At 37.1% G+C, this 72089-nt stretch overlaps 4 protein-coding genes and 2 long non-coding RNA genes across 7 annotated transcripts; 4 read left to right on the plus strand and 2 right to left on the minus strand.

The window, feature by feature from the left end:
- Positions 1–2260: 2260 nt before the first annotated feature.
- LOC135933923 (uncharacterized) lies at positions 2261–4103 on the plus strand. Its single transcript, XR_010574037.1, has 3 exons — positions 2261–2362; positions 3238–3396; positions 3448–4103. It is a non-coding gene; the product is annotated as an uncharacterized LOC135933923 (long non-coding RNA).
- A 7317-nt stretch (positions 4104–11420) lies between these two features.
- Positions 11421–16486, plus strand: LOC135936440 (uncharacterized). The gene is made up of 4 exons (XM_065479252.1): positions 11421–11542; positions 15182–15331; positions 15402–15524; positions 15814–16486. The coding sequence occupies exons 1-4, from the start codon at positions 11476–11478 to the stop codon at positions 16050–16052; spliced, it is 579 nt and encodes a 192-aa protein (XP_065335324.1). The 5' UTR covers positions 11421–11475; the 3' UTR covers positions 16053–16486.
- Positions 16487–17644: 1158 nt separating this feature from the next.
- LOC135947910 (uncharacterized) lies at positions 17645–18573 on the plus strand. The gene is made up of 2 exons (XR_010575738.1): positions 17645–17959; positions 18404–18573. It is a non-coding gene; the product is annotated as an uncharacterized LOC135947910 (long non-coding RNA).
- Positions 18574–19493: 920 nt separating this feature from the next.
- LOC135934800 (lactosylceramide 4-alpha-galactosyltransferase-like) lies at positions 19494–21502 on the plus strand. The gene is made up of 4 exons (XM_065476787.1): positions 19494–19526; positions 19581–19598; positions 19825–20306; positions 20983–21502. The coding sequence occupies exons 1-4, from the start codon at positions 19494–19496 to the stop codon at positions 21500–21502; spliced, it is 1053 nt and encodes a 350-aa protein (XP_065332859.1).
- Positions 21503–24806: 3304 nt separating this feature from the next.
- On the minus strand, positions 24807–27301 carry LOC135934014 (lactosylceramide 4-alpha-galactosyltransferase-like). The gene is made up of 3 exons (XM_065475503.1): positions 27172–27301; positions 26477–26963; positions 24807–25768 (listed from the first exon to the last, which is right to left on the minus strand). Exons 1-3 carry the CDS (start codon positions 27299–27301, stop codon positions 25249–25251), a joined length of 1137 nt encoding a protein of 378 aa, XP_065331575.1. The 3' UTR covers positions 24807–25248.
- A 2142-nt stretch (positions 27302–29443) lies between these two features.
- Positions 29444–31299, minus strand: LOC135934015 (lactosylceramide 4-alpha-galactosyltransferase-like). 2 transcript variants are annotated; one of them, XM_065475504.1, is made up of 3 exons: positions 31173–31299; positions 30592–31076; positions 29444–29954 (listed from the first exon to the last, which is right to left on the minus strand). In XM_065475504.1, the coding sequence occupies exons 1-3, from the start codon at positions 31275–31277 to the stop codon at positions 29444–29446; spliced, it is 1101 nt and encodes a 366-aa protein (XP_065331576.1). In that variant the 5' UTR covers positions 31278–31299. The 2 variants fall into 2 exon arrangements, with proteins under 2 accessions (XP_065331576.1, XP_065331577.1); XM_065475505.1 differs by having other exon boundaries at positions 30592–31047; positions 31173–31295.
- Between the last annotated feature and the right edge of the window lie 40790 nt (positions 31300–72089).

A 72089-nucleotide genomic window follows, 5' to 3' on the forward strand; every position in this document is an offset into this window, starting at 1 on the left:
TGTGCGATAATGGTCCCGCTTTCAGGGCCCAAGAGTTTCAGCATTTTTGTGAGAAGCAATCTATTGAACTGATATTCGCGCCCCCTTACAGTCCACAGACCAACGGCCTTGCCGAAAGAGCGGTGCAGACTGTGAAAACGTTCCTTAAAAAGGTCCCGGAGAGAGAATGGCCTGAGAGACTGGATAGTTATCTACTAGGACACAATTCAACACCGCTGGCAGCAACTGGGGTTGCCCCGGCTGAATTCAACTTGGGCCGAAGGCCACAGACTGTGCTCGATAGACTGCGCCCGGAGATGGCTTTAGTACAACGCCAGAGCATCAGAGATAAGAAAGCAATGTTGGCAGTGGAACAGTTGCCAAAAATACCCCTGCCCGAGCAAGCAGCAGTTTGTCGTAGCTACAGGGACCCAAAAGTTAGATGGGAGCCAGCTCAGGTCGTACGTGCCTTGGGTCCTCGGCGAGTGCTGTTGCAGACGAGCCATGGTACGGTCGAGAGGCATGCGGACCAAGTAAAACTACAGCCAACAGGACAGGTGCCAGGTACCGGGACCGTGCGTATGGACGAGGAACTGCCTCAGGGTTATCCTGAGCCCCCTCAGGTACCGCTGAAACTGCCTGAACCAAGGCTGGAGGAGGAACACGCACTTTCGGAGCCTGGTCCGGTCTCTCCGGTAAAGCCGACAACGCCGGTACGAGAGCTTCGAGTTCGTCCAAATAGAGACGTGAGGTTGCCCGCAAGGTTCAAAGACTATGTGATGAAATAACGGCATGGATATGAGGCTGCGATAAAAGAAGAGGCTGATAATTCAAGTTGTCACGCAAAATGAGTGAGGTACAATCAAGTGCAAGTCAATGTCGGCGTGAAATTTTGGTGGGGCAAAAGTTGGGTTATTTGTTTTTCCATTTGTTTGATTTTGCCAAATTATGTTCTGTTCAAACTAAGGCAGGAGGAATTGATATGTCTCTAATTGATGAACACTTTGTTGTTCGCGCGCTGGCGCCACTTTCGTTTGTTGGGACACACCCCTGAATAAAGTTAGTTATGGCTGACTAGGAATGGAGCGTGTTTGTGTTCTACGAGGCTCCCTAGTTAAGAGGAATTGGGCGAAAATAGAGACCTTTTATTCACTGGCAATTGGCCTAGGAAGAGCCGAAGGCATAGCAAAGCAAGAAGTTAACAATCTTCCTGACCATCATCCTGCTTGACGTGTTCCCCGCGTGGCTTTACTCGGCCACAACCCCGCTGCCGATTCCGGTCTGGCTGCCGACCCGTCCCGAAGAGTTTCCCTTCGTCTTTCTCTGCCTCAAATGCGTCAGCTCCTTTTTTCTCTTCACGTCGCTGATGCTCGTGCTCGGATTCTTCTCCCTGTATATGTCATTGGCGACTGCCTGCAGGCTGATGACCAAGCACTTGAATGACGTCTTGGCCGCCCTGAGCCACCCTGAAAGATTCGAGACCGGGAAAAATAGGGGCGCTGAAGCCCTGGCGAGCAATGCAGAGTACAACAAGAGCGTCCACGATGTGCTCCTTTACGCTCACAAGCTGCACTTGAACATAATTATGTAATTTACTTTTTATATGTTACACTTACATTTAAAAAAAAAACTCGAAAAATAGTTTTAAAATGGAATTTAAAAAACACAAAATATTATAATAATTATTATGGACTGCGAGAATTCGGTTTTAAGCTTTTAAATTTTAGGCTTTCTTTTCAATGTTTCGGATTTTTTGAATGATTAAATTTTTACATATTGATGGACAGTTAGTCGATTTTAGAAAGGTATAAAGATACTTCTAAACTTACGTTATAATCCTTAAAATTATGTTTTTTTGTTCATTCAACGGTCTTTTTGTCGAATGAATGCTCAGCATTAATTATAAATTAGTCAGCCATCTGAGTTTATAAAAAAACTAAACACACAGAATGTGTAAAAATCTAACATCAAATTAAATCATTAGCAGAGCGATCTTTTAGATCAATTTTAAAATAGTAAAACAAATATCGTTTTTCTCACAAATATTTTTGTCTTTTGAACCAACGTCAACTTTGCAATAATAAAACCATCCCATTTTTAAAAATTTTTATTTATAAATCAAGGTTTATGGACTTCGTAAATACCAACTTTTCGCACGTTTTGCTTCTGGAAATGTGGGTCATTCTGCTTGGACAGTGCATTATGGCTTTTAATATAGCCAAGGTATAATATTCAATCACAATTTAAAGTCTTTTTATCGTTATTTTCCATATAGCTGGCAGATCTGGATACCTTTAGAGTGGTTTCCTTGGTGCAAATCATTACAGCTAGCACTCTCCTCTTCTCCTTTATTTGCTACGAAGGCAGCCAAGTAATTAAAGAGGTAAACACTATTTTAAATTTAAATATTTGATTTCCAATGGTTTTGATCGAATCTGATTAAATTTTTTAAAGATATATGTTTACATTAATTTGAATTAGAGTGGATGGTAGCGAATCTTTAAAACGCAAAAATAAATAATTAATTTCACATATTAAGCGCCAACGAGTGGCTCATTGGTTTATTTAAGTGACAGTCTATTCCATTTGGTCCGATTAAAAGTTAAACTTCAGAGTTTGACTTGTTGTTGTCACTAATTTTGTCACTTGATTTCAACACCTTCTATGTATCACGAGCTATCCAATAGTGCGCGCATTATGAAGACATTTTCCTTGCTTATATCCAGCGTGCGTGATTTGGCTTCACGGGACGAATGTCTAGCGTTTCAATGCAGTCCTCGGTGTGGAGGCAAGTTGCCCTTGAGTGGGCTGGGTCCCTGTGCGGCCTGGTGCGCCCATGTTATCCGTTCGCGGTGTTATTGGGACCCGGGTTTCATCATTCGTGCTAGTGCAGTGCGCGCCCTTCCCGGTCCGAGAGGACGTATAAACAGCTGCTGCACAGTGAGAGAATGCGGTTTTTAATTTTTTTCCTCTTTCCTCTCATTTAATCATCCTCCACGTTAAGAAGAGCCTTCAATAAGCTCATATATTTCAGTTAATTCCAATGTCTGCTAAAAATTTAATTTCTAGATTTTTTGTTTTATTGTATTATTTGAGAATGCTTTCTCTAGTAAACGTACGAGTAAATTTAAATATCATTTTTGAGATTTTTGATAGGTCAGGGAAGTGATCATTTTCATTATTATCACAGAAGAACCATGACATTAAGTTTGTAATTGACAATGAGTTTGTAATTAATTCTTCTTAAACATTTTCAAGTCTCAGAAGATAAAGTCGTCCTCCTTTGGGACTGCCTGGTGGAACTTTGACCAGGACAACTATTTATTCGTCAAAATGATCGGTCTGCGAGCCGATGAGCCGCTCGCTTTCAAAATCGGCTCCTTCAACTTTCCGCTCTCCTTGGAAACCATCAAAGTGGTAAAGTAATATACGCCAGCAGAAAATCTCATTTGCATCTTTGTCTCTCAGATTTTAGAAATCTCGTTCACCTACTTCATGTTCCTGTGCCAGTACAAGCAGCGGAATTAAACGCAATTTAAAATGCAAATCGGTGCGCAGAAATCAATTTGGCCTCGTGCATACAATTTGGCCCGATTATGCACACGAGCCGGCGTGGATGTGTCCGCCGCGCGCGCGTGTGTGCACCCGATTTGCATTCTCTGCAGCGGCCGGCGAGGAAGGAAGGAAGGGACTCGACTGCCTCTGCATAATCTATAATGCAGTGTGTTGTGCTGACAAGTGTGTTATTAGCAATCAAGCCGCCATTATATTGGCGAGGGTTCCCCGTGCGCGAGTGTGTGTGTGTGTGTGTGTGTGTGTGTATGTGTACGTCGAGTAATACCCATATTATATCTGCATGCAGCCAGCCGACCGACAAGCAGCCGAGGCGCACCCGCATTGTCTGCCAATGAAATGCACTCTGTGAATAAAAGCTCGTTACACACGAAAATTAATGCCTCCCGCTGGCTAATTTTCTCTTTCCGTGTTTTGTGTCCGACTTTTAAAAGAATTGTTACTCATTTACATATGCAGCTTACCTCATGTTTAGTTTGAAACGCAAACTGTGTTGAAATAAAGAGAAAATTATAAATGAACGTTTTATGCTTAATGGCTGCAATGTAGCTTTTGCGGTACAATTGTTAATTATTTTTTTCACCTTCATGCTATTCATCAACGTTTCTGGTGCATATCCATCTGCTTACAGAATAAATTAATTAAAAAATTGCATGACTGTGTCATGTTCTTTTTAGACAGGACTGTTAAATTCGTAGCATGGAATTTTTATTTTTTACGATAAAATTATACGAGCTTAGATGGTTTCCAAACCAATTTTTATAGTTTAAAGATCAAAATTAGAGATTTGCAAAAATAACTAACGCGTTTATTAGTTTCTAAGGTTTCAACGTTTTATTTATTTTGCTATAACCAGCTCATGTTTTATAACGAAGAATATGCGCTCGCGAATTTTCAAACACAAGATTAAAGAACTCAATATGTATTTAAGACGTTTTAACTAACTATTTAGGACCTCTTCCGTTTTAGACAACATTAATTTTGGAAATTACGAGCTCTTCAATTAATTTTTTGTACAGATTTGAACAGTAAATTAAATCAATAATTATTTTTTTCTTGAATTTTAATGTACTAATTTCATTATTGCACTCTCGATTATATAGCTGAGTAAGAAGTGGTAGTGCACTAAATAAATTGATGCATTTTCCTATCATTTTATGATAAAAATTTAGCAATTAATATGTTGTATTTTAATATTTGATTGGTAAATTAAAAGTATTAAAAGATGCTAGGTTGATTTTACTGCTTTTAAAGATATATAGGCAGAAAATCATTAAATTTAAAACTGACAATTATTGCTAATGTTGAATAAATCAATTTAAAAATATATGCGCAATATTTGTGTGGTCTGCAATGGTGCTTTTTGATTGTTTTCCCTCTAAAATTACTCCTCCGAGTTTTAATTAAGTCAATTAATATGTAATAAAATTAATCACATAGTATACCATCTCGAGCGTGATAAAGAAGCTGTCACCGCAGAACTAAACTCTCCGATGATGCAGCAGCAGCGGAAAGAGTTGAGCTGCAGCCCCGAATTTCCATTCCAATTAGAAGTTGAAAAGCCGTTTAAAGCGAGGAAATTAATCAAGTTTGCCGCTGCAGGAGATGGAAAGCAAACTGCTCGAAGCGATTTCGACTCGTCGCTGAGACAAAGCAGCAGCAACATTCGGCTAATTCCACGTACGCTGTACGCTGAAGCCGCAGAGAGATCGAGCGAGCGAGCGAGCAGCGCATTATTGTCGAAAATCGTCGTCGTCAAAGGAGATAATAACCGGCAGCTGCAGCCAGCACGCAAAATCGCAGGCACGCAATTCTCGGAGGCCGCGTGGCAGGCGACACCTCCAGCGAGCGAGCGCATTTATCTGTGCGTCGACCGTCGAGGTGCTCGCTGCCTTAATTGGCTTTGCTTCCTGCCTTGCCTGCCGCTTTGTCGATGCGATAAAGCAGCCGACGTGCCCCACTTTCCCTTAATTTGCACCTCCCTGATAGGATGCACTTGGTAGGAAGTTTATGCAACCTGCTCGACACCGGTGCAGCTGTTCTCGTAGCCGTCAAAAGCTCATCACTCTACGCGAATGAAAGAAGCTGTTGCTGCCAGCCAACTTCTCATGCGCCAGATTGATGGTAAATAATATCGTTTTTTGTTGCTACAAGTTGAATACAAGTTGATTGGAGCTTAGCTGACTTTAAGACTTCTCCTTAAGCCCTTCATTCTTGAATTTGGATAGAGAGGTTTTAAAAGTTTAACAATTGAAATATTTATACTTTAAAATTTTCGATCAATTACGACCCAATGCCAATTCCGCAACATTCTTTAATATTCATAGCACAATTACAAATGATAGACAACCTTGAAAATTAATTAAAATTCAAAGGTTCCCCATTGCGCTAAATGTGTGTGTATATATACATATGTATATATAAGATGTTGAAAGACGTGATGTCGATTTGGTTTAGCAGTAATGTGTTGATGAATTTAATAATAATTAATAAAATAACTAACCAAAAATTCATAAAGTTAAAAGAACATATATGTGGCCTATATGAAGATGGCTTTTCAGTGGTCCTTCAACTGTTTGTCTACTTAAAATCACTTTTTGTTTCTCATAAAAAAAATTAATAATACGTCCTCAAATTTCAGAAAAATAAATTCTTTGCCCACTGGAAATCATTATTTATGTTATTGCTATAAAAATTATTCACTATTTGTAATCTACAAACCATAACCAAGACGAGATCAAATAAAATTCATACAATTAGGGGCGAAATAAAATTAGTTTCGTGAAATCAGCATTATTCAAGTATTTAGGAAACCTGTTGGTTCATCCTGTTTTTAATAACGAAATTAGAAAAGGACAGGAATGTAAAAATTACAAATTGGTTATTAATCAGTTTAAAAGTTACACCTTCTTTTTTGTAGTCCAACAGGACAATGAAGTGTATTATTTAATGAAACATTAAATACAAATATTTTAACATTTAACCAAAACATTTTTTCAAAAAAATGGAAAGAAATTACATTTTTCTAGGTTGCAGTTTAAAATTTTGAGAAAATCATCTTTGAAGTTTGCATGCGACAGTTCAGCATCTCCTAATCGAAAATCATGATTTATTTCGTCAGAAAGAAATCACAATGAGTGGAACAAAAATTGAGCGAAAGAAATATAAATTTTTATTTGAGAAATTTGGAAAAATCTCAAATTCACCAGTTGCATAAACCCTAAGTGTTCGAAGCCGCCAACAGATGGCGCCACCGTAGACTTTCAATTTTAAGGCACTTCCGCTGCGATTTCAGACTCAATCTAGCTACTGTGAATTCTTCAATTAATATGCTTTTTTGACATGCTGAAAACCATTTGTTCAGCCAATCGCCGTAGAATCGTGAAAAACTATTTTTTGAAATAAAAAATATTTTCCTACGTTTATACGGCGAATGGCTGAACCGATTTTGGTTATCAGCAAGTCAAAAATAGCAAATTAATTGTAAAATGCAAAAATAGTTACATTGAGTCTGAAATCGCAGCGGAAATGCCTTAAAACCGCTTAAAACAATTTTTTTAAGAAAGTCTGTGGTTGCGCCATCTGTTGGCGGCTACGAACACTAAGGGTTTATGCAACTGGTCAATTGAACTGTTACTCGGTTTTGATTTTATTTTATAATAGTCAAATCGTCAATTTTTTCTTTTAACTTTATGGTTGTTTCCAAGGATGCAATTAATTTAAAATTGTAGAGCGTGTTACTTGCGTTTATAAATAGGACCATTTAATTTTCTCAATCATAGGTGGATTGCTAGAATATTACTTATTTTGCAAAAATACAATTTCCGACTAATTTCTCTGTCATCCGCCTTTTTAATACTTTTTCTAGCATGTCGCAAAGGCGATAGAAAGAAATTTTAAAATTCCAGGCACATTTTTATGCATTGTCCCAATTGGACCGGCCTCTTCAGTTTGCGCCTAAATATCCCTGTGCCAACTTTGAGAAACAGAGGGTAAAAAATGCGAATCGAGGGCGTGCGACGTGGCTCATTTTGCGGCCTTTTTTGACATCCGGAATTAGCTCCCGGGGGTAAAAAATAGCGTTCGTCGTTTTACAAGAGGAGAAGAGCAGCTTTTTTAGTGAGTCAGTACGCGAGCCACGACTGATTAATTGATGTGCGAGTTCCGTTCGTTCGTTCGTTCTGCTGCCGGCTGACACACGCTCGCTCGCACATTGAGAGAGAGCGAAAGCGCGGCAAGTTAGCCCCTCGTGGTCGGTGGACGCGGTGCCTTTTGCTGCAGGCGGCTCCTCCGCACGCGAGACGCTGACTGGAATAGCAAATTTCCACGCCTGCCCTCGCTCTAAACGGCCCTTACAAGTAGAACAAAAGAGGGCAAGTGTTGTTATGAGAGCAGTGCGAATCTCGGCAAGAGGGCTTTAAACTTTACAATTATATAAACTTCTTCGATAATGGGGAACAGTTCAAGCCTAATAATTGTTCGAGAGGTAATACCCTAATTAGTTCAAGAGCTGACATGCCTGACTGTGCTTTTTTATCATGTATATTTTTTAAGGAAATGATTGAAAACTTCGCAACGAGTTTTAAGCCACAACCATTAGATTATTTTTATAAATTTTGAAGTTTTTGATTAATTAGCAAAGTTAAATTCAAGAGAATAGCAACTCTGACACGATACACCAGTTAGTTGTATAAGCCCTTAGTGTCCAAAGCCGCCAACAGATGGCGCCACCGTATACTTTCGTATAAAAAGGATAGGCACTTAAATTCCGCTGCGATTTTAGACGTAATCTCCGCACTAGATATGGTTTTCTTTTGACGTGCTGAAAACAAAAATCAGTCCAGCCATTCGCCGTAGAATCGTTGGAAAAGATTTTGTAATCAAAAAAATAGTTTTTCACGAAATTACGGTGATTGGCTTAACCGAATTTGGTTTAGCACGTCAAAAGAAAGTATATCTGAAATGAAGAATGCACAGGGCAGGATTAAGTCTGAAATTGCAGCGGGAGTGCCTTAAAATTAAATTTATTACGAAAGTATACTGTGGCGCAATCTGTTGGTGGCTTTGAACACTAAAGGCTTATAAAACTCGTGTATATGTTTGAAAATGGCAGTTAGGATTTATAACATTTTGTATTATTCAATGAAACAGGATAAATAATCGTAAAAAATGCTTGATTCGTGCTCATTTTGTGTATAAATGAGACATGGGTATCAGACGCACAAAAGATAGTTTTAGTTTTCAGATATCCTACAAATGTTTAATGCAATAATTATCTATTTTTTGAGGACAAACAAGATCTGATTTGCATTTAAGAATAATTAGTACAATAAGAGGTCAAAGGGCTCCATTTAAACTTAAATTAAAGCCCTTTTAACATAAATCAGCGATAGTAAATACATTTACTTTTTTCTTATCTTGGATTCTACTTGACAGCATTTTTATTAATTCATTACTTTGCAAATGCCATCTCCAGGTCTATAAAATTTATTTCGCAATACTTCTATCTACGTAATAAAACCGATCCAATCAATTCCCAATTACCATCTAACAAGAGAATTTAATTTCTGCGCCGGGAAAGCATTCTCAGAGAGGGTGTCATCCCCGCAAAAGCCCACTTCCAAGACTTGTTTAATTTTTGTGCTTCTCTCGTCGTCTCCCGATTGGAATTTCGGCTCTCGTGTTCCTTGCACAGTGCCTCGATCCAATCAGGCCCATCGACGGCCGCAGCAGCCCGCTCGTTTATTATCAATAAAGGACAAGCAGCCCCGCAGCAGAGACAAGCAAGCAGGAGAGCGAGCGATGCCTGATTAATCACCGTCGCACGCACCGCACTCCTGAATATTTCATTGACGCTCCTATGTTAGTTATTTATATGGGAGATGCGTCTTTGCGGCGGGCGAAACTTCATAATAGTATACAGCACGGAGTAATAAGGCAGAAAGCTGATACTAAAAGGAGAACATTTTCATGAGAGTACACTATCTTTTGAAAAGTATGTACTAGTTATTAATTTGAACATTCACCACATTTTATTTAAAATTTATTATTTTAATTTTTGAAAGATATATGGTCAAGTTTAAAAATTTACAAAAAATGGTAATAAAAAGTCAACTAAATAATCAAGGATATTGGCGTACTTTTTAAATAAAATTTAATAACGATTGCTTCTAGGTAGATATTAGGGTTGGGTACAAGCTCAAAAATCGATATCAAATATCTGATATTGATATGATATTTAAAATATCAAAAAATTGATATATCAACCGAAAAATATCAGAATTTGATATATCAACGTTGATATACCCAACCCTACTAGATATAGTATTTTTTTCTATGAAAAATGTGTAAAAAATTTCTTATTGAACTTTTCCAATTTTACAAGCAACCATAATTACAAATTGAATTCTTAAAATTCTTTAATACTTTTTTTATTTAATTCATCCTTATATAGTTGCAATTGTAACACATATGCGTTCATTTGTAATTTTTAATGATATATAGTGTGATTATATTAAATAATGCAATCAAGTTTTTGGACCAAACGTTAACATCTCGAGTTTCTGCATCGTCCGTCAGTTCGCGCAAGCAAGCAGTGCAGCGTTGGCTGGCAAAGTCTCTTTAAGTTCCGTTACTTTCATGTAGATGGTGCAGGTAATAACCCGTCTCCCATATATACGGAATTCTCACTTCTCATCACAAGCCCGTGTGTTCTCGGTCTCCAACACGCCTAATTGTTATATATGAGTGCGACTGTAAAATAACAAATTAAATATTTTATTGCATATTGCACTTGTTAATATTGCCCTCAGTTTTCAAGATTAAAGAAAACAGACAAATATCAATTTGTGTCTTCGGAATTTTCCCGTTAGCGTACTTTATTTAGGCAGATTTTGTATCGCGTTTATCAGTTAAATTTTAAATACATTTTCATTTTTCCTAGAGTCTTACCAAACCCTTTTTGAAAAGAAAATACTTGTTTTTTGTCCAGCAATTCCGTTTTCTTTGATTTTATCAACGAATCGAAATAAATTTGAGATCAAGTACTCCACCTTCATTGCTAATTGCTACAGATATTCTCATGCAACTCGAAACATCCAATATCACAATATTTTTTGCCTTCCCGTTAAATATCAAATAAACTATATATACATTACAAAATTATATATCACAGACCAAAATTAAAATAAAATTTTCCATTGCTTGCTCTAGCAAAATGAGTCTGCAGTTGTTTGTGGATTTTGCACCAGAGTTCATTTTTACAATGAACAGAAATCAAATCAGGACAAAAAATAATTAAATTTTAGAATTTAGGTGATTTTAGCACAATTTCTTGAAAAATTGAAAGGTGTTTTTCAAAGATTTTTTCCTCGTTTCGATTTCTCTTGTTGCGATCTATCAAATGGTTTGAAAATTAAGAGGGAAAGTCCCTGCTTGTGAAATAAATAATAATTTTTAAGATAGAGCTCTTCATCTGATTAGCATGCAAAGCTTTTTGAAGCCAGTTTTTTTCAGAAATTTAAGCAACTCTTGGCAAATTTTAGCTCCTGTCTCCTGTCACATTTTTAAATTATTTAAACAATAAAAACTATTTTTTAGAATTTTTCTGTACATATAATCCACCACAAAGAACGTTATTTTATCAGAGTAACAAAATTTTCCTCATACAAAATTTTCGTTTGGAATTTGTTGCAAAATTGTGCGTCATTATCTGTACACTCACATCGCTAAATGTCTTTAGTTTATTGTCTGCACCGACCTTTCGGCTATCTCTCAATTCACGCAAACAGCCGTGATACGTAAGCATTTATTATCTTTTAACCAGAAAGCATTCGTATTATCTTATCAATATTTCAATGCAACGAAGACCGATCAGAGCGAGTTCAGTGTCGATCTGTGCGAAATTCAATAAGGATTCCGAAAATGAACTGCGTTACCTGGGTGAAATCCGCGGTTGCGTGGGTGTTTTGCATCGCGTGCATTTGTTACGGTAGGTGCAAAAACATTTATTTAAGGTGCAAAAGTAAGCCAAGGCTGCTGATTTGTACTAATTACAATTGGCGTGGTTGATTCGTGCGAGAATTTTTACTGCCGTCGTAAAAAGACGAGAGAGCTGCTTTGCAAACAGTGTTTATGTGTTTATTCTAAATATATAGAGGATGTTTTTTTAGTTGCGTTCAGCAGCAGCAGTAGCAGCCGCAAGCCCACGCAACGTCAATTATGTGAAAATGCTGTTACTCATCGCTCTTTCTGCAGTCGTAAAAATGTCTTTTGTATACGCGGTGACGTAGGCGCTCACTCAGACAGCACGCCATGTATAGCAAATCGTTTCCTACAATGAGGCACAAACAAATTATTTTATTAACAGTACTAACCGCTACTAACCATAAAATAGCAATTATTATATATTAATATTTTTAGTTCTTTGCATTACATTTTCTTAGAATTTCATTCTATTTACTCAAAATGGTTAAAAATACGACCAAAATGTAATCCTAAATAATTTTAATCTTGATACTGACTGGATCTCCAGGAAAATAATTTCTTTTATTTTCCGGATAATGATAATTTTTATTTATAATGTAGTCTCTATTATATTAACAATTCCTTTTTCTCAAAAAACTATATTTTAAACTGAGAATAAAACAATATCACGGATAATAAAATTTATTCATTCTAAAGTTCTTCCGCAAATTTGCACTGGATTTTACCCTGCGGAGCAATATTACTTTTACACAGTGTTTTGAAAACAAAATTGATTCAAAGCCAAAACTATGCTAGTAAAACGGTTAAAATATGTATTATCTTCATTCATTTGATAAAAAACCCTTTAAAATGTAGATAATTTTAAAATCACAAAAACTGGATTTTTTTAATTTTATCTGAGTATTTAAATATGTTTTAAACAATCATTTGAAAGAATAAGCAATTGAATTTATTTCCTCTTTCTTACAAATTTACCACTTTGGCTAAAATTCTTCATAATCCTCACGAATTTCCAACAATAAACCAAATTATAAAATCAAAGTGGCCAAATTTGACCACCATTTGAAATAAATAAAATAACCATATTTAATTTTACAGACTTATTTGATTTCTTATTGTTAGGGATGTGAGCTCCCTTTCTTGTTCAAATGTCAAGTTCTAGTACTGTGTCATAAAAGCACGAACTTTTTTTTTTAAAAAAAAAACTTTATTTCAAACACAAATTTGCATTTGTTTGAATCTTTCTGTGTCTCAACTTGAAAAATGTCTCACGGAAATGAATTGCAATATTTCCTTTCACTTATGGTAAAACATTGAACATTCTTTGAGCTTTTTCAACGCTTCTCTTTCTTTACCTTCAAAACGAACGAAAATGATAAAATACTATAAAAATGAAAAAATCTAATCTCGTGAATTGAGAGTCCAAACAATATTTTTGAACCCTAAAGAATATACGGAGTTAAGCCTGTTTTTCAAGTGTAAATTCTGTTTAAAAGTTGCAACAAAACCTATAACTGTGTTTAAAATAAAAAGCTGTACAAATTAAACTGGACTGAAAAGCTCATTTAAAAATAAAAAGTGAATTAAATTTCCTGTCATGTGTAGCAAATAATTGTTAGAGTTTCAGCCAATTTAGAGGGATTTAGATTGTTTTTAGACGACTTTAAGAATTGTTCAAATAGATCAATATTGCATGATTCTTGAAACATAATGAAAGCTCAAATAAATTAGCGGAATTGTCTAAATTTTACACTCCTATTCATTGATTACTACGTTATTTGATAACAAGAGATCGATCATTACATAAGCACACACTGCATCGAGTTTTTTTTTCTAGAAATCCTATCAGAGAAATTCAATCTTATCCGGACATTCGGAAATGTTTGCGCTTGTGGGTGGCGTCAAATATGGTATATGGGAGGGCAGCACTGATTGATCTACGCTGCTTGTGTGTTGTTTGTTCTCAGGACAAGAATAGATCCGCGTGGCACAACAATGAAGGAAAAAAGAGCCGGCGCGTTGCCTCATCGCACGCTCGATTTGATCTGCATTATATAATAATTCTTTTGTCGAGTCACCGAGGCAGCGCGCGGCGCCTCATTATCACATAATGGGGCCACAAGGAGCTGCCGTGACCCTTGACCCTGGTCTGGCACCTCCACACACACGAGGCCTCGCGTAACACCGATTTTCAAAGCAAACGTCCACGCCCTTTGTCGCAATTCGGGAATAGGATCGCCGCCTTAATCGCTCGTTAATGAACCAATTTATGGAAGAACGTGACGCCGCACTCCAGCGCTGGCCTAAAAAAGCTGGAAATTATTAAGCCTGCGTGCTGAGCTTATAATCGCTTTTGGCTGGAGTGATAGATATAAAATTGAGAGCGGAATTAAAGTAATTAAAAAGGGTATTGATTAAAAAATAATTGCTTTTTCGCTTTCAAAAGTCGCTCATCCCAGCCTGGAATATTCAATATTCGGTATAATAGGACATAAATATTAATTTTTTATTTTTCTTTTCAGCTATTTTGTTTAATCATATGAAATTGAATCAGTTTTAACGATTATAATGAAAAGTTCAAGAGTACAATTTTTATTTGCTAACCGCATCTGGTCTAGAAAATTTTATAATTATTCAAAAACCACCGTGATAATGACTGTTTTTTCATACTATTCTTCTTTTTTTATATAAATTAAAACTAAAATGATATAGAAATCAAAATGAATTAAATCTACCGTCTTTATATTCTCTTTGACTTTGCTAATATATAGTTTAAAAAATGAAAACAATAATATATTATCTTTAAATAAAATACAATCAAAATCCTAAATTTTTTTCTTGTAAAGAGAGGAAAAAATAAAGAGTTTCTACCATATTATGTTGATAGTTTAAATAATTATCTTAAAAGTTTTCAAAAACCAATTTAGGACCCATTAAATGTTGAATTTTTAGATTTCACCAAATAGTTTACAAGTTTATCTCTTTTATTATCATTGAATATTTTAATTTATTTAAATTCATTTTTTTTAATTTATCCAACTGTGTGCGTATTATGAGATAAATTTTCCTTCAAAAAGGTGAATAGTCAACACAAAGGACTTGCAAATAAAATAAATTTTTCATAATTTAATTAGTAATTTGCTAATAATAATAATTTGCCGAAATAAATTACAATGACTGATTGTATTACTTCTCATGTTACAAACAATTATATGATGTGCCAAATTTTGGTTGAAAATAAATATAAAATTACAATTAGGGAGAGACAGAGCTCTTCATTTAACGAAAATCTTGCTAAATGAACTTTTCTAAGAAATTATTTAAACCCTCCCTTTGGGGAATTTCGGCTTTAACTCCTCATGAGGATGTAGAGAATAATTGGCAAATTCATGTATCATCTTACAATTAATCGTATTTAAAATGAAACGCAAGGATTGCAAAAATTACTTTCTCAAACCATCTGTACTTTAATTAACAAAGAAAATGTTTTGTTCTAAGATATACTATTTATGTATTTGGTGCTTGTTGAATTTTTTTCAATATGTATTTCTGACTATATGACTCACTACCATAGTTTATGATTATTTTCTTTATCTATATACAGCAGTTTTGGATTATCTCTAAATTGATTTATATTTTCCAGGGGTTAACGGTCAAAGCGCGTTGAAGGCGTACTGTTTCGAGTTCACGTGGCTCGGCCCCACATTCACCAATGAAACCATCGTGAACAACGCAACCTGCGAGGAGATACCCAATTCTCCCTCCGTCTGCCAGGACCCTCTTGTTTACACATGTAGGATGCGCTCTTTGCCTACGTGCGAAACGCGGTGACAATGAGAATAAAAACAAATATGTATTTTTAGATGACGGCACTCCACCCAACTTAACAAACATGTGGGTTGACTCAGAGTTGAGAACTAGAACCACTTGTGAGCTTTCCAAAGGAGAAGTCTGTGCGAAGTGGACATTTGAGTATAACAATTTCTGTAAGTTAAAATTAAATCACCATAAATAAATTTAATCGTTAGTGTATTTTATATTTATTTTTTAGCATTTGGAATTTTTGATGATCACAAATATGCATGTTAGAGAAGCAGTAATCATTTAGCATCATAATATTTTTTTCAAACATGGAAATCGTTAGTTTAAATATACATTTTTCTTGTAAATTACGTTGATCGAAATCACAAAATATTGTATATGACAGTTTTTCCATTTCTTTGTATCCTCTTCAAAACTAAGCAACTGGTTTTAAATTTGTTTTAAATTTTGCAGTGGAGAACGTGACGTATTTGTGCACGAAGGTGACAGTGGACAGCAAGTGGCCGATGACGAGCGGCTGCAAAGTGCAAAACCGAGGCGGCCGGCGGATCGAGGTGTGCGCGTGCGAGACGCAGCCCGGAACTTCGGGCTCGCTCGTCTTCCCCTGCAACGCGGGCCCACCATCCCTCCACCAGGCGGCTCCACTGCTGCTGCTGGCCGTCGTGGGGGTGCTCACCCTGCTCACCAGATAGCCACCCCCGTCCGTTCGTCGTCCGCTCTAGTGTGCGTCCCTTTCTTATTTGCCTTATTTATTATTTTGCACGGATACGTGCTCGCTCCGTGCCACCCGCCCTGCTGCTGAATGATGCAGCCACCCCATGTGAATTATTCACCCCTGCAGAATACAAAAAGAGACGCGAGTGAAAAGAATAAGAGGAACGCACCGATGAATTATTTTCTTGGGTGCGCCGGCCCTTTTCGAGCCATTAAATTCAAACGTGGCTTCAAAAGGGTCAGTGAAAAATAGTTTGGGGGGCTGCAGGTCTATTTACCTGAGTCAGCATAATTAAAATGAATGTGATTGTCAACTAAGCTCAATGGTAATGTAATCAAATTTCTATGTAAGTTAATAAATAATTAAATACTCTCTTATCAACATTTATTTGTGTATGTGGTTTTACCACTACTTGACGTGCTTTTATTCCTCCTTGCTATACAGAGAAATCCTTGGACTTGTGTGGCTCCTGATTGTTGGCTCTAATTAATTTACTCTTGAGCACAATACATATTTGTGAAGAAATAATGTTCGAAAAATAAACAAAAAAGATGAAACTGTCAATGTTTTGATAATTTTGGAAATGAAATTTTCGATATTCTTGAAATTTGAAAAGCCACTTTTAACAATAAATTGCTCCAAAAACCTTTAAAAATTGCAAATATTCGAGTATTTGATATTTGTTTTGTCAAAGGGATTGTATTAAAATAAATTCACCACGAATTAGGATAAATTTTGGACTTTTAAATTAAATTAAATCAAATTTTAACTCTAGATAGTTCCCGCATAAAAAAATATAACCCAGGAATATCCGGAATAATCTTAGATTAATCAAAATTTACCAGAAAAAATTAATCCAAAAAATTGATCCAGGATTAATCCTGTATTAATTGAGATTAACCTAAGAATGTTTAAGATCAATCTAGAGATTAATCTAAAAAATATATCCTTAGATTATTCTTTAGATCATTCTGAGATTAATCCAAAAAAATAATTTTTGGAATTTTCTTAGAATGAATCCAGATTAATCTTAAAATGTTTTAAAGTCAATCTAGAGATTAATTTACAAGAATATCCCTAAAATAATCCCAAAGGGGAAATTTGAATATAGTTAATAGAATATCCCCAGATTATTCTATGGATCATTCTGAGATTAATTCTAAATATTTTTTTAATATTCCTAGAATATTCTTTAAAAACCCGAAAAGAGAAGAACTTATATTTTTCTTACAATTAAAAACACAAAAATAAGTACGAAACATAATTTAATCAAGAAAATGAACTGCCATATTGTTAAATATTTTGAAATCGTTATCACAAAAAATATTTTTTCTCGCAAATATTTTTTTAATTAATGCGATGGATTCAATTTTTATATTAAAACCTAACAAATTTTTCATTATCTTAACAAAAAATTATGATGCCTTTATTTTTCAAAGAATCTGCCCAGATTAAAAAGGGTAAAAATCATAAATGCGATTGAATAAATTAATTTCTTAACACAAAGAGTCTTAATTAATGCTACCGACAACCGGGCAAATTTGAAAGAAAGGTCAGAAGGACAAAAAGGGTTAAAAGGGCGATTTTAGTGTGCGCGTGGTTGCGGCGGCTGCACATGCATGCACGCACTTGCATGGAATGCCTGCTGCCTGCCTCTGTTGTGGAGCGGGGGAGGGGCGACGGGCGGTGGCAGCAGGACTAGCGAGCAGCAGCAGCAAGAGACTTACAAAATCCTGCTTCGCTCTCTTTGTCTAACGCGTCAACGGTCAACCGCCGTTCAAATCAAAGTTATTAACGGACGCAGGACGCCGGACGCCGCCAGTATGGGACAACACGGACGTCCCGCGGACTCGGACGGATGGCCTGGATCTTGCGGTTAACAGGGTAAGTCCCATTTTATAGATTAGCGTCCAAAGAAATTAGAATAGATCGCGCAACTTTGACATCCAACGGTTTTATGGTAAAATTACACTTTTCGCCGCTACTTATGCAGTTTTCGCCACCAATATTTTGATATATGGGATTCTCGCCAGTCCTTAAGTTATTAATTAGAACCCCATAAATAAGTTTGGGTGGCGGAAACTGTAAATCGGTGAGGAAAAATGTAATTTTTCCATGTAAATCACCGGTGACATTTTTTCTTTTACGCTTACGAGAATTTAGAATGGCATGCTTTATTACACATTCTGATTCAATTGGCTTTGCAAGGAAAATGGAAAAATATTATGCATGCACTTTTAATACTTGAACCTTCCATTTTCCAAGCAAAACTAATTGAAATAAGCTTTTATTTATATTTTTCTATGAGTCGCTTCCCCTTTTTTTTAGCTTCAAGCCATCCGCAGATATTTTGCACGACTGAAAAAGATGTAACCGTTAAAGTTCTGCAGTTTGGGCTTCAAGATCGGCGATGCTGGCATCGTATAATAAAAAATTTTGTAGCTGTAATATGTGATATGGTTAAAAACTAATAAAGTTTGCATATTTTTTACATTTAATGAAGTTTGTAATTTTTTAAATAATTCCAGATGAATCGCAATAATAAACGATTTTGGTATATTCTAGGAACAATCCGAGGTTAATATTAAGAACATATTAGAAATAATTTTTGTCGCACTTTATGTTGATCTTAAAATGATATTAGAATAACCAAAGAATGTTCCAAGATTAACCGAAAAGAATAATCCTATGTAAAGATTTGATACGCTAAATATTAATCTTAGATCAATCCCAAGATTAATCCATAAGTATATTCTGAGAATGTTCTAAGATCATTCTTTAAAGCTTTTTGAAACAAAGCCCGGCAGAATAATCCTGGAACATTCTAAGGTTATTCTCTTAAATTAATCTACAGATTAATCCAGTATCACGAAAAACCGTATCATAAGTTCATATATAATTAATTTTTTAGATTAATCCTGGGCGAAGTCGGTTTATTCTTAGAACATTCTCAGGCGATATTTTTTTATGCGGGTTATATTTACGTAGTTTGGAAACAGTGCTGAAAAATAAAGATTTATTTTGGCTTGTGGCTTTTCTGTTTCCATCACAAAATTGGAACGTTTTTGGACAATACATTGCACGCCAGATTGGAGCAACCGCAAAGTTGATATATGAAATGTGATCAAGGAAACCGTATCTATTCTAATTTGTGTGCGTATCTTTATCTTTGTTTTATCATAGTGCGATAAAGTTGACTTTGCTCGCATAAAAGGCGCAAACCAAACATTACCGCCCTAAACCGTGGAAGTGCTGGGCATTCCAGAAAGAAGGCAATATTTTTAGGTTAACATTATTTCGGGCTATACTTTTAATACGAAACTGTCGATCAGAATGCCAAATCTAGATTTTCTAGCGAAACTAGATTATTCATAAAATTAATCCTCCCCACATTCTATACATAAGTTTCATTTCAAATATGTTTGAATTGAAGCCTGTATACGTTATTATGGTGATTATTCTTGGCATTCAAATTCTTCATCTATTTTATTCTTATTTTCTTCAGAGTGATTCGCTGGAACAGGTGAGCTTGAGTTTTTCGTTTAAAAAAATTTACATAACTTTAAAATAGTTGGATTACGCAAAAAAATCTAAAAGAGTTTGTTTTAAAAATGATGGAAATGAGAGTATATATTAGTGCAAAACAAATAATTTGGATTTTTAATAGGGGATAAAATTAATTAATTGTTATCTGCCCATTTCTAGACACATATATTTTATTCAAAGTAATTAAATTCACTGTCAAACAGGAGGAGCCGAATGTAGAAATTTCCTGTACTACTCCTGAACCTAAATCCTCAACTATAACGCAGCAAACCTCTTTGGAAAATGTGCTGTTCTATCAGAATCCTGCCGAGATAGGCGGCGATGCTTTGGAAATTTTGGATTCACGCAACGAGTCTCGCAAATCAATTTTCTTCATCGAATCTTCACGCAGGGGCACGATAACGGCTCGCCAAATTTGTGCTGTCGAGTCCACGGCAAGGCACAACCCCGAAGCCGACATTTTCTTGCTTCTTCTCGATCCCCCAGAAGATCCAGACCTCTCGGAAGACAAACAGGTGCTCACCCTTCTGCGGCACCACAGCAACGTGCAGTTGCTTAGGATCGAGTCCACCACCTTTTACGCCAACTCGCCGCTGCAAGAGTGGAGCAACGCCAATCGAATCAACACCAGCGTACACCCCATCGAGCACGCCAGTGACATTTTAAGAGTTGTCACCATTCTAAAGTAAGGAATGACTATTCTAGTACGTTATCAGACGAAGTGGATTTATGTTTTGATTTTTTTTTTTTAGTATAGTTGTCATATTTCAAGAGCAAACCTTGGAAGATTTTGAAATGAAGATTTTCTCAAATGCATTGACAGTAACTTGTGATACATTTAAGAAAAATGTGGATTTAATATTCTTAACATGGGTTAATGATCGAGACATGCAGGTAGCATTGAGCTAGTTAATCCATTCCTGTCTTATATTGACAAAAAATTATTTTCTGCTAAATATTTCAATCACATTAATGATCTATTAATAACAGAGCAGGATCAATCTCCATTTTTTTCTACGGCAGTTTTTCGGAAAAAAATGGCAAGAAATTTCCAGATTTATTTTTTTCGACATAATATTGATAATACAGTATCTTTTTGAAAAAATACCGGGAAGCAAGGGTAGGTCAATAGCTCACAATCAAAGGTAATAATAATATCTTTCCAAGTTGAATAATTATAATTTTGATATGACTTTTCTGCACATATTAAACTCAAAAGAAAATATAATATTTTCTGTAACAATATAATGAAACTTTTTATCAAAAGTACTAAGAGAAGTCGAGTGATATAAGAGAGGTCAATGTTTTTATAAAAATTAATATGAAACAACATTTTCCTAATGCAATTTTACTTTTAACAGGTATGGCGGAGTATATCTTGACCTGGACTTCGTGATCCAGCAGTCACTGGCCTCATTGCCTCCAAATTGGCTGTCCTTCGAAATGGGCAGTGAAGTGTGTAACGGCGCATTTGGCTTTAAAAAGGGACATCCAATGGTGCAAATGATGGCCAAGGAACTAGCTGAAACCTTCGACGGATCAAACTGGGGACACAATGGACCTTCCATGGTGTCTCGCGTGATGAGCCGAACGTGCGGAATGACTCGGCCTGAAATACTGAACACAGGCAAAAAATGCGCTGGTGTCGTTGTGTTCAAGTCAGATATATTCTTTCCCATTTCCTACCCTAGTTGGGGAAGGTACTTTGATGAAGCTGCTGGTCCTGAGGTGATGCTCCTGGCGAAGGACTCTCTGGGGGTGCATTTGTTTAACTTCCTGAGCCATGGAGCCAAAGTTACACTTGGCTCTAATCAAGCTTACAGTCTGTTAGCACAGAAACACTGTCCACGAGCGTACTGGGGATGCTCAGAAATATTTTAAACTAATTCGAATATATTAAAAATTACTTTTCGCCAGTGAAAAAGAGCACTCAAAATCAGACAAACAAAATGCTCAAATCTGAAGAAGATGATTTGAGGTCTTAAAATTAATTTATAAAAAAATCGAAGAGTATATTATAGTGCAAATATTTTGCCTCTCTCATATTCCTTCTTGGTAAATATTTAGATAGATAAATTGGACATTTAAATTTCCTATACAGTCTCTTTTTCTTCAACTGTCGTTACATTATCAATGACCTATAGATGGAACATTGTAATTGAAAAAAAATATTGATAAAATTTAAGCAACTTTGATAGCTTGGATGCCTCTCTAAACCTTTTTGGTGTTTTCTATATAGATTGTAAAGGAAAAATTGTAACGAGGAAGTGTTGATTTGGAGAATTAATACTGAAATACACGTAAAATGAGAAAATGTCATGAATTTTTCATCATTTTTTTTAAATCATACTCCAAATCAACAATTCCTCGTCATACAAAATTAAAATAAATTCATCATCTGGAAAAACCAAAAACCTTTGGCCGTATTTTTTATTGTAGTTTGATATCCTCCAAGAAATAATCGCTCAGGAGACTAGCGTAATTTTAGGTACAAACAGGTTTTACACTATTTCTCCTCATCCAAAGCGAAGAAATCTACTTCCAGTGAGTGCAGCAGGAGATTGTTCCTGATACATTTACGAGCGTCTTGAGCAATATGCAATTACGCAATTTGCACTGGTGCCTCGCAATAAGAGTCGGGTGCCAGCTCGCGCGCTATAGAGCTTTATGGACGAGTGGCTGGCTGGCGAACGTGACAGCTCTGCGTGTCTGTGTGTGTGTGCATGCATTTGTGCCACATTTCTAATCAATAATCCATTAAAATTCCGATCTCTAGGCGGACGCGGCCGGCCAATGCTCGCACACGCGTCCAACAAACGGCTCTTATTGTCGGATGTATTTTTTTTCTCACTCCACTCGTGCAGTGTCGCTTTGAAAAACGCGGCCACTTGACTCCATCAATCTGCATGCGAGCGAGTGTGTGTCGCTTTTATTCGATTTGCGCGAATAAAAGGCCCTTTTGCACCAAGCGAGCGAAAGGAACAACAACACACAGCGGTGTAATAGGGCCGCTCTCCGCGCGTAAAACGAACAAAAACACTTTACTGCCAGTTCTCCGCGTGCAATATAAAGATGCAGCAGCGTTGATCCATCTGTGCTCGCCGAGATAGCAAACACACATTTGTACACTCTCTGTGCGCCGCCGTGTGTGTATGTGACTCGCTGTTTTTATTGTCTTCTCGCGTGGTGATGCTATCAGACTGCAAAATCGGGACTTGTGTTTAGTACTGACTCAACCGCCGCGTGTTTTGCAACACTCTACATTCAAGTCGTCCTCTAGCTCTCTTCTAAATGAACAGACTTCTGATTTTGTACTTTATTGCGCTTTGCTGCATATTTACTTTTTATGCTAATATTGCTGAATTTATATTTCTAATGAATTTGGTGCATAATTTTCGTTTTTACACTATTTTGACTCCCTCAAATTATTGGAAAATGGTCAGTAAATAGAGCGTAATATTTAGTATGTGAAAACAAATTGCAATATCAAATCAACGTGGATGGTTACGTCCTGATCAATCACCAGTCAAAACTATTTGATACAGAAATATTTCGTAGAAATTGGGTAAACAAACAGCTCTCTTCACAACAATGACGCTACATTAATTTTCTTCTAGCAAATTATGTGCGGATACCTTCATTTGAACTTATCAACCAAGGGGAAAATAATTAAAAATCACGCAATTTTAATTTTTTGTATATCTAATCATGCTAATAATAACGTTGAATTCAGAGTGAGAGGAACATTAGACCAAAGGTCAAACAATCCGATGTTAAAAATTAGTAGAAACATATAGAGATCACATCTCAAAGTTCCGGCACTGACCCGGTGGCCCTTGACAATTAATAAAAATATTTTGGCAGGATGCAGGGTCGTATTCGCAGCTGATTTTTCGTCTCTGTGATGGAAATAAATATTGCTGTGCGGGTCAAGGTTCGGACACGTTTGTGGCCGCGAGTGCAAATTGATGTTGTTTCATCGCGTACACTCTGGCGTACAGAGAATAAAATAATAGCTGATGCCTGGCGTGTGCGAGAGCGAGCGGCGTGTTTTATTGCAAAAAGTGTGTTGTTTTGTCCTATCAGGCAAAGTTGGTGTAGCTCGCTCGCTCGTTCGCTCTGATACAAAAGGCCAATTTATTTTCTATGAAAACACTCCTCGCTCGGCCTTTCTCCCTCCCTCTCACCCTCTCTCGCCAGCTGGCAAAGGAAACAAAAAGCAGCGAGCCATTAGATCTCTTCTGGTGCACTGTATGATAATGTGTGTGTGTATCTCTTTCTCTCTGCGCGGAATAAAATAGACTCGTTTTACAACCTTTTCAGCCTTTTTATTGCCCAGGCCGTGCTCTTGTGCGCGAGCAGATTAATTAATTTCGGAAGCTGTTAAATTTTATCTCTTTCGCGCCGCTTCTCGCGAGAAAGAAGCGAGCGGCTCTCTCGTGATTTAGCGCACAAGCAGGATAATTTGCGTTTCTGTAATCAGCGAAACCCGCCTTTGAGCAAACTCCTCAGAAGGCCGCTTGTTTGAATTAAACCACTGCGGTTGGGATTATTAAAAAACTTTTCTAGGAATTTTTTCTATGCTTTAGATTTTTTAACTCTTCTGCTGAGAGCAGCTTATTTGTTTGTGGATTTTTCCTGTCTCTCTGATGAGTGGTTGCGTAAATTTGACTATTCTTCACCAAATATCAGCCAAATTCTAGACAACACTCGCTCCAGAGATAATTATTTTGTGCCCTCCCAGGTGTCAGCGGCGGCTTCTCGAAATCCAAAGATTTACATGTTAAATTTGTATAATAAACTTCCGGAGCAGATTCGGGGCGAGCAGCAGTTGACGAATACGAAAAGCAGTTAAAAGATTTTTGTTTATGCTAACAAATTTTATACTTATGATGAATATCTCAATTTCAGAGCACCAAATGTAGCAAAACACGCACACTCGCTTGCGACACAAACATAACGAAATGTTAACACTATGTTTCTTCTTTATTGTTATTAATTATTTTGTTGTTTAAGACTCATTTGTAAATGCGCGGACAGAAATGGAGAAGCTTCGATTTTTGTACCGCTGTGTAATACAAATAAAGGAAAAAAAATAAAATAAAAATGACCAAGAGTGAAATTTTAAGTATCGGTAGGATTCTTTCTTTAGAGTTGAATTTTACACCTGTTTAAAAGAGGCATAGTTATTTTTATTCGTTATTTATTTCATAAAACATGTAAACTTATGAAATTACGAAACTTTAAAATTATTTGATCTAAACATAAGGATTGGAACAGCAAAATTAACGTGAATTATCATGAAAAGTTTATACAGGCCATCGATAATTTTTATTTTAGATATTAACCAATCAAAAAGCATTTCCTGATCTGTAAAAATCGAGGAAAGAGAGCGTAAATATGAAAAGAATATTAAAATCATTCATTTTCCTCAAAAGATTGGAACAATATCTACGATACTATGTGAAACATGAAGCGATTAGACGTTCAAAGTTTATTTTTTTACAGAGATTTTTTTAATGTATTAAATGTACACATATTTAATTTAAAACAAATCACGGTAAACACTTAATCTGATAATATTTTTTCTCATTTGCTCGATTTATCACATTTAAGACAGATAACAATCAAAAGTTTTCAGAGCAGCTCCAGTACGCTCTTGGACAGTGTTTCTGTGCGAGCAGGCTGTACGCTTGATTTGAGCCGAGCGGGACTTTGGACCCGTGACTCAAGTAGTTATACATATGAACACCCAGATATCCTTTTGCCAAGTCCATTACCTCAGGACCAGCGGCCTCGTCGAAATACCTTTCCCAGCCTGGGTAAGAGATGGGAAAGAATTTATCTTGCTTGAATACAACGACGTCAACGCATTTTTTGCCTGTTTCAAAAATCTCAGCTTGACTGATGCCGCAAAAGCGTCCCATCACCCGAGATATCATCGTAGGCCCATTATATCCCCAAATAGTTCCGTCATAGGTATCAGCTTGCTCTTGGACCATCATTTGCAACATTGGATGGCCCTTTTGAAAGCCTAATACACCGTTGCACACGTCACTGCCAAGTTCGAAAGACAAAAAATTTGGAGGCATCGAATCAAGCGATTGTTGGATCACGAAGTCCAGGTCCAAATATTTTCCTCCATATCTGTGAATGGTTTAAAATGAAATTAATTTATTAGAAAAATTACTCACGCTGTATTAAAATTACTCTTTTTAATTCAATTTTAATAGAGATTAATTTTTATACAAACTCATCCTAACCTACACCTCTACCACTACACTAATAATTATTCGTGCTTAACGGAGCCTCTAATCTATCTAGCTTCATGCACCAAGCATTACAATTTGTACCTATTAGCAAATAAATATTGTTCATCAACCAGATGATGATTCACTAGATGCGCATTGTTTTAAACCACGAATTCCTACATGAAACTAGTAGAAATCTTGTTGATCTGCTTTTTTATATTATATTTTACTACGAAACTCAAATTGCAGCCATTGTTACACGCGCTGGAGTTATATTGCAAAAATCAGTTCTAATAAGAAATTGACTTGCACGTTAAAAGATTATTTTTAAATACAGAGATTCATGAGCGCAATGATCAAAATGGTTCAATTATATGTGCAATGAAAAAATTCCCCGATTATTTTCAGTTTTAATCCTAACGTTGGCGCTTTGTCATAATCTTGCAAAATAAAAAGAGGTATTTTGGCTCAATCGCAATCTGCATCAAGATTAATTTCAAGGCCTTTACCCTTCCATTTAAATATTTTATTAAATGTCCTTTTTCATATGGGAGTAAAAACTAAATCAACAAGATCGAAGTTTTTAAAGTTACAAATTTCTTACTTGAGCAGGGTGACTATTCTCAACATGTCACTTGCGTCCTCAACGCGGTTATAGCTCGTGTTGATGCGGTTTGCCAAGCTCCACTCTTGCAGCGGCGTACCATTGTAGTAATTGGCGGACTCGACCCTGAGCAGACGCACGTTTTTGTGGTACCGCAGGAGGGTGAGCACCTGCTCGTCTATTGCGAGGTCCGGATCCTCTGGTGGGTCCAGCAGAAGCACGTAAACGTCAGCCTCGGGGTTGTATCTGGCCGTCGACTCCACGGCGCACACCTGTCGGGCCGTTATGGTGCCCTTGTTTGAGGACTCAATGAAGAAAATCGCCTCTCGAGACTCATTGCGAGAATCCAAAATTTCCAAAGCATTTAATATCTCGGCTGGACGCTGACAGATCTCTAAATTTTCCAAAGAGGGTTGCTGGGTGGTGGTTAAGTTCTTTGGCTCAGTACGTTCAAAACGTATGATTTTTGAAAATTTCGTATTTGTTTCTTCCTGTTAAAAGGGGAATAAAATTAAAGTGAAAGAATAGTTCAGAGCATAAGATAAAAAAAGACTTTAAAGAATGGCACCGAAATTTTTATTAATTTCTTAATTTTTAGAACTACTTTGGTTACTATTGCCAAAAATTTAAAAATTTAAACACAAATGCCAAACCTAATTGAATAATCATTTGCAACAATTTGTAAAGAAATTAACTTGCCTGTTCTACGCAGATGCACTGTTGTTGAAGTGGTGTGCTATGAAACATATACACAATTTGAATGCCAAGAATCGTAAGTAAAATGTACGGAGCTTTCAAAGCAAGCATTTTGTTCGGTGAGATCATCAAACTGAGACAACGCAAAAGATCTGTTCCTGCTTGATGTTGATGTCTGAGGCTTATCTTCTTGCAAGATATGTACAAAGCAATATATTCACGCTTAAAATATGAGATAACCAACTATAGAATGGCTAACACACGCCCCTTAACCTCTTTCGTAAAAGCATAATCTGTATAATTCTAAAACTACAAGGTGTTGTATCAAAGATGTAATTCAATATATTTTAGGTAGTTTTTATTTAGGCTATTTTAAAAGCGCTTCTGAAAGTTATTTGTAATACCAAAAAAGTTATTAATTTACCAATACATTGTTACAAGAAAATAAAAGTGATAAAACTAAAAAAAGGCCAAGTATTAAACATATTGCAATGTTGAAATGCATATTTTTTCTAATTTTATTTAAATGTCATGCTATTTTGTTGAGTCCTTGAATTTATGTTCAACTATACAAAGTATGGTAAATTCTAAAAAAATAATTTCTTTTGGCCTAATAATTTATTGCATTCCTGAAAAAACATTTATGAAACGTTTAAACGAATTGTTAGCATGCATTTTGTTTGGTATAATCAGAGGACTGGAATTCAAGTGTGAGACAAAGCAAACATATGTTCTTATTAGATTTCTGGGGCTTATCAGCAACTTAAAATTTACACAAAATAGAAAAACGATTGATTGGAATGCAGCGATAGCCAATTCTAAAAGGATTGACACATTGACAGTGATGGTGGCATTCAATAATTATGTCGAGTTTGCATCACTTAAGTTATGCGTCTTAGGTAGAATTCTAATTTTATGTATTTGAAGTCAAATAATTTGAAACGCCCCTGTGTTTTAAAAATATGTCAACCCAGAAATTTAATTTTGTTGGTATTCATTAAAAAGTAATTAATAAATAACAATGATTTTATTGTTGGGTTGTAGGTGGGTCTTCAGGAACGACACTGGAAAATGTAGTGTTTGGTTCTTCCAGCTATAGAACAAAGTCAGTAAAATTATAAGAGTCATTATATGCATCACAAATTATTTTGTGCTATCGATCTATATAAATTATTTAAAATTTACACACCTGTATTAGATACGTGCACTGCGGCTCGGGAGACGAGTAAAAATGTAAACGATTTGAATGAAAAGAATTGCTGGTAAAATGAAAATAGCAATCGGGACAGACATTTCTTTTCTGCGTTGCCAATAACTTAGTGAGCTTTAAATCATCGTTCAAATTTGGGCCTAAAGACAAACGCTTATCTATTTATCACTTTTACAACTGAAGTATTGTGGTAACGTGCAATTAGTTATATGAGCGTTTCTTTTGACAATAAATGATACAAATTGTAAGGCTCACATCTACTCTGAATTGCTGATAAAATGAAAATAGCAATCCGGACAGACATTTCTTTTCTGCGTTGCCAATAACTTAGTGAGCTCTAGATCATCGTTCAAATTTGGGCCTAAAGACAAACGCTTATCTATTTATCACTTTTACAACTTAAGTATCGCGGTAACGTGCAATAAGTTATATGAGCGTTTCTTTTGACAGTAAATGATGAAAACTGTAAGGCTCACATCTGCTCTTCATTAATTTTTTTTAACCGATTTATTCTGGTAATTCATCAGATACCTTTTAAGTGGTGGCGGCATTCAATAATTATGTCGGGTATGCATCACTTAACTTATGCGTCTTATGTAGAATTCTAATTTCATGTATTTGAAGTAAAAGAATTTGAAAAACCCGTGTTTTAAAAAATGTCACGCCAGAAATTCAATTTTGTTGGTATTCATTAAAAAGTAATTAATAAATAACAATGATTTTTCTCTTATTGAGAAATTTTAATTATGCAAAAAGTACCATTAAATAAACTAGAGATGGATAAAAAAGGCACAACTCAATAGTGCTGCAAGAATTTTTAATCAACAGCAGGTTTTTATTTGCTTCATTCATTTCATGGACGCACGTAGACACATAGCAATCTGTACGATTTTAAGCATTTGATAGCGTTTTAAACAGGTAAACATTTTGTTTACGCGTGTCTACCTTTCCAATACAATATAAACCAATTTATTTATAGATAAATCAAATAATCCTCACAAGTTAAACAAAATAATTACAGATAGCTGTGCATCACAGCAGCTGCTTATCATATAGTTTTACTAAAAAAATTTAAAGCAACCCCAGTAGGCCCTGGGACAGTGTTTCTGCGCAAGCAGGCTGTACGCTTGATTAGAGCCAAGCGTGACGTTGGCCCCGTGGCTCAAGTAGTTGAACACGTGCACTCCCAGACTGTGTTTCACCGAGTCCACCACTTCAGGTCCAGCAGCCCCGTCAAAGTACCTTTCCCAGCCAGGATAGCCGATGGGAAATAATTTATCCCGCTCGAGCACGGTCACATCGGAGCAATTGTTGCCACTCTCAGATTCGGGCATTCCGCACATTCGACTCATCACCCGAGCTACCATGGAAGGGCCGTTGTGTGCCCAACTTGAGCCATCGAAGGTTTCAGCTAATTCGTGGGCCATCATTTGCGCCATCGGGTGGCCTTTTTGAAAGCCAAGTGCTCCGTTGCACAAGTCTCTGTTTAGTTCGTAAGACAACCAATTTGGAGGCAAGGTAGCCAGTGACTGCAGGATCACAAAGTCTAGGTCCAGATAAACTCCGCCATACCTATATAAAAGGTCAAGGTTATATAAAAACCGGGCCTCCTTTAAGAAATAAGGAAATGAACATCAAATGGTTTTTTTACGGTCATGTGTTGAAAATTTGCTAAAATTTAATCAAAACAAATTGAAAAATTTTGTGGTTTCTTCTTAATTACTATTTCTATGAATTTTTCATTCAAAATATCTTTTTACCAGTAATCGATTGTCCTAAAATGTCCTAAGGAGATAAGATTGGATTTTTTTGCATTTAAACAAGTCCACGAGTGGGCACTTGTCTAGAGTATGTAATTTTCCTTTCATGGAAAATTCTGCATGATGATATTGCTTATCATTTTTCTTCAAACACTTAATGTATGATATCTTATGTATGACTAAAGGTCCTGTTTAATTTAATTGTTTTAGGCTCAAGTAATAGATAAGCTTTAAAATTATTTTAAAGTATGTGTTTATTGGCATTAATTCTTGCGAAAGTTGAGCAAAAAATCTACAAAAAATGCAGTAAGTTCGTGCCGCGTAAATTTGGCTGATCATTTGCCCTACCCAAAAATTATTTTTACTTGAGGCGTGGTCTCACTAAATATTCGTAATACGAACGGCTAATATTATTCTGATAAGGGAATAAGGTGTGTTTCCCAGCATACCTGAGGAGGGTGACAACTCTCATGATGTCACTGGCGTGCTCGATGGGATGAGAGCTGGTATTTATGCGGTTGGCGACGCTCCACTCTTGCAGCGGCGTGCCGACGTAATAGGTGGCGGAATCGGCTGCGAGCAAACGCACGTTGTCGTGGTGTCGTAGCACGGTGAGCATCTTCTCATCACGTGTAAGGTCTGGATTCTCTGGTGGATCAAGGAGAAGCAAATAAATGTCGGCGTCAGGGTTGTGCATGGCTGCAGACTCCAGGGCGCAAATCTGGCGGGCCGTTATGGAGCCCTTGTTTGAGGACTCGATGAAGAAAATTGCCCTGCGAGACTCATTACGGGAGCCTAAAATTTCTAAGGCAGCGCCTATCTCGGCAGGACTCTGGCAGAGCGATAAATTTTCCAAATGAGGTTGTTGTCGTTGTTGGGTTGTAGGTGGGTCTTCAGGAACGACACTGGAAAATTCAGTGTTTGGTTCTTCCGGCTTTAGAACAAAGTCAGTAAAATTATAATAGTCATTATATGCATCACAAATTATTTTGTGCTATCGATCTATATAAATTATTTAAAATTTACACACCTGTATTAGATACGTGCACTGCGGCTCGAGAGAAGAGTTAAAAATGTAAACGATTTGAATGAAAAGAATTGCTGGTATAATGAAAATAGCAATCGGGACAGACATTTCTTTTCTTGCGTTGCCAATAACTTAGTGAGCTTTAAATCATCGTTCAAATTTGGGCCTAAAGACAAACGCTTATCTATTTATCACTTTTACAACTGAAGTATTGTGGTAACGTGCAATAAGTTATATGAGCGTTTCTTTTGACAATAAATGATAAAAATTGTAAGACTCACATCTACTCTTCATTATTTTTTATTATTTTTTTTTTTGTTAACTGATTTATTCTGGTAATTCATCAGATACCTTTTAAGCAATTGCCAGATTTAGCAGATTGTGAACAATTTTTTTTGTTACGTGTGACGTTAAAATAATTTATTTAAATAAAAAATAAAGCGTTAAATTCTAGGGTTGGGCTACAGCAGAATTTAAAAAAGGGCTCGCTGTTAAAGGGAATATTTTACTGAAATAATCCAAAACTTGTATGGCAGTTTTCGGGATAATTTCAACAGAAATCAAGCGTTCCCAAGAATAGAATAATCAGAAATCGTTGCTGTAGTTTAAAAATTTGTCACTCTATATACTTGCAGGTATCAAAGACCAATACATGAAGTTAAATATAGAGCTTTTTAACTATAAAACAATTAACAAAAAGAGATTATCGAGACTATAAACAATTTTGCTTCTATCGTGATTTAAAATATGTTAAAAACTGTGCCAAAAGTGAAATTTTATTTATGTCAAACAGTATAACTAATCCTGAATTTGCTGATAATTTTTGTTTAGATTTTCCAGAGGAAAAACTATTCTTTTGAACATGAAAAGTTTTGTAATTGAATTTTCTTTTGAGTAAATTTAATAGATTCTTCTCTCTTTTCTAGAACTTATTAAGGAGGAAATTTGACAAAGAAAAGGTTTAAACTGATGTAGTTATTAAAATGTATTACCTGGAAGAAAATATTTCAGGCAAAAAATCTATTATAGTAATCGAAAAAACATTTAATTTCTTTAGTTTGCATGCCTTAATTGGCATGCCAAGCAAATGTAAATTTATTGAGCAAATATTGCTCTAAATCGAGTTGCTTCGCTAAAACAATCAATTCATCTGTTTGAAGATTTCGTAAGCATACATTTTCAGTACTAACTGTAAAATTAAATTTCCCCGAAATAAAACTGTCGTTTCAATTTGATTCCTTTCAACAGAGTTTGAACAAATTCCTTCCCCAACAAGAGTTGTCGGTGGCAGCAGCAATTTTCCGGCGGAGTAAAATTCTCTCATCAGTCAGCGTCATCAGCATATATATATACCAGGTCAACCGAGCTGGGCACACACAAGAGTGCACCTTGCAAAATTGAATTTTCCTGCTGGCAGCGTCTCTTTTCCGCCGCTGCCGAGTGCAAATAATGCTGATTGCCGCCCATAAAACACACGACACAAATGAAAACGCCGGCGCGAGAGAGAAAGAGATTGATTGCCTGCGCCGAGCGAAGAGAGTGATACGCGCGTCCTTTACGCACAAACTTATCGCAAGACAAACAGAAAGTGAGTCAAGTTAGCCGCCCCGCCGGGCCTTTGACCAAAACAGCAGCTTTATAGGCCGCCCATTACACGCTCCAGTGGCAGAAAAAGCAGCTCCGAGCGCAGCAGGAAGAGGAAAAGTTTCGCGAAAACGCAACCTTGCGTGAACGAGTGTGCGTGTGTATGTGACGAGAGCTGGCTGAGCACCTAAGAGGCTGCGAAGAATTCGGGAAAGGACCAGAGCAGGCCGCTTTGATAGCACATATACAGAGCCAATTATCCGTGCAGACACACCACGCGAAACGCAGAGAAATCGAGCAGGGATACATATTTGCTGATAGTTAGACAAGAAGGAAAATTATTAAATAGAGAACCACACTAAAAGGTGATTAGATTTCATTCCCATAATTTGCGTCAAATATCAGAACCAATGTTTTTCAATGCCAATTAAAAGAAAAATTTAATATAAATTAATTACCAAATTTCTCGAAAAATTTAATTGTTATTGGATTTCATTTCAAATGGTGTGCTTCTTTTAAAGTTTATCTTTTGCGTAAAAAATCCAAATTTACAATAAGGAGAAAGTTCTCACCACTTGGCTGGAGTGTGAACTTTTGATCTGATTTTCTTGCAAATTTAAACGTCAATAACGAGGGTAAATTTTAGGTCTTTCCCAATGTAGAAAGAGTTCTTAAATATGTTTGCTGTTCACCACTAATCTAAATTTCCACGCAATTCTAAGTTAACTAGCATAAGTTAGCAAAACAACTATTAAGAGGACGGAACGATAATTATATTTTCTCGGAATTGAGAAACATAAATTGTACCTAGAACTCCAAAAAGTTGTCTGAGAGTGACAGAAAGACGAATGAGATGAATTCAAATTCCAATTAATGTCTGTTTCAATCCGGTGATAAAAGAAAAAGACTCCCCAGGCCGCAACGACAGTTTGCACTCGGATTGACAGACACATTTCTTCAATTAAATTGAAAATGCAGACTTGTGCAAAACCCGCATTAATCCTTAAACTCATTCAAAACTCTTGCCAACTTCCCCGTTGCTCAAATTGATTTCCAAGTTCATAAGCCACAATTCGGAAAGTAATTCTCAGTCAGATCCATGTATAATATTGTCTGAAAGTTGCTTTGTCGCGCTCACCCACTCGCATACGTCTGCCATAAACTTTCCTCGTCATTTTTTCCTTTCCACCCAGCAGCCACCCACCCACCCTCCGCTTAAGCGTTTTCCTCTTCGTGTGCACGAACACTGAGCGAAGAGGGAAAAGCAGCTAGAGAGACTGACGTCGGCAAAAAAGAAACCGTCAGCACATATAGGGCCGCGCGCGCGTCTGGTTTGATATTGGAAATTTGCTTCATTACCCTGCCGGCGCCGCCGCTGCTTTTTGCACAGCGAATGCGGCCGGGAAAAACTTGTGTTACACCGTGGGAGACGTGCATGCATGTATGTAAAGCACCCAGCGACGTTCTCCTTTTTTCACGCGAGGCCACTTGAAGCAGAAAAGTCTGTGATATGCACTTGTGGAGCGAGCAGCGGAAAGCGACGAGACTCAATATTGGAACAGCCGTCACGAGTGCAAACGACCTGTGAAAAAGCAAATGCCGCATTTTTGCACACGGGGAAAACTGTGACCCGCTTTGACTATTCATCCCGTGTTGTTCCAGTATAATTAGTTTTGTTCGACAAAAATAAAAAAAGCAGGCTTTGAATTTTAGTTGAAATGAGATTCTCTCTAGCTTGTATAAATATGTAGTTTGCAATGCTGTTTCTGTTTTTCAGAATTTACTGGAACGGCAATTGTTCCAGGAAAGATTTCTGTTAATTGCTATTTTTTTAAATAAGAATATGTTGTTTTCTTTGTAATTTTTAAAGTTCATAGTGGAATTTATTTTTGTTAAATTATTTATGATCGGGACAAAATTCATAATTATAATACAATGATTTTTCAAAGTGTATCCATTTTACTGACTCTATTTTGTGGTCTTCAATAGTTTGTTGCAATAGAATAAAAAATATTACATTTTTTCAGAGCTAGGTATAGCTATTAAAATATTATATTTCTCTCTTTTGCAGGGTTTGTCAATTCTGCTTCGCGAAAAATAAATCACTGATTGCTTGCGTAAATCCTGCCAGATAAAAAGAAGCATTTTTGGTCCAAGGTGCCTTTAAAAAACTTATTAGGCATTTAATTAAAAGTTTCAATTATATTGTATCTGCATGAAGATATTTCCTATACATTTGGAAATTAGCTCCGTTGATTTTACATTAAAATATTATTTTTTCCATAATTTAGATGCCATAATAACTTAGATATATATTAAAATGAATTAATAATAATAAAAAACATTATTCAACAAAAATTTTCTTAAAATATTAAAGAACGTGGAAATGAGTTAACAGTTTATAAATATTTCAACAATTTTTAACGTAAAAGAAATAAAAAATAAAAAGTATATTTTAAAGCACATTATACTTTGGACAATTAAATTAAGCGCATAGGCAAGAAGTAAATTTAGTCATGAGCGATTTTTCGCTAACGAGTAGTGTGGCGGCCGCAGGGGCATGTGGGGTTTGTGTTGGTCGGCTCTAAAATAGTTGTATGTAGTTGAAATGAAAATTCCAGTCGCATTCCTCCGGTTTGTGTGCCGACCGGGCGGGCAGGCGAGGGTCGAAGTTTTCCACGCAAATTGCAAGGAAAATTAAAGCAGGCGGCCGCTGGCCTCGGGGGATGCCCGAATAACTACAGCACGCGAATAAACACATAACAGGCCTCTTTGCCTTGCCTGCCTGCTCTTGCTGAAATATTAATCGGGTCTCGCCAACTAATCTGCTCAACATTTTAAGAAGCCTCTTAAGCGGACCAAGCTGCAAGATGCTCCTCGTTAATCAGCGAATCGGCTCTCTGAAAATGAGCCGTCATGCAAAAGCGGCTCCTCAGACCGGCCTTGCTTCACATTCTGTCTGAAATTTGCATGAAATTGCGTTTTGAACCGTTAAATTGGTTAAATATCAAAACTCATTAACAATTTAATAAGATACTAAATTTGATATATTTGGAATCAATAAATTTTGTACCAATAAAACTTCTCTTCCTACTTTCCAAACAAGGTTTTTAATTTCTTCTCGCTTTACGATTGTGTAATATTATTTACACAATATTTATTCATTTTTTCCTGCGTATTTCATTCGAAATTTGGAATTCTATTAATTTAAATACTTGAAAGAAAATTAAAAATTGAAACGCTAACGCAGCAGGTCAAAACTATTCTCCTGAACTTGAGTGTCGTGCAGCAGAGAGAGCTAAAGTTTTCTTAAGTTGTCGCCTTGTCGGCCAGTAACAAAGTTAGCTAGCTATTAATTTTCTCTCTCTCTCTCTCTCTCTCTCTCTCCCTCTCTGTAGCACTTGATGCATCAAGCAAAATTTGCGCGTGTAATTGTCGGACAAAAGGGGCACAGGAAACTTGGTCAAAGGCTTCACGCATGTTGGCATCGGCGCAAATTTTTGCTAAGTTCACCTCGAGTGTGTGCTGCGGCGCAGTTTCCAGAGCCGCCGGCCGGGAAGAGAGGTGAGGCGAAAACAAACCGAAGCGCACACAAAAGGAGCATTCAAGGAGCGGGCGCCCATGTACACACGCACACACACTCGGCTGCTAATTGAATTCGCCGCCGTCACCGCGTCTTTGAGCGAAACTTATCGTAATAATGAATAGACCCTTTAATGACACTCGGCCCGAATTTAATTTGTCTCCTCTGGCCGTTCATTATTAATGCAGGAAATTTAATCACGTCGCTGGGGCGCACAAGAATCCAATTTCGGCCGACGGTACTGTGTTCATTATTTTTATGCAAATTGACGTATTGTTATTAGCATCAGAGAGGGTGGGCGGTACCCTACCACGCTGTATTCTTTTCTCCACGAATTTATGGCTTATAATGTGACGCTCTCACGCTGCCCATGCTTCATATTTTTGTGTGTTTCTGAGACAATCAGGATGTTGAAAGTGTGGAGATTTCCTGCAAAATACTCTAAACTTTCTAACGATGAGGCTATAACCAAATCGGAATGAATAGAAATTGATTTATTTAAGCGTAAAATAAATTTAAATAGATAATTGTGTCTTTGTTTCAAAACGATCTGAAGCATAGAAAAATTACCGTCTGAATAACACTGTTTATTTATATAAAATAAATTTTGTTTTTATTCCTCTCAGTAAATGAGACGTTTATTTTCCTCATTCAATTTGGTAAACCCTGGGGGTAAATCACTTCCTATTTAATTACGAAACAAAACATAATTTATAGAACGGCAGAATTCACATGAGCAATCTGTTGAGAGAACAATGCATGACTGAAAAACTGTTCTCCTGTGATGGAAACACATGTTTATATTTTTTAAAATCATTTTGCTCGGTACGTTTGAAATGATGACATTTATTTTTTGTAATTAATTTCGATTGAAATTTTATTTTTGGTTTGATGGCCACAACAAATTTTTGGCTTCGATAGCTGACATAAAAGCTGCACAAGCGTTTTGTTCTAATTTTTTACAATCAGGAAAATTCTTGGTTCCTCGTCAATTTGTGCCTAAAATGGTTATTTATTCTTATGAAATTGTTACAAAAATGCAAGAAATGAAATATAACCTTATAATAATATCAATATATTGTTTTATATTTTTTCAGCAAGCAAAACGTTCAAAACCAATATATGATAGGACTCGTTTTTATTTATTGTTTTTCATTTTTCGGAGTAGCCACTGTATATTCAATTTGATATATTAAATTCGTCCTTTATGTTTTATAATTTTATATTTAAACCTATAGGTGTCAAAGCTAATTTCTCTATGGTACTTTGCCATTTTAATTTATTAATTTATGGATTTTGTTTTGGATTTAGCAATACCGATTAAGTTTACGTGGTCAAAACAACTACATATAATTTTTTGCTGTCATGAAATAGTAGGTCAAACAAAAGCTTCCGTTCTGATGATGACTCTGAAACAAATATATTTAACTGTTAAATAAATAAAAAGATTAATTGATTTATGAAAAATTCAAACTGTCAAAATATTAACCAATTCAGCAAGAAATGATAAGGTTATAAATGAGCATTCTAGAACTTTGTTTCAGAGTCCAGAGTTCTTTATGCTAGGAAAACACTAAATAAAAAGCAAGAGTTTGCGCAACCGAGGAAGGAGGTCCAAAGAGCAGATTAAAATTCAGATTAGCTGACGTGAGCGCATTAGTGCACATTTCCATAAGGTGCTGGCTGTTTTGCTTTGCCCGCCAAATGAAACGCGTGCACCTGCTGTTTTCTGACGTGTGTGCTTTTGCAGCCCTCGTCCGACCGGCACTCAACACTGGGCTAATTTCGCATCATTCAGCCGGCAGGTGCGCCATGCAAATTTATGCAAATCACCCAATTCCGCGCTCCCACCAAATTGGCGGTGCAAGCCGAGTGTACGTGCATGCGTAATGGAATATTCCGGCCATCGAAATCGGATTGGCACCCACCACTGTAAATTTATGCATATTTTTGCATAATTTTTCATAAAAATCTAATCTACTGCAACAGCGGACGCGAATTTCCAAGTCTAATTTAAGTGCGGGATGACAGTTTGATGTTTGTTTTTGTTTCTTCATAACTGATGAACCAGCATCACAAACAGTTAGTTCTTTTTATTTTCCCTGTGAAAATGGCTGTCAGGCAGGCAGCAAAAATGATTCTGTTGGAAACACAAAATGTAAATTTCATGTTATGAGGTAACTGCATGAATTCATTCTACTACGTATATTTTTTATTGCTTTTGATTGAGTTTATACAAAGGTTGTGTTTCCGTTCAATTGCCCTTTTTTGCTTTTAAGTCATCTCAATTCTCGTGAGCCGATTTTTATAGGCGTGTGTATTAAATTCCTCTCGTCAAGTCTGATCGAAATAAATCATGTTTCTATGTTGTAGGGAGTAATTTTTGGAAATTTTCTTGGAGTTTGCGTGACTTTCATCCAATTTTTGTAATTAAAAAATTTCAAAACACCTTAAAAAGTTTCTTACAAGTCTAAACAATTTAAGCGATGAAACTTATTTTCTTTAGCAAATCAATGCTGATCAAAAGAAATTCAATAAAGAGTAAGATGACGGCAAACCTCAAAACAAGCCAAAACTGCTCATTAATCTGTACTTTTTACTGTTGTAATTAGAACTTTTATAAAATATGTATACACATTTATTTATATATTTTTTTTAAATTGATTAGTATCATTTTTAAAATTATATTATAAATTTAATTTATTATCATTAATATTATTAAGTAAAAGAATATAAATACAAACGATGTCACACAATGTCATTCTTCAAATAAATGTAACTGTTTAGTGTCATTGCCGCCTCGTGTTGACTAAAAATTACGCATAATATCAATATATCAACAAACATAATCAATATACCCTGAACTAGAAATGAAAAAAGAATACATAGGAGTTCCGCTCCGCATCCGCTACAAGCCAATTTGTTAGTACATGAAAAGCTTCACTGCTCAGGACCGAGTAGCAGTTTAATTTCAGATTTTACCAAATTTCTCTAAAAATTGAATACTTATCGTTTATCCTGATCAAAAGAAAACCAGTTTCTATGTCACAGCAAATAATTTTTGGAAATTTTCTTGGCGCTTGCGTGACTTTAATAATCTTTGCTATTAAAATAATAAAAGGTCCTATACTTGTTTTAAAAATTTTAGCGATTTACCTTTTCCAGCGAGTCAAAATTATTAATTAAAGGCGTTTAAGAAGAGTAAAATTATGACAACCCTCAAAATGAGCCAAATCTGCCCTTTGATCTGTACCTTTATGCTCTGTTTTTACGGTTCATTTTGGAAAACATGTTGAACTTTACCTGGAATTCTTTATTAATTTTCGTAATCATTTTATGCTCATGAATTTCAATCATTTTCAAAACAACAATAGCAAAATCGCAGAGCGGAAAATATTTTCCAGAAGTTTGTAAGCGAGTTTTGTTGCTTCCTACAATTGGATTAAAATCATTTAAATAACTGTTTAAAATTAAATTATTAATTTAAATTTAAGTTCCAAAATAGTAATTTTCCCTGCTGGTGAAAATTTGCTATTTGATTTCTAACTAAAATAAATAGCTACAATTATCCACTTATGGAAAGCAAATTCAATTCAGAATTTGTTGCAAACTAGTAATCACTTAATTGGCGTTTGAGGCAAGACAAACCGGTCGTAATTTCGATCAATGCAGTAATTATGAAGCTAAAACACTCAATTAGGGAAACTCAATCACTTTGCCCAATCTTTTCATGTAAAGCACACGCCTCCGCAAGAAAATCAGATGAAGCCTCGAGGGTGAAACTCGGCGCGTTGGGAATGAACTTTTGATTAATTCAATCGGAAAAAATGGTGGACTGACTTCACTCAAGATCATTTTGTGTTTGGCAAAAAACTGCAAAGCAGCTTTCATTCCCGGGGTGCCAGATTGCGTCTCACTGACTTCACTTTTCTGAAAGCTTATTAGCGGAGCCAAAAGTTGATCGGGTCGGGCGTCAATACAAAAAGACTTTTTGATAAGTCTCGCCCCGCCGGCGAAAAATGATACCAAACTTAAATGAAACTCAGCCTCTCTACGCTTTATTTCCATAATTTAATGCCGCCTCAGGTCACCGGGGAGGGAAAAATTCAGCCAAACTTCTTTCACAAGTGCGGTAGAAGCAAGGAAATTAAACTTGTCGAGCATCGGGACATTCGGGACGCGTGGGTGCTTCTCCGCGAAAACTATAAATATTCCGTTTCTTTCGTGCGGGCATTTTCACTTGGAACTGCTTTTCAGGAAACCGGGACTTTTTTGAAAATGTGATTTGCATTAAGCCACGGACGGAAGGACACGCTTCCTCGAGAGGAATGTCGAAGCAGACGGTTTAATTTTCTCACGAGAAATCTTTTTCAGCAGGTTTTATTTTCGGTTTAGGAAAACCCTGTGGAATATTCCTACTTCTTTTGTGACATAACGAAAATGGATGTTAAGAATAAACAAATTGACAAGAGACAAAGAAATTTTGTTTGTAAACACAATACACAATCTTTTTTTATTATAGTTAGACACACTTTTTAATTTAAATTGGTAAAATATATACCAAAATTTAGAGCAAAGCACGTGTTTTATTATCTTATGAAATTCGGAGAATTTAATTAAAAAGAAAAATTTAATGCAAGTGCCATTTTTATATTGCTATTAATTTTCCTCTTAAGATCAACTAAGAATATTAAGAAAAATAAACCATTTTTTCTGCCTAAAAATACCTTAATTGAGAAAACTTTAATGTCATGTATTTCATCCAAAAATTGTCAGTATTTGTGATCGTTTAACAGCTAAAATAGTTGTCCTGATTGTCATTAATAAATGAACAATTTTTACGATTTTTGGGGAAAATATGTGTGGCAAAATTGTGCTGATACATTCATTTTTTGTTTCATTCGTGAACCGATCTGAATAATTTTAGTTTTCCAAATAAAAATTAAAATACAACATGAATATGTAACGACGAGCGAGATTAATTGATATAAAACATTTACATAAAACAGTATTTTAGTGCAAATTTCAAGATTTGTTGGCATTTCATATCGTTCAAGTGTAGAATAATATTTGGTATAGGCTAAAATTCCAATGAAAATTTACTGATTATAGAGCAAAAATAACTAATTGGATAAGGATAGCTCATCATTTTTTTTTATTATTATTTGAATATGCAAAGTTCTTTACAAAAAAACAATTCTTCCTTTACTCTTCCTTTCAAAAATTTTTGCTCAGCAACCTCTACAAATCTCCTAGGTTTAATTTTGCGCTCACTGATTTTCGCCGTCGCCTCGAACTTTGCAAAATAAAAAAAACTGTAGAGCGGCAGCAGCTTCACTTTCCACTTTATGTATTTACCCAAGGCAAAATCATCGAGCCGCAAATAAGGAAGTTTAATTGGACTGCGGCACGTGTGAATTTCGTTATTTATTTGCTCTCCGCTTTTTGCGGCTTCTCGCCGAGTGCGCTCCCACCGACTCAAGTCAATAATTCTTTTTTTCTGCCCTGCTCTCGCGAGATTTTGATTCATTTGCCACTCGCGCAACGAGCCTTTCTTTCTACGTCCGCGCCTGAGTTAATCGCTCTAGATCGCCGCTAATTGCTGCCTTTTTGCACAAAAATGAAAGGTAATATAATATATAAGTCCATATAATATCCGAGTGCACGCCCGCGCTCTCTTTATAAATATATATGTTCTTGCTGAAATGACGCGTTTGACCCATAAACTCGCACAAGTCGTTAACTATCAGTAAATCTCTTTCAACAAATTTATGCATCGAAACTTGGCAAAGCTTTTTACGATCCAAAACAAATCGTGTGCTATCCTAGCATTAATTATATTTTGAAAACGATTAAAAAACTAAAAATATAAAATATCAATCGCCATAAAAACATTACGTACTAATAATAATTAGTTTATTTCACTCAAACATTTAATGGATATAACGAGTATTTGGAATACTCGCTGAATTTTTTTTGGAAATATATTTTTTTGTTACTCGTTACATGGAGAAAAATTTACTTGAAGCTGACTGAAACAGCCATAAGCCATAATCGAATAAAGACGTATTAATTTTCCTGCAGTTATTATTAACAACCTTTTTTTTATAAAAAAACAGCTGATTTTTTTTTATTTGTTATGCGTGTGTAAACACTGTCAATTCAAGAGTTAACAACTACATAATTTTATATTACTCCCCTATCAATAAAAGATAGGATTGATATTTTGAAAGAGAACCGATTTTTACCAGCGTGGCTTGAATATTCTTGGGAACAACAAATAAGCGAAATCGTGTTGCAAAATTTGAGCAAAATGAATCTTTCTTTTAAGCTGTTTCAAACTCTAAAAAACATCTAAAATAAATATAGCAAAAGGGTAGAAAAAAAAAGAATTATTGACTTGAGTCGGTGGGAGCGCACTTGTCGAGAAGCCGCAAAAAGCGGAAAGCAAATAAATAACGAAATTCACACGTGCCGCAGTCCAATTAAACAGTTTATATCAACAAAATTTATTTTGCTTCAGTTACAGATTTCAGGCCCTCATTTGACTCAAGAAAAAAGTTTTTGGTAGATTTTTTTTCAGTTAAATTAGTAATTTTTGAATAATTATATACACATTTTAAATTTTGTTTCGCCAGTGAAGTTTGGATTTGATCTCGAATTTTTAGACCTGCCGACAATTTTATTCCTTGATTAAGCAATTATCAATCATGTTTTTTGCAAACTATTTTCTTCAATTTTGTACTTAATTAAATTTATTTTGTACTGGATGGTTCAAAATTTTACTACTGAGGATAGATTTCACTGCACACTCCCCCAAAGGAGCTTTTGCGCAACAGAGGGCTAACATATTATAATTTTAACTATCAAACTTCAGCGATTGTCATAATATTCTTGGAAGCAGTTGTGACTTGTGACTTGGAGGAATAATCTACAGTCAGCCGTTGAGTATTTTTATATATTCAAAAAAAGAAATACCACACCATCAAAACGGTACTAAAAGACCGCGCGCCGTAAAGGCTAATGAGCCATTAACAGGTTTAATGCGCGATGCAACTTGAGCGCGCATAAATTCACGCGTGAAACATTGACGACGGTACACTGCTGCGTCCGCTGCAGAAACACTGCTCTCTGTACCTGCTTGCGGCCGTTTTTTACCGGGAATGGGGCCGGTTCATGAAGCCGATGCTGGAAAACGACTAGCCCCCGACTTGCCGTAATATTATTGGCACACTCGCCGAACGTATTTCGGCGGCTGGCAGTAATTTCCACGGCCATTTTTAGCGAATTTACGATATGCGAGCTCGTTATATTTTATGGCGGGTATATCAACCCGGCGGCCGACGCAGCGGGGTTACACCCGACGGGCTTTAATACACGTAATGCGCCCCTAGATTGAAATCAAATACTCGCGCAGCCAGCACCACGCGCGCAAGATATTTATACGCACGGCCGCGATATTTCACGACCTGCCTCGTCCGTCCTGCCACTCGCTTTTTCCTCTCCAAAACGCACACAAATCGTGACGTCGGTGCAAATCGCCAAATTACTTCTGCATCTGCACCCAAGCCGTGGATGCTGCGATCAGCCCCGGCAGATATGGAAGCGATGACTATATCTATATTCACGCGGGTCAATTTATATTTTGGAGCGATAGTAAAAAATTTATTGCGCTCATGTTAACAACAGAATATTATTTTAAATCATTTCTTTTAACCAGTCGCAAATTATAATTGATTTTTATTTTCCCCATGCTTAAAAATTTCAGTTTGAAATAAAATGAATTTGAATTTTACCTTTTAATTTATTGCAGAATAACTTTTACTCAAATAAAATAGAATAATTGAAGTTTTCATGAAAATATTTTGAAAGAAAATCGAAAGGAAAATTGTTATCTGTGGAAATGGAGCCCAAAACCATCTACCGACATTAAAGTTCTGTAATAAAATTTTATAGAAAAAATTTCGAAAAAAACCGAGCACAACAATTTTTCTAGACGCGAATTTTCAATGCAGAGTCTGGAGTCGTTCTGACATAAAACAACATTAATTTTGTATCAAATCATCCTATTCCCTTTAATTCATACTTCTGGAACTCGTCATCTGTTTAATGTATGTGTACAATGAACTTGATTACTTGAACCAAACATTAGCAAGTGCATGGGCTTATCACACACTATAAACACAAATGGTGAAATGAGTTTCGAAAATAGACCAACGTGCTTTGTGTGTGACTACGGGAGTGCTCGTCAATTTTAACAGACGAGTGCGCCTTCGAATTTGCATGCGAAATCAGTAAAATCAACGCGGCTCTCGTAGCGAATGGAAATCCGTTGTAGGCGGAAGTTTTTGATGCGTTAGGCGACCCTCCAATTAACAAATAATAGACAATGAGTTGTTTTTCTCATCGCCTTTCATGTGTTAATTTGCATAAAATCTGAGGTGTAACTGTCAGAAAATGGCTGCGAAGCATGATTCAAATCAATTTTCACAATTCATTTTGCTTTGAAGTTTACTCTCTAATTCTGATTTTAGAATTTGCGACGAATTATTTTTATACATAATTCAATATTACCCTAGAGAGTATGATACTGATAGTAAAATGTATTGTAAAAAAGATAATAATTTATTTAGCAAATCAGGCTGTTTCACATATAATCAAACAATTTATTTTCCAAATGAAAATGAATGATGATAAAAATATTCAATCTTTGATCTCATTTTTTTCACCTATAAGATATGTAGTAAAAATTGAGCCAGCTCCAATTTCTAAACATACGTACACGTTATATCAAGTTAAAAATCTTGCAATTAACCGTTTCAACGTCAATAATGAACTGTATTCAAATGTAACTCGTTTCGTAATTGCAACTCTGCAGAGAGTCAAGAGCGGCTTTGATCGGACGAGAAGGGCAGAAAATTGCACAAGTCTCTGCCTATGCGATTCGATTGACCTGTTGTGCGCGCGGAGAGAGAGCATTTTGTCTACGTACGCCGTTCATGTCGGCAATAAAAGCGCGCGCGCGCAATATAATAAAGTTTAATGAGTTTGAGCCGCGCGCCATTATCTCGTGGAAAGAATGCAAACTTGCGGGAAGAAATTACTTAATTTTATGTTGCCGATAAGCCGCGGGGTCAGCGATTAGTGGTGCGTCAGATAATTTCGGATCGAATGAAAAGCAGTTGTGCAAATTCGACTCTTGTGCTGTGCGGGTGAAAGGAAATACGGACCGAAATAAGGCGAATAGTTTTTTACACTTCTCTCCGTTGGGCAATGCGTCTCACACACAAAAGGCCATACGAATACCAAATAACCAATGCAGCCTTGTTCCTGTTTTGGTCGCGAGTGATTGACTCTCTAAAATATGGCACACCGCTTGCAATTCATAAATTACTTTTTTAATATGATACTCCTGTTGGTTCAGTTTTAATTTTGAAGCTGATAAATTGGAAGGAAAATTACTTGAATTTGTTTCATTTGATTTATTTACTGTCTGTCATATGTAAATTTTCATACTTGAATGGGGAATATGGCACAATCAGTATTTGAACTAAAAATTGCCGTTTCCTTAGAATTGAAATATTTAATGTTTTATTATAAATCTATTAAAATGACCAAAATTTTTAGAATCGGAAACAATTAAAATATACTCTAAAAAGGTGATGTTGACCTTTAAGTTCCTTCTTTTAGAGGCTCGCATCTGGAAACACAATTAGCAATTCACTGCTATTTCCTGATTATGTGATATGTTTGGCAAAACAAAAACACCTTGAATAATGAGGAAAATTCTTCTGGAGGAAACCAAAAGCCATTTAATATTTATAAAATGATTGTCATTCTTGGGAGAAACCTTCTAAAACCCCAGCCAATTAATTAGTATTGATATTTCTCCTAAAAAACTTTGTTGTTCTGAAATCGTTTAGTTAAAAAAATTCATTGCTATACTAAACCAGAATATAGTTATTTTGATTGTAATTTGTTCCTTAATTTAAAAGAATTAAAATGATAATTAATTTTTCAAATGAATTGATACATGAGAGCAATATTAAATTGAGATGAGCAGAGATTTAAGTAAACTTTGATTTGAGAGAAGCGTTGAAATGCATTTTCCAAGACAACAAATAAATGGCTTGAGAACGAGTAAATCAAGATTTGTAAAAAAGTCTTGGATTTTGTCCGATATTTGGTGCTTTTGTCTGTTCATAATATTATGGCTCAGAAAAACCAATTTGTTAATTCATTTGAAATTGCTTCAATTTGCTTGAATTTTTGTTACGTCGTTTAGAAAATCTTCATAAACTGATATAAACAAAAATGAATGCTAAATTTGTTATAATTTGAATTTTTGGGCAAAATAAACGAAAAGTTTTATACATACAGATTTTATGTAAACAATACACTTTGATTTTTTTAATAATAATTGCTATTTGTAATTTTTTTATTGCTGTCATCTCAACGTATAAAAAATATTTATGGCAATGTAGATTTTTTTGTGCTTGGTATACGCATATTTAAATTTAAAAAAATATTCCTCTATAATAGTGTCCTTCTCATCACATGGCTTTATACACCAAGATATAAGACGAATTATCTTTCTGCAGGCCTCTGTTTCCGTCGTAGCATAATATCTCTAAAATGTATATATCTGCCTCCCAGAAGGTGTCTGATAGCGTGTGTATATCACGGTGCTCCAGTTATCGCGTATATTACAATCGTGACCTCATACGACGACGGGAGCACTTTGCAGGAGGGCAGGCTACAAATTATAGCGAGCAGTTCTCGTCACCCCGTCTGCGCGAAAAAAGCACTTATGCAAATTGGCCTGCTCTCGAGATGGATTTGCATTCCTCGCCTGGGCTGGGTCCTGCAGCTCCGGAGCCACGCCGCACAGTGCGAGATGACATTCATATTTCACATCTTGGCGTTAAAATAATTATTGTTTCCCGAATCGCAGGAATTCGTCCTCGAACACAGAGTTTCCGGGGATAGGCGCCAAGACACACCTCGTCTGGGTGCAGAGGTCACGGAGCAAATAATTCAATCACTGCTTTCGAAGTGCGAACATGTGTTCCGATCGGCTGACCCCGAGATTTTTCGCGTCAAATCGCAGCAAAAGGCGGACTTGACCCTTCGGCCGCGACCTCGCCTATCAATATTTCCATTGCCAGGCTCAATTTACGGCTGCTTGTTGCAACAAAGGAATTTCTAATTTGCGTCCTTCTCGCACATCGAGAGTGTGTGTAGCTAGTTAATTAAATCTGTGTTACAAGTGCATTATTTCTCCGCGTAGATCGTTTCCTGATTGAAAGCACACACGCCTGGTGATACAATCCAAGGCGCCTCTCGCAAATGTGTGTGTGCCTATCTGCCGGGGCTGAGTAATGCGGTTTAATTAGCATATAAGGAGAGTGACGGGGCCAATTGTGCGCTCTGCGGCAATTATCCGGCGAACAAAAGGAATTAAGCGTGAATAATCGGTTTCAGTCGCGGCTTTCCATTTTGTAATAACCATTATTCATTCTCCGCTCGCGGAGGCTGATCTGCTCTTTGGATTCCCTCCGCCGCCAAATCTGGATCAAACTTTTTAACATATATTTTTTTAAAGACCTTATACCTTGCTATTAGAAATTTGAAGGTCTCAATGGGAGAGATAATTATTATCATTAATGCTGGAAGAGGAACCCATGGTTTTTTCAGAGGTTTATGCAACATATCTGCAAAAATGCGTTTTTTTATAATTTGAAAACTTGCATAACTTAAAATTACATGCTCATTTGATGGTACCGCAACGATTCCAAACTCAGAAAAAAATAGCTGACCGTCTAAATGTCACAGCCCCAAAGGCTCTCGCTGAGGTGAACATTTTCCGCCATTTTGTAACTAAAACAAACTTTTTTTGTTAATTAGTTTATTAAAATAAAAACATTATCACGCAATTTCCTTCAATTCAGCAGCGTTATCAAATTATTTTCCCGAACATTTTGAAAATCAGCATAAGATGAATCAGTCATAAAAACAAACTCTGAAACATTTTTTTTCCTTTACCGCACCAAGGGCCAGGCTGCGATCTGTGTTGACTCCCGTTGGTCAGAAGTCAATATGGCGTCGAAATAATGGAGGCCAATCAGGAGACAGTCCAGCGGCCAATCAGAAGCGTCAAAAAAGAGGTGTGCTGACCTAATAATTTCATTCGCGCGTATTTTGTTACATTTCCATTAGCCTGATTTTCCATCTAACGGTCGATTCGCCAATTACCGGGCTAATCAACTGGTACTAAAAAAAATAACAACAAAAACGAACATTGTGCTAATGTATTTTCACGACAATTTTCCAAGCCAATTTCATTTGACTTGTTAGTAACTTTCCCGCCGTACTCTGCCAGACGCCATATCTGCGCGGGGCGTGAATCCAGCCCTCGGTGCTTTACCGTAAATATCCTCTCTGAAAATTGGTAATGAGCATAAGTTTTCCCAGGCTTATCGTTTAAATTCGCATTTAGATTTCTTTTACAGAAGGTATTTCTTCCCAAAAATAGGAAAAGCGCTTGAAAAAATCCAAATCACACTTTCCTACGTGTGAAACGCAATGTGGGTGCGTATCTTTGGAGCACGGGAAAAGTGAAAAGCTGTGCCCGCGGAATTGGATCTTTCTCGAGGGTGGTTTGTTTGGTTGGCTCGCCTCGGCGGCGCCTTGCGCTGGCTCTCGCTCGCTTGCATCTTTCCGAGCCGTCGGTTTCAATCACCGAGTTCGGCGGCTCCACGCTGACCGCCCAACAGGCACCGCTTGTTTTCGCACATACACACACATACTCGACCCTTTCTGCCGAAGAGAGACGGCCGGCCAATATCATTACCCGGGCTTTACTTGATTATATCATCGCTGCACGGAAAAGCAGCCGAAATAGGAAAAGAAAACGCTCCGGAAAAAAGAAAGAAACGCTTTTCCTCGCGTGTCGGTCGGCAAACAACCGACCCAACGTAGTTGTGTCTTGCCAACCGGAAATTACCTTTAGCTTATCTTTGCTTTTTCTAATTAGACCAGGTGCAGGAGCCGAATTTGCATTTAGATTAGAAGCCGAATGATAAAAATCCCGAGGAGGGAAAGGGCAAAAGTTGCCGCTTTTATTAACAGAGTTATCTCTTTTCTCGCGAGTTAAAAAGTTTTGCCCAACACATCATTCACACCAGATAACCGTTACGCCGATGAATTCATTGAAATTGGTTTCCGAGCAAAAGTTGCTATCACATTACACGCATTCCTTAACAAATCGTCCGCCTGCGTCGAGATATAATTAAAATATATGCTCTCAAGGTGGCGATAAAATTGGTTTTACTGCATGCACTTCAGTTTCTTTCTAAAGGCGCTCATAAAATTTAACGCGGAACTACTTTGGTTGGTCGTGACTGTTTTTAAATGAAAAGGAATCTCAAAGGTCGTGAATGGATTTGAATGTTTTAATTACCGACTTCAATGTTAAATTTTGAATAAAAATAGAGGCGCAGAATCCTTCATTTGAATTTAGCTGATTGTTGAGAGAGTGATTTTAAATTGTAATTGAACATTAGTAAGGCTGTGTGAAATAAATATTTAATTGAAATTTGTAAATCAATGTGCTCTCAAGATTAGTTTCCTAAAGGGTTATTGGAATATTTGTTTTCTGCAAAAAATGCATAAGCAAGGAGATTTTTTATGATTTTGCCATCCTGTCACAGTCAAAAATTGCTTGTTAAAATAGTATTTCATGTCGGAAACAAAATCAGATTGCTACACATGCTTCAATAATTACAACTAATAAAATTGGCAAATCAGAAATAATAGAGCATGCACCAAACTTATTTCACTGCAAACTCACACGAATAGCATCCTTGAAGTTTCCTATTTGTGTATCTTTTATTTAAAATGCAGCAAAATGCATTGAGATGCAACATAAATTTTTCAAGTGTATTTTTAAGAAGCGGTCAGCAGAAAAATATTAAAAAAAAAATCACAAGGAGTTATAGTATTTTCATCAAAGATAAAGAAATGGTAAATGCATCAGTTTGATATCACAGTTGATGCAAATACAGCCATTCATCACAGTCAAGTGAAATTGCGTTTGTTAAAAATTGTGGAAGGCGTGGATGGCGTGTTTTGTGTAAAAAATTATATATATTCGTGAAAATGGCCTACATTCAACTAGCTGGACCTATATTTGGAAAAGTTTAAACAGCTGCTATTTAATGATGTTTTAAATTTGTATCGCAAGGGTTTTAAAATTTAGTACAAATATCATCCGGAAATAAAATATCTCACTTGTGAAAACGGTTCTTTGAAAAATAATGATAATTTGAGGCATACATAACACACATAATTATTTCCGTCTACCTCTTCAAACGGAAAAGCAAATGATGTTATTGCTCACTCGTCTATTTCTGGGTCTGACAAACTAAAAGGTCGGCTTGTTGTTAGTTTCGTCTGCTGGAAGTGCGCAATCAAATCTTGTAAGGGGACAAGAATGGCTGCGTGCGTCGCCCTGTGCAAACAGCTAATTAAATCACCTTTGCCAACGCACTGAAAAACGAGCTCGTCGACAAGCGCGTTTGTCCGGCGCCGAACGGGTGGTGTGTGTGTTTATTTAAGGTTGCTCGGGGCTGGAAATCCTGGCGGCGTCGTTTCTCTGCTCGTTGGCGGTCAGCTCCAAGGACGCATAAGGCTAAATTTGGTGCTGCTCTGCCATCCCTTTCTCGCACGCGAGACTGAGCACCAACACACACACAGCCGCTCGCTCGCCCGCTCTCGTTCGCTCAAAGTTTATGCATCAGGGGTTGAAATAATGTGTTGATGCTTCGCAGAGCACATGCTTTTGCATCGTGATCAGAGGCACATTCATGAAAGGCAAAGCACAACTCATCTCGTGTGCGTTATCAGCCCGGCCGGCGCCCCTCAAGGAGCTCATTGTGTGGAGCGCACGTGTGTGTGTCACTCTTCCCATCTTGATGACCGCACCTCCATTGTGCGTCTGATCAAAGCCACCCCACTGGGATTTCGTTGTCATACCACTGAGCACAGGGATGAAATTTTCCGACGAGGCAAATCAAGGCTCTGATTTTCTCTCAAAACCTATGTTTGACTACACTCACTTTGAAAGATGAGATTGATGCTAACAGAATTTCGATTTTCATTACTTAATATCTAGGGCTGTGAATTTTAAACAGTTTGCTCGATCCGGTTTCCCCCTGGTTTCGTGGATTACTGGGCAGGGTTCTGAAAAATTCAGCGTGTTTGAGAGAAAATGTAGAAAAAATGCTTTCCTTCACGTGCAGGATTTTTTTTCCAGAAACATGTGTGCTTTTGCTTCCTCAAATTTAACTTTGCTTTTAGGGACAAAAATTACCACCGAAGCATTTTTTTGCAGGTAAAATTTGACTAGCATTATATTTAGTTATTAGCTGTTTGACTTTATCTACTTCTTTTAAACCGTTAGAAGACTGGTTTAATCGAAACAAACAAATGCAAAGTCCATGGAGTGAAGAGATCTCAGTGAGTCAGTCAGCGGGGCAAACTCATTTGCAAAACCTGTTGTTTCGCTGCTTTCTCTGTCGGCGTAGTCTCTTTGCAAAAGGCGCTGGCAACGAGCCCATTACGCGGAGGGCTGAAATTGCGACGGCACAGTGGGCTGCTTGACGAACGTTCTCAGCGTTTTCCGAGAGTGCCTCGTCGGCCGTAAACAAACACGGGGTGGAATGGCGCGGCCAAGGGCTCTGGCTAAAGTTGTCTCGGCCGCAAAGAGAGAGAGAGAGGCAGAGAAGAGAAGAGAGCGTCGGAAATCCATTCAGGGGTCAGCGTCGGTCGGCGCGCGGTGAGCTTTCCGCTGAGAGAGCAAAACTGCCGGAATATCATTAGCAGCGCGTCTCCAAGGAAGCGCTAGGCAGGTGCAGTTCGCATTAAACTGAGCACAGCCAGCCCGCCCTGCGATGGCATGGCGGCCGTCACGGCAGACGGGCCGCGCGGCCAGGGCCGCAGAGACATGCAAATTCGCTCTCATGAATTTGCATGAACAAATACCTGGAAGCAGCCAGATTGAGCCCGCAACCTCAAGCAGAGGTGCGCGAGTTACGGATTTCATCGTTGCGTCGGCTTGAAATCGTATTTCAGCCATTTCAAAATTAAACAAACGTTCGGCCCGAAGGGTTTTTTAAGTTTATCAGCAGTGCTGTGAATTTTAGACGGTTCAAACATTTTAAAATTGCGGTTTCATTCAATCATAAAATTTTTTACTTTTGTTTCAAGTTTTTCCCTAGCTGTGAAATGAAGAAATAATGTAATATAGATCGAATTCAATCGAATTTTACATAGTAGAAACAAATTTAAACCCGATAATTGGCACCCGAGAGACTCTGAATAATATAAAACTCCCATTTTCAGTATGTAAATATATGTAATTTAATTTGGTTTGGCTATTTATTATCCCTTCAATGCATTACACAGTTAAAAATCAATACCAAAATAATTTAAGTCACAGTCACGTTACATTTTTTTAAATTTAGATCACATCATAGTTAAGAAAATAATAAAGTCAACTCAAAATTAAATGATGTTCCAAACTTATGACCGTTTGAGGCACTAACATCAATCTCTTACACGAAATTGTTTGATATTTTTTTAATTATCTAAAAGCAGTGATTATATTCAACTAATTTACCAAAAGCCCTCGGGTTTTGTGTCCACGGACACCACGCACCTCTTTTCCACCGCTGTCTGCGAACATTAAGCCAGTGCGGCGTGAATAATTGAAAGAAGCCTGTGGATTTTGAAGAGCCACCCCCACGTGCACCTTGCAATCCCTTCTGCTCGTCGGAGGGGTGCAGCAGGTGTAACGACACGGGCTGCGATAGTGCGTTTCGCTCCCACGCGGTGCACATGCATAACCATTAGAAATTCAAATGTGCTCGTGGATTTCATGAGGCGTGCTAATTAAACGCGACAGTCGTTGTTGTCGTGAGGAATGACGAGTGCGCTGCCGCTCTAACAAGTATCGATTGCCGCCGCGCCACGCGTGTCGAAACACACACACACACACACACACACACACACATACTGCCAGCTGCCCTTCAGCAACACGCGTAATTATATTGTCTGCCGAGAGTACGGAGTTGTTCTAATAAATCACGCATTTTTTCTATTAGCTATCTATATTTTAGTTTAATTAGTAGGTCAATGGGAAAGCTTTTTGCTCGGAAAATGGAACAAAATACAATAAGGATGAAAAGAGCTGAAACTTCAAATGGGGTATCATTAGCTACAAATCTGTTAAATATCATTTTTACTTTCCGCATCATTCTTAGGGTTTTTCTAAGGTGCAGTTTAAATATCTGATAAAAAATTACTCTAAGTTTGCATTGAAATCAAGCAGCAAGTACTGTCGTGATTTTTTGACAATAGGGAAATTTTACTTCATGATTTCCGTATACAATTTTATACATATCATCGAGAAAAATTGAAATCTAGCGGAAAAGCGAAATCAGGCAAAATAGGGCAATCATTTACATTGCTTGGTCCTGATTTGACTGTAAGATGCTGTATAGAGATAAATCACCGGAGGCAGTATTCGCGCGACGCGCAGCTATTGGCGTCGGCTGGAGTACAGCGCTTTGAAAACGTTGTGAAGACTCAACAAAATTGTGATCTAATTTGTATACGCATGATCAATTTGTGGATCAGAAAAACACGCGATTTGTACAACAAGCAAAGGTGAGCTTGAAATTTCCCTCATTTCGAAGCCATCTTGGATCTGACCGGTGGGAACCAATTCCAACGCACATCTGGTACTTTGTGAGATAAATTGTAGCCAAAATTTCCCAAACAATAGATCATACGATTCACTAAACTTGCTAATGTAAAATTAATCCTTTTTGATTATCAATAGTGCCAGAGGCAACCTAATTCTACCGCAATTAAATCAGTAAGTTATTTTAGTTATCTCACCAGCATTTATTTTAATTTATTTCGAGAAAAAATTATTTAATACTCAGTTTTAACATTTCATTTAAAAATCAAATCAAACACATAGTTTTAAATTAAAAAAACATGTTTACATGGATTGAAAATAAGCAGAGCTCACTGTTTTTTGTAATAATTCTTCTAATCAATATAAATCAGGGTTTGGCTTAGAACGAGCATAATTTTATTAAAATAAAATGGTTTATGTTTCGAGGAGTTTCATACAAATTTTCTAATTTTGTTAAGCAACTTGTACTACCTATCTCAACAAAGTTTTTGTCCATTACAATTGCAGCCTGCGAGTAATTGGACCGGAAAGACGATTAATCGCTAGTCAAAGAAGCATCGACAAATTAGGGGTAGGCAATTTCTGAACAGTAATGTTGCGCAGGTTGCATGAATTTGCCCGTCCATTAATTTGTCTGAAGGGATGCGTTGATGCGTTGTTCCGGGCTGGCAACGGACAATTGGCCGATTGGGGCTGCAGCTATCCAGCAGTGTGTCAAAATTGATTTCAAAACGTGCCCTTCCATGCTGTTTCCCATATTTCGGGCTGGACAAACACGCTGCCGGAGCAAACACCGCGTAAGCCTGTGCATTATTTACTCTTCCTTTCGGGCGTCAAACGCAGATCGACGGGCTATTTGCACTCGCCAAAGCGCCACCCCAATTAACCCGTTCACGCGTGTGTCACTTTTGCGCGAAATTGCCGGTGAAACAAAAGGGTAGACAATGGCGCCGCTCACGCTGCGTGACAACTTTGAAACGGGCTAATGAAGCGTTCTGCCACGCCGCAATTCAAGCGTGGGGAGGCTATTATTTGTCCTTACGCAGTTTGTCTTTCAATTTAAAGAGGCAAAACCTAGTTGCCAACGCATGAAGAATTCATTTAAAGGCAAAATTTACATAAACTTCATGTCTATTTGTAATAACTTATGGTTATAGATACAATATTCTAGGATAGAAGTTTATTTTTTAATTTCACCAGGGAAACATAAAAATTAGCAGTGTATTACTAGGAAGATACTGTAACTAATTTTTTCTATAGTCATCCTGAATACTTCCTCATGTCTTACTTAATAATTTACATAAAAATATAAAGCCGAGTTGTTATAACGAACTATGGAAATCATTTGTTGCCCGTCACCCACTACAACAGAAGATAATCAATGCTATTAAGCTCAAGATAAGGCTGTTTTTCAAGTTTGTTTTATGATGTAATTACTTTGAAATACTTTAAGATCAAATGTCACGTAAACAAAACGTTGCAACAAATGGATACTTTTCTTGCCTGCAGTGGACCTTGAAGGAGCATTACTAATTGAATTAATTATTTAAAGCTTCAATGCACAAGCAGATCAATAATTTTGAAGGTCTTTTGATATAAATTCTCACCAGCATCATTGTTTAATTAAAAAAATTCTCAGTCTTCTTTTTTATGCTTTGCAAGTTCTAAAGCGTATGAGTAATATTTGCCACACTGACCACCATCACGCACGTACTCGTTTAAAATTGCGTCGATTTGCAAAAAAGCAGGCACGACGGCTCGCTATGAGTCTAATTAATTCAGCTCGATCTGCGAGGGTGATTTTCAATCATCGAGCACGTTCGTGTTCCGACCGACAGTGATTTGCCATAATTATCGGGCTGCGAGGGCGATGATTCGCACATATAGCGAGAGATGCGATGATTAATAAAATAGGCCGCGCGGCGAGCATTGCAGCTGGCGAGCGGCTTCTTGATTATTGTTATTAGCACTCGCGCTGACAAGGATAAATCTCACTTTCAGCAACTTTTGCAGCACACACGCGCCCCGCCTGATTAATTGCGGAATGAGCCGGGCCGAGTTTATACGTGCTTAAACGGCCGTAACTTAGGCTCAACTTTCATGTGTGTGTGCACGCCAGCAGTCAGATTTTCGGTGTCATTAGTCTTTTGTGAAATAACGCTCGCACCCTGCCTGGGAAAACGAAGAATGCCTGCTGCCTGCCTTCTACGCCACTGCAAGAAAACTATCTCATTTGGAACTTGGAGAGGAGCCATATGTTGAGTGCTTAAGTTGCAAAGTGAATTCCTTACACATGGGATAAATAAGGAAAACGTGCGATGCTTATTTATAGAAATATACATGCAATTTTAATATAGTGACTGTGAAATGTTTATTTCAGTTTCATCGAATTAAATCATCAGGCTTGCAGCTTGCAATCTACATATACTTATTATCCAAAAGAGCAATTTTTTGTGCAGTTTAAATTTTTAAATGAACTTTTCTTAATACTATAAATATTAATTTTATATGAAGTAACAGTTGGAAAATCTATTTGAACAAAACCTTTTCTGGCTTTTGATCTTTTCTTGTAGTTTTATGAGACGAATAGAAGAAACTTGTATTTTTTCGAAAATTTCCAAGTGAAATATTATCTCTTTGATATTTTTCTTATTATTTTTAGTAGTAAGATCAATATGATTCTAAATTATAAATTAAATTAAATTTCCTTAAGCATCACAGAATTGCTCGAGGTGCGTAAGACACCAAATCATTAAGGGTTAGCTGCGTAGTAGAAAGTAATCCTTAGAATGAATTTTATTTTCCCTAATTAATTTTTCAGCAACGACTGACTACTGGCTGACACATAATATTTTCTAATTTCTTGTCTTATCTTGCATTGTCAATTTGATCAATATATTAAAGTAAAATTCTAGGCCGAACGTAAAATCAATGTTTTTTTTGTATTTACTCAAGACAAGTAGGATAATATATATTAATTTAATTTTATAGCATATATATTCAAAAGTAATTAATAAAAACGGAAGAAAAAAACATTAAAATTATTATGTTAATATATTATAAAAATATTATTAAATATAAAAAATGATTAATTTAAATTTTAAAATATAACAAAACTTTTATTTAAACTAGCTAAAATTGCTGTTAGTTAGCATTGTTAAGCACGCATAATTTGCGTAACATTCTTACTGTATTTTAAAAGTTAAAATAAAATCATTGGTTGGGGTCGATTATAGGCTGATTTGGGCCTAAATTTGACTCTCTTTCATTGTAATAACGATTACATCCGGATTTGGGTGGATCGCGAAAGCTTTCCAACTCGCTACTTGCTGATTTGCACCTTTCCAGCATGCGAAAATAATTTCACGCGACGAATGTCTAGCGTTTGAAACAAAGTCCCCAGTGCAGGGGCAGTAACACGACTGGGCTTCTTCCAACGAGGCCCGTGCACCCATTGGATGTCATTGGTTTTCACGAGATATTTACTATCAGGGGGTCAACCATCTCGAAAGAGGTGAATCGACTATAAAAATCGTTTTAACTTTACTATAGTTAAATATTTGATACCACTGCGTTTATTTTTATCAAAAATTTGTAACGTGCTCAATTTTTACTGTAAGCCGATCAAAAAGAAAAAAGCCGAATTAAAATATTGCTCCACTAATTAGGCAGCTGAAAATTTCACATGCTTCTTGGACTTTTTGATCTGAATCCTAGTGAATCATCTTTAACACAGAGCTTTCTTGCCCTTTTATTCTTCCTGCAAAATTTCAATAGAGTAAATTTATGACGTGAGCCTTCTGATTGGCAAAGATATAGTTCCCAAGGGGTGCTCATTTGTCATTTCACATTCTGTGACATTTACAGCCTGCACGTAAAAAGCTTCAATTTCAATGGGATGATAATGAGGGCATGATTTAAGACCTGAGGCTGAATTTCGATGCTGCACGGCCATAAAAGCTGCTTCCAACTGTAAAAATTTCGTGTGCAAGGAAATTAAAGCGTTTCGGGCCGGTGTTGCAAGTGAGAGAGCAGTTTTACGAGCGGCACTGGTCGTTTCACATGTAAAGAGTCCATTTGCACATATCTAGATGAAATAATGTGTTGCAGTGCAGCCGAGGCGTGCGAGTGGCATGCCGGCAGGCAATTATTCTCGGCAAGCATAAGAAAAGCAAAGCAGTTCGTCCGTCGTTTCCAAGAACAAAACAAGATAGCCTATCTCCGCGGCGGCAGAAAGAGAGAAAAAAAACGAGGACGAGCTGTGCTGCTTTTTCCGCAGGGGTTGCTGAATAAATAAATGGCAGTATGCATATAATCTTTTCCTCCCTCCCCTGGCCCGCCGGCACACACTCATAGGGTGTGTTTTTTCCTGCTCGCTAATGAGAGGCGCGCGGCGCAAGAATTCCGAGCTAAATTGGGCGACTTTTTTGCTCTTTCCCCCTCGTTGCCGCTTTTTGCACACACCACGCTGGAAAAATTAAGCGTGCTCACTGTTAATTATTTCACCTCGTCGCAGGAGAGACTCGCTTGCTCATTAAGTTTAGAATTCTGAGCGCATGTAAGGTCGTTGCGCGCGTTTAAAAAACGTCGCAATTTGCGCGTCGCACGTCAGCTGAATGAATAGGTTATATGTTCCGCAAATCTGGAGAGTCCTCGTTTGCCGTGGAACAACAGCTTTGTCCCAGCCATAACACGCATCCGTCTCATTATGAAACTTTTTGCGCCGTGTAAATAAACTTCAAAAGGTTTGTTAAGCATCACCTCATTTACTGTGTTCGTGTGTGTATTTTTTTAATTTGAAATTTTTTGCTGATTTTGAAGGAGTTAAATGTGATATAACATAATAGAAGCTATAAAAATCACCGGCGTCCAGATAGCGATCTGTGTTGATGTAGGTCAGAAGCCAATATGATGTCAAAATAATGGAGGCCAATCAGGAGACAGTCCAGCGGCCGAATAAATTAATTCCCGCATATTTTGTTACAATTCCATTATCCTGATGTAACATCTAATGGTCGATTCGCCAATAACCGGGGTAATCAGCTGTTACTAAAGAAATAACAACAAAAATTTTAATTATGCTGAAGGTAATTTCATGATAAATTTTTGAAGCCATTTTCATTTTACGTTTTTATCTTTCCCACCGTACTCTACCAGACGCCATATCTGACCGTCGCGTTGAATTCGGACCCCGGTGATGAAAATGATTCGATCTCATCTGAATTTCACAGCCCTCGAAGTGTTTCAACCGCGTAAAATTACGTTTTCGATCTCCAGCAAAATGGGATCTCATTTTTAAAAGGCACTTGTGCTCTCGCTGCTGGCTGGCGTGATGTAATCTGCGTTTAAAGGTATAATTTTCCGCTCTCGGACATTGTCGGGCGCAATCAAAGGGCGCGGCGAGAAAGAGAGTTGTTGCCGGTGCCGGTGCCGTTGCCGTTGCAGGCCTTAATGTGATTGAACTTACGGGCCGGGGGTGCGAATAAAGGCATTGTGCGCCGGCAGGGCTGATAATTCCGCACTTCTTTGTGTTGCCGGCCGATAAGTGCGCGCGAAAAAAGAGGAAGTTGCGTTGAGCACTGACTGAGAAAGAGAGAAAGCTGCTGCTCTATCGCGATTCGGTGGCTGAGTGAGTGAGTGAGTAAGTAAGGGGTTGAATGCCTTTCTCTTTCTCCCGCTCGCTCCTAGGGACAAAGAGTTCTTTCCTAAGATGTCATCAGGACTTAAAATAAAACTTTTTCTTTCTTTTGCTGGCATTCTAGTTCTTTAACAACTCCACTCTCGGCGCTCCCAGATTAGGCGTCAAAACTTTAACACCAAAGCCGGGCGAGTGGGAATTGCTGGCGCGCGCGGAACCAAAGTTTGCCTCCAAATTTATTGCAGCGCCCGCCGCCGTCGCTGCTAGCTTGCTCAACTACTTAATGATCTTGAAATATTGTCCTCACGCTCTCTGACGCATTATTTATTCGCCGGCTGCGCGGAAAGAGTCTAATAAATTTTAACCTCTTTGTTGTTCTCGGCATCCAGCGCCACACTCGCACTCGTTATTTACGCACCGGACGCTTTTTCTACCCCCCGAATCCGCGAACAGTGAGCAATTTTCCGAAATAACGCCGAAAATGTGACACGGGGAGCTGGTAATGGTCTTTACCAGTTGCACAGGCGGCAATACGAGCGCCAAAACGGAGAAATTTTGTCCGGGAAAAGCGTTTCTTGAAGTTTTGTTTAACCTTTTTGACTTAAGGAATTTTACTGTTAAATTTCGTCAGGCAAAAACATATTTTTTTAATTTCTGTATATACCAAGAGAGTTTTTTGCAAATTAAAGCAACACAGAAAAATACTGGATTAACTTGAAATACTATTTGAAATCTGGGAACGAGCATTTTCAATGTTACAATTTAAATTTTGGAAAAGATCGGCTCCAAAGATTGCGGGGCAAACCAGAGCTGTATACAGATTCAGGTCCAGACATCGCTCTTCTCAAAGCAGAACCCCCTTGCTTGTGTGGCAAGTGTACAATGCTTTGCCTATATTATGTCACTGCGCCTAGAGCCCCGGGTAAAACAGTTTTCTACAGCTTTGAAAGCATTTCTGTAAAATTTTACTCAGCTCTTTTGTTAAGGACCTATGATGATATACATATTGTATATGTTTTTACTTTCGTATTTGTGCTCGTTGTTTGCAATCAGATGGAGTGTGTTGTGAAAAGATAATCACTGGAATATACTACCATGCTGAAGGACAAATGAATTGCATTCTAATCAATTGGGGAGCTCTGTTTATCTCTATTAACTCATTGAAAATCATGATTAATTTCATCTGAGGGGAAATTTTCCGCAAAATTCGCACATTGATCGCGAAGAGAGGAATTCAAATCAAGGAAAACAAATCTTTGGTATAGACTTTTTAGTAGCTTGTAAAATTTGGCAAAATCTGAAATTAAACTGTTACTGATCGGTCCTGATTTAATGAAATTTACACGCTGTGTACACAAAAACTGTTGGTTAACTTCTGCTAACAATAGACTCGATTAACCACTTGTATAGCCAACAAGGCAAAATGTTATTTATTGTTCGCCAGTAAATGCTTCACTTTAAAACAAAGAATAGAAGTTGACAGGGCTGATAAAAGGGGGATATTACTGATTTTTTTTTGAATTTACTGAATTTACTAGTCTTTGTCTTAATTGTTTGAAATTATTGCTGAATTTATACTGGGAAAATTAAATTACAGGGTCAGAAAAATTGAATAGGGGTTTAAGATTTTTCCTTGAGCGTTTGCATGGGGTTAGTTCGGACCTAAAAGTGGTTTTTAGCTGTAATTGCTTTGCAAAAAAGCTGACATATTTAAGTAAATATGAATTTTCCTATTTCTTACAAATAAAATTTTCAGTTAAAATTCACCCCTTGCATTTCTTTGCCCTATTTCCCACCCCCTATCATGCAAAATCATTGATTTTCAATTGGTTATCCTTAAACAAAAAATTATTTTTAAATCCTAGTTACTGGTATTTATGATATTTATTTACTAAATGTCTAATGGATATCCTAACCCTGAATTTCATTTACATCCCAATAACCCCACCCTGGTTTAATTTTCCTTTTCAAATTTCAACCATTAAAAAATGAAAAAAATAAGCAAAAAACTCGACCTTCCACAACCGCAGCTTGAAACTAATTCCAAGCTAGAAAAACTAGGTCAAATTAGTCTTGTTAGCGGCGAGCAGAGCAGGAAAAGGCTGCCAACAACTTTTAAAGGAGAGGCGCTCAAGAGGCGATGCTGCGACTCATTTCCAAGTTCCCAAGTCGCCACAGCATCTCCAGTAGAAAAAATTTCAAGGTGAAAAGCACAATCTCTCGAGTTTAAGTGCGCGTGTCTCGGCTGCAAACACGCGTCCGTGTCTTATCCACGAGACAAAAGGACAATGAGGGACGCTCGCCGCGCGCAGGCCGAAAGTTTTCCCATTTCACACGAACGCGAGCGGCGTGTGTACAGCAAGTTTGATAGTGCGCTGCACTTTACAGCCGCCGCCACACACATTGCAACACCTTTATAAATTGCCGTGGAACACACGCCGGGGAGATTGCTCCTCCGCCGGCTTCGTCCTCGTCCTCCTCGTGCAAATATAATAAAGCGGCACGGTGCGGCACAGGCGCCCACCCCCCGGCCGAGGGCGAAATTTATCGCCACTCCGACTCTGGTTTGCTGCAAGCACGTTTTATTGGCTTGCTAAAACAAAACCCTCTCGCAATTATAGCCCGAGAGCAGAGCACAACTCTGCCGAGTGTTTGCGGTCTGATTTTCGGCTCGCAGACAAGACTATCATCGCGGCTGGGATGACGATCGTCAGCCGCAAAAGCCACACGCCACCCTAGATGACGTGCAGAATTAAAAACAATATGCTCCCAACGACTAGAGCTGCTCATTTTAATCATTTATTATTATTTCACCCAAATAATTTGCTATTTTCTACGTCACATTAGTTAAGTTTTGTGTACTTTATTGAAAGGCAATTTTTTTAATTGTTGTTGAAATAAAAGGCGGTAGAAAAGTGGAAGGTTTTTAAATATTTCCAGCAATATTGTACTTTGTGTGGTATTCATCATTTAAAAATAGTTTCCGTTTCATTCTCAGGCTTTGATCCTGTCAATTTCACAGTTTTTCCTTAGTCTGAGTTAAACTGGAATTGTAGAAAAACTTCAAACGGTTCAGAAGGGAAAATTAAAATCAAACTTTTACGGGTTGGACTTAACAAAGACAGAAAATTGGCCAAGAGTTGTGAAATTCAGAGTAAACAAAACATTAGGTTTTTTTAATTTTATTTGGTTTAACTTTTTAATTTAGTTTTTAAAATTTTAGTAATTTGTTTTCAATAAAACAAAATCATAAACTTATATTAATATTTTTTTGTTACGTCAAATTAATTTCTGCGATAGTTTAAACCCACCAACCAAATATTTTATTTGATTGAAATGCAACATAAAAAAAGAAAAATATAATTTAAGTAGGCAGCCTGAGACAACTTAATATACAGGTATTATTACTATTTTCGGAAAGTCTGTTGCCCATATTTTAAAAATTTGAGTGTTTGAAGTCTATATTAACCTAGTACCAAGAAATAGCGGAATCCGCTAGTAATTAATCTTGCCCTACTTTTAGACCTGTGGAAAATGGTGATGAAAATAAAATTCGGGGAACCCATTCATGTTTTCTCGGCCGCAAATTACACTGCGCATAAGACCCCGTTTGAGTCGAGCTTATGCTTTGACACACGCTCCATACAACGATGACTCTTGTCAATGAGCTACTCTCTACGAAGCCTTTGCTGCAAGTGTAAGTTGAATATTCATATGTGTATGAAAGTACTACCTTTTGACCAAAACAGAATTCCTAATGGCCGGAGTTGCAGCTCGCAGTAAAGCTAGATGGAACGGGAGTGAGCTCCTAATATTTGCTAAAATTTTTCCTGTATACATAATTTTAAATAATGTGTCAGTTTTATCATAATATAAAAAAATTGTATGTAAGACTTATGTAGCGTGTGCTTAACTTTATAGTGCTATATACCATATATTTAAAGCATGATTGAACTCTGCAAAACTTGCTATAGTTTATAGTTCATTATTTTATTTTATTTAACTGTTTCTTGATTGCAGAAGAAAACATGGTTTTTTCTCAAAGAACCGAAATATTGGTCTGTTTTGAAGTACGGACACCGAAAATATGAAAAAAGACTCTATAAAAAATACAAATATATGATTTATGAAGCCCAATTTTCGCCAATATCACATTGCAATAAACAAGATTCTTGATTTATTTTGGTGTTTCATTTTTAAACTAGCCTATTTCAATTTTGAGAAAAATTCAGAAAAAAATAATTTTTACCTTACTACGAAAAATCAACATCCTTTTAAATTAGAATCAAATATGAACTTTAAAATAAAAGGTTCATTGCCTTTATTGAAAGATCCACTCTTTCATGAAAATAAATCACATGAATAAAAACTTTATTAACTGGTGATGGTTAGATTTCATTTTGATCTCACTCCCTGATCATTAGACCAAGAGTCTACATTTCCAGAGTGCACTGCTGCTTGCCCGAATGAACTTTCCGATCCACCCTTCAAGAGTCACTACAGCGGCAACATGCCGAGTATATACGCCAAATTAGAGCACCCCTCGGTGAATCGAGTCCAGCGAGTACCTGCTTTTCCTTCCGCCAAGTGCAAGCGAGCCTCGCGTCTCCGGCAGAGTAAAAAAAGTGCGTGTATGCAGCAGCAGCAGTGATCCTTATTCAATTCAAATGGTCCATTCAGGCGGCATTATACGAGCGGCGACGTCGGCGATCCAATTTGAATCGCGTTATGCACGCTCGGCCGCCAAATTGCTCCACCTGCAAATGGCCCAGTGTGCGGTGTGGTCACTGCGAAAGGAGCCGCGCAGCTGGAGACGCTCCCTTCCCTGGCTCTAATGGCCAAACCGACGAGGGAGCGGCTTTTTTATCTGATGCAAAGCCCGGCAAGAAGGAGACAGGCTTGATGATCACTTCTAGCAACGGATGTTTTTTTGCTGCTCCTAAAAGAATTTGATATTTTTTCGGTGTACTTTATTAATAAATTAAAACATGACCAAATTTTGAAACTTTAATTAAATAGACTTTTTGAGCTTTTGATCATTTTAGCTTTTAGACTAACTAATAAAAAATTCAAACATAAAAATGCAGAGATTATTGAAAGCCTGGGGGAAAAATACAGTTTTTGCTTACTTTTAACTTAAATTTGGTTTGAAACAAATCGATCGGTGGGATTTTTTTTAACTCCCGAATAAAATTGTACCAAATTTCCCCTACGGTAATTATCTCTAAACTTGTTAAACAGTACATGTGAATTTAACATTTTCGCCAAACACCAAAATCCTTTAGGTTTTCTATATTAGAGCTAGTAAATTTCTGGAAAAGCATTTTTCTTGACGTTTGGTATATCTACTATTAATCAAGATAAATTCTTTTCGGACAAAACACGCAGGGACCCTTTACAGCAGGGCAGTGAAAAATGCACGCCCATCATGCCAGACTGTTTTTTTACGGCCTGAATAAATTTCTACGATTGTATACCGAGGATTTTGGTACACTCTCGCGACCCCCGCTCGTCTGGCGGCATCCAATGAGCGTAAATCACCCCTGCGGAGAAACTTTTCTTCCCTCCAGAGGCCAGTGGAGGCGGTCGTTGCCGATTGTGAAAAGAGTTTCGCGCTGACCGAGAGTAACGACGGGCTCTTTTCCAGCCGGGCCGGCTGCCGGCTGGCAGTGAAAGGGCCATTCAGCCGCTGCTGCGTCCGACCCGCAAAAATAAACACAATTTCGCCGCCCCAGTGCCAATCAAATTCGTTCGATTTAATCGCCGAGGGATCCGCGCCGCCGCCTGTGTTTGGCACATGACAGCGCCACGCAAATTTGTTTGGGTGGGCCGCAATTTGGCGAGTTGACTTGAAATTGGCAGCCCAATTTCCACCGACGTCATTATACATACACAAAATGCGCGCCTCGTTAAAGCAGATAGATTGTATGCTTTCCACGGGGTGAAAATATATGTCAGTAATTCGATTTGTGTACCATGCAAATGACACTAAATGCAGTTTTACGCCGATCAACTCTCGCTAAACGATGGTGATTTTTATTTTTTGACATATATGAGTTGGATTGGGATCTTAAAATGGGTTGTTACTACGACTGCGTGATCTGGGGAAATTTACATAGTTAAAATAAAAATTAACACAATAATTGAATTCAAAATAGATTGGGAACTTATTGATGGCAAGAAGAATTGTTGTTATTTATTTTTTATTCATATACATACTATAACTGCATAAATGCACAGAAAGACATCATTAAAATACAAAGTAAGAAATGACTAGCAATACTGGCAGGAAACTGCAAAAACGATTAAAAACTGAAAGTAATCTTTTGCCGCACTAAGTCACAAAGTACCTATAAAACTACACTTTACTTTGACAGTACACTCACCATAAATAATTATTGCAAAGATTAGGGAAATTTGCGACGGTCAACCTTCGGGAAGATCGTTCACGGCTTAACCAATCAAAAGTAAAACAAATGTTAGCCAAATACACTCCGCGCTGGCAGCGGTAGCATAGAAGGCAATATTTATATTTTTCCCCTCAAAATTCTAAGGTATTATATAGATTTCATCTAATTATGCAGATAAACCGACTGTTTTTAAGGTTAAGACTGTCTAAAAATTTGTTTTGTTGCTCTATTCAGCCCTGGACTTAAGGTAGGTAATTTAATACATGCATGTATTTTTGTAAAATAGATTTTAAATAATTCACGTTTGATTACAATATTCAAATCTAGAACGCCACTGATATTACAAAAAGGTGATTTAAAATAATCTTAATCATTTATCATAAACTCTAATATGATCTTTGCATGGATCTATGGTTTATTTGTTTTTCTTCCAAAAATAACAGTATCGCAAAATTGGTGAACCCTATATTTGGCACAAATTTGCACCAAAAATCGATTTTCATACAATATCAAATTTAATTTACGTACATGTTTTAGTTTTCTAGTGAAAAGACGCTCATATCACCTTCCATTTGGCAAATCCGTCCAATCCAACCAAAGTTGCGGTAAAGTAAAGAAAAACGGCGGGCCTGAAGGGTTCTTTCGGACTCTCACGGGGCCTGAATTCGCCACGGCGTATACCTTTACGCTTTTTATCAGCGGATGTAGATATCTGCTAGGCCGAACGAAAAGCAAAGGGTCGTGAGTACACAAGTTCTAATAAAGAAAGCAGCAGCGGCGGACGGGGGCCAGATCCGTAAGAAATTGATTCCACTTTATGAGCAGACTCGTTTGCTTTTTCCTGCTATCCCCGAGTCCATTTCTTCTGGCCCTGTAGGAGAAATAATCCGAGAAAGCCGCAGCACACGCAGCTCTCGCTTCAAATAAATCACGGCCGGCCATAATCCAATTGTAAATATATATAGCGAGTGTGCCATTTCCCTTTTCGGGCATCGTGTTTGTTGTTGGGCTTTGTGCAATATTGAAAAGTGCTCTGGCTGCGAATAAAATTTGTTTTATCTCCACGGTGTGGAGGCAGCGGCGGTCAGATTAAATTTTCATCCTTCTTGGTACGCACGCGACGTCGTCATAATCAATGCTTTTGCTGCGGGCCGCCCAACTTAATTAAGCCCTCGCTCGCTCCTGCTTGTGCAAATGTTGAACTTAAAAATTGCACCGGTTCCCGCGGCTGCCGCTTCTGAAATCTCGCGAATCGATATTAATTGTCAGCTCAGCCCACGTTCACGCTGTGAATATTCAATTTTCTCTCTTGGATGGCTCCATTTTGCCTCTGCGATTCGGAAATTTATTTTCCGTGTGAATGGAAGGTTGAATTGAGTTGATGAATCGTGCTTGACAGACACGGCATTTTCTGCAAAAGGGGAATGGAAATACAGAAATTCTTTATGACCAGGAAAACAAAAATAAATCATTTACCACAGCACATATTTTTTAAAATTGTGGCATACAGTTAAAATTTGACACACGAATCGTTAAGTTTTATTAAAGACTCACTCAACGGTGAGGAAAAATCTAAACAGGCCAGAGTTTTTTTGAATATCAAATATCGAGAAAAAGATGTGTAATTTGGAAAAATCAAAGTTGGAATTCAAAAATTTTCCAATTAAATATCACGGCCGAGAAGCAAAATTTACAAATTGAGAAAGGAAATTAAATATGAATTAAAGAATTAGTTATTGAAACACTTGTCTTATTTGTATTCCAATACAACTAAATGCTGCATAGTGACTGACCAAATAACTAAATTATTTTTATCTCCAAATTTTGAGTTAACTAATCGAATCCACCTACCCACATTGAATTTCCCCTTCAATGTGAAAACACAATTGTTGTTAAAACGCTCAAATTGACAACCCTAAAATCCCAACCGTTGATATTGGTTTGCTCTGGAGTTCCGTTTTGATCTCACAATAAGAAATATAAAAATTGACAAAAGAAATTAAACAATATTAGTGTTCTTACATATGTTTTTAATATTAAAATTAAACATTTAACAAATTTATTGTAATGCTTGAAAAATAATATGTTTATTTACAGTAAAAAAATAATAAGAGCTCAAACTTTTTAATAAATAATTTATTTAACATTATAAAAGTTAACATTTGTTCATTTTTCTATACAATTTTTAAATATATTCAGTATCAACAAAATTAAATTTATTATTAGCTTTGTAAATTACATATAAATTTGAAGTGCCTCATTGAAGTAGTCGAGCTAAAAATAAATTCTTCTATTCTTCTAAACACTTCTTCCTATATCTCTGATGAGCTTATACAACTAAATCTAAAAACCCAGTAGAAAATGGAGTATACAGCTTAAGCTATATATACCTTTAATGAACCAAAGGCTTGCTACTTACAACTCTCCTTCTCCTAGCTAATAATATAGTACATATAGGTGATGTGAAATGTGAGGTTAAACAAAATTCAGGTAAAATTAAAATATTGCGTTAAGATAATTTTACGAGAATGGTTGAAAATCCAACCTAATAGCCATGCTTATTAAAACAGATTATTATTATTATGCCAACGAAATGAAATTTAAAAACCAAAATAAATTTTACAAGATCGATTTATCAATTCATACATCAGAGAGAAATAAATTATTAAGAGCGTCAAAATATTCTCTCGAATATAAAAGGAGAGCACCTAATTTTCCAAATTGCGATCTGTATAGGCTGAGAATTTTATACGATCGGCTTTTTATCCAGCTTAAAATTGTCTAAAACAATTTAAACTTTCAAATAAGACCACAAATACACCAGAATTTATAGAGAAATATTTGAATTTGAGGTTACATTTTAAAATCTTTTTTCATCACTTTATTGATCAACAGCCAGAAGATATTTTCTACAAACGAAAACTCGATATTAGTACCAAATTTTAGCTATGTATATATTTGGCAATTAAATTTCTTTGGAAAAGAGAATAGAACCTAATTTTTATTTCATGAATTATATTTCTAGAGAGTCAAATTTTAAAAAAGATTAAAAAACGATATTAAATTCAAGCCATTCTTACTGTAGAGATGTAAAACAATTTTCAGTTTTCGAGTTGAAAAATTACTAATATCAGATTTGATATTGGCAAGAAAACATTATTAATTCAAATTCGGATCATAATTAAAAAATATTTCAGCTTAGATTGATGACTCAAAATGTTCGATAGCCTTGAAAAATGCGCTTGTCGCTGTGATGGCGTTACGAGAAGTTATATTTAATCGGAAGTAGAGGATGTCTCATTACCGCAGCTCAAAATTGAAAACACGGGCAATTAGAACGCGTTTAAAAGCGTTCATGACTGCGTGCAGAGAGTGTCGTGCGCACGCTGGCAGCTGCTTTCGGGTCCTAATCCAATTTGCATACTTGAGTTGGGGGGGGGGGTGGCAGTGGCGCGAATTCGCGCGATCTATTATGAATGAATGGGCCATCCAAATTAACTCTCGGGCGACGGACGCTGCCCGCGCGCGTATAATTGAATGACCTCTGCGCGCGCCCTCTTGGCCGGGGCTAAATTAGAGCGAGCGAATTCCTGCATGCCTAACCAGATTTCGCTTGTTGGCCTGCGGTCTTCCGCTTTTCACAAACAATAATCCGCCTCCGATTACAATTAACTGACGGCCATGGGGAGCTCAAGAAAGCGAGCGCGGAATGAATATTGCCGAGCACAAAGCCAGCCAGAAAGCCAACCAGCCGTCGGCCGAAAATAAGTACGCGAAGGATTATGGACATGGCCGAGCAACAGCTGCCGGCAATGGAGTCGTTCTCTTCTCCAACCCCGTCTGGAAACCGATGCGGACCCTCGAGTGAGTTAGACTTCGAGCAAAATGGGCCTTTGTGCTCAATGCAATTATAAAGCAAATTATGATTTACTACTCTAGTCTCAAGAATCATCAAATTTGTGAAATAAAAGTTCTTTTTATTTAACAGATCTGCGTGATTTATATTATAAAAGGCTATAAAATCCTAACAATAAAAACAGTTACACATTTTTAAGAAAAGAACGCGCAAAACTCCTCCAATTTTTCTTTTCTGGCATTTTCCATGTTATTTATCCCAAATTGATCCCGGAAATAGTACTATTTAGGGCCAAACCAAGGCACCATCACCCAACCGGACCGCGCTCTTTGATGGCCACCCCCAGAATCTCCACGCCAAAGTTTGGATATATCCTTAAAGGATAAAATTGACAAAAAACAAACCAGAGTGAAAGTTATGTAAAAAAAAATGACGGTAACGAGAGAGCCAATGCTCGCGGCGACCATGGCGAAATGTTTACAAACGGATCTGTCACCGCAGGGGTGCACTGGTCATAAAAAGTGCATCGCTCATCAAACACCTAAATTTTCACTTTCGAATTGAGTATGTGTTGCCCTTTTCTTGCAACAAGGAGAGAAATTCGAGTTTGTTAGTTTAGTAGTGATTGTTGCTACTGACTTATCCCATGACTCTGGGATCGGCCATGTTGAATAGCTTGGTGCAAAGAGCAAAAATTTAAGATTGAAGTGACGGCTCAGTGGACCAAACTATTCACTACGAAACTTCTTAGAGTTCCCCTATAATAACAATAAAAATATTAATATTGCTAAATAAAACAAAATAATTAAAGATTGTTGCATGCGATAAAAATAACATTTACAGTAGTTTTATTAGTTTTAGGATTTTGAATATACTATATTTTAAAATTACTTATGTCTACAGTTAAATTATTAGATCATACTTCATTACCATTTGAATTATCATACTTTCCAGTTCATCATTTATTATGTATTAACCCAACTAAAAAATATTAATTTCCCCAAAGATGTAAGCATAAAATTAATTTATGATATTTAATCCAGCTAGGAAAAAAGTGTTTGAGTGGATAACAAAAGCATTTTTTTCCACCTGTTATTCATATACAACGCTTTTGATGGAAACCAATTGAAATAGATATATTGTATCGAAATTTTAAGGACACGTTTTTTAAAAAAAAACGTTTATTATGAGCCAGGACATTTTGAACAGCAGGACAGCCAAATTTGCCAGATCGATATTTCAAATTAGTTTATTATGACATCCATTCCACTCCTTTGATATTTTTACTCTCGAAAAACTTCCCTTCATCTGGTTGAAATACTCGAGTTTCCAATTGAGTTCAACAGATTGGCATATCACATTGAAATAGCAAGGAAAAACATTTATTTATTGGCCTTTCACTATCAGTTGTGGGCAAAAGCGAAACGGACGGAGAGAGCGAAATTAATATTGGAGCCACGATCTGCTCAATCGTCGGGACGAGAGGCATTGTGATTTGGCGAAGCACGCACCGCACACAATGGCCCACAATCGACATCAAAACGCGCCGTGGCGGTGGCGGTGCGGCGGCTTGCATTTTCGGCAAAGGGCAGAGAGGGAGATCACTTTGTCAGAGATGCGGTATCAAATCAGAAGAGCCCATTTTGACCGCAGTCGGGCCTGAATCGCATTAATTAATCAGCCGGACCGAGAGAGGGATGGCGGCTCTTTATCTGCGCCGCGTAGATAAATAATAAACACACGCACCTTGCCGGTCGAGCACAAGGGCGGAGGAGAGCGAGAGAGAAATAATGCGGCGCGCAGACGAGCTTGTTGGCCTTAATAGAGAGCGCACCGCTCATTTGTAACGTCGCCTGGGACACCTGCCCTTGCAGCCCGAATAAATGCGTCTTGCGAGCAGAGTTGCCACACGATTGTTCTTTTCCGCACGCCGCACAATCCAGCTTGTCATTTTCTTGCAAAGGAGATGAGAGAAATGTTGCATTGCAGCCGTGCTCTCTCGGGTGGGAAGCCAAATGATGTCCTAGTTCTACGAGTTCTGAGTAGTTAAAAGGTTGACCCTTTGGGACTCAACCGCTACTA

Source organism: Cloeon dipterum, chromosome 1 (assembly GCF_949628265.1).
Source record: "Cloeon dipterum chromosome 1, ieCloDipt1.1, whole genome shotgun sequence".
Taxonomy (NCBI): Eukaryota; Metazoa; Arthropoda; class Insecta; order Ephemeroptera; family Baetidae; genus Cloeon; species Cloeon dipterum.

Bases quoted from the DNA above. Each gene is read 5' to 3' on its own strand.
- LOC135934015 (XM_065475504.1), bottom strand. From the start codon at position 31,277: ATGTCTGTCCCGATTGCTATTTTCATTATACCAGCAATTCTTTTCATT. The intron at 31,077-31,172 runs GTGTGTAAATTT...TTTGTTCTAAAG, and splicing joins AGTGCACGTATCTAATACAG to CCGGAAGAACCAAACACTGA. The intron at 29,955-30,591 runs GTATGCTGGGAA...CCTTTTATATAG, and splicing joins AGAGTTGTCACCCTCCTCAG to GTATGGCGGAGTTTATCTGG.
- LOC135936440 (XM_065479252.1), top strand. From the start codon at position 11,476: ATGAACTGCGTTACCTGGGTGAAATCCGCGGTTGCGTGGGTGTTTTGC. The intron at 15,332-15,401 runs GTAGGATGCGCT...ATGTATTTTTAG, and splicing joins GGACCCTCTTGTTTACACAT to ATGACGGCACTCCACCCAAC. The intron at 15,525-15,813 runs GTAAGTTAAAAT...TAAATTTTGCAG, and splicing joins ATTTGAGTATAACAATTTCT to TGGAGAACGTGACGTATTTG.
- LOC135934800 (XM_065476787.1), top strand. From the start codon at position 19,494: ATGTTTGAATTGAAGCCTGTATACGTTATTATG. The intron at 20,307-20,982 runs GTAAGGAATGAC...TACTTTTAACAG, and splicing joins AGAGTTGTCACCATTCTAAA to GTATGGCGGAGTATATCTTG.
- LOC135934014 (XM_065475503.1), bottom strand. From the start codon at position 27,301: ATGATCTCACCGAACAAAATGCTTGCTTTGAAAGCTCCGTACATTTTA. The intron at 26,964-27,171 runs GTTAATTTCTTT...TTTAACAGGAAG, and splicing joins CATCTGCGTAGAACAGGCAA to AAACAAATACGAAATTTTCA. The intron at 25,769-26,476 runs GTAAGAAATTTG...AACCATTCACAG, and splicing joins AGAATAGTCACCCTGCTCAA to ATATGGAGGAAAATATTTGG.